The 72089-nt window shown below is 42.7% G+C and overlaps 2 protein-coding genes and 4 long non-coding RNA genes across 6 annotated transcripts; 4 read left to right on the top strand and 2 right to left on the bottom strand.

Moving 5' to 3' along the window:
- Window positions 1-15162: 15162 nt before the first annotated feature.
- LOC141768230 (uncharacterized) lies at window positions 15163-16928 on the top strand. The gene is made up of 3 exons (XR_012594022.1): window positions 15163-15252; window positions 15404-15520; window positions 16759-16928. It is a non-coding gene; the product is annotated as an uncharacterized LOC141768230 (long non-coding RNA).
- Window positions 16929-23852: 6924 nt separating this feature from the next.
- Window positions 23853-26005, top strand: LOC141768228 (uncharacterized). Its single transcript, XR_012594020.1, has 5 exons — window positions 23853-24012; window positions 24603-24704; window positions 24797-24964; window positions 25116-25232; window positions 25811-26005. It is a non-coding gene; the product is annotated as an uncharacterized LOC141768228 (long non-coding RNA).
- A 7049-nt stretch (window positions 26006-33054) lies between these two features.
- Window positions 33055-34042, top strand: LOC141768616 (uncharacterized). The gene is made up of 3 exons (XR_012594119.1): window positions 33055-33151; window positions 33737-33814; window positions 33889-34042. It is a non-coding gene; the product is annotated as an uncharacterized LOC141768616 (long non-coding RNA).
- Window positions 34043-38821: 4779 nt separating this feature from the next.
- On the top strand, window positions 38822-65781 carry LOC141768231 (uncharacterized). The gene is made up of 4 exons (XR_012594023.1): window positions 38822-38956; window positions 39108-39224; window positions 40838-41022; window positions 63978-65781. It is a non-coding gene; the product is annotated as an uncharacterized LOC141768231 (long non-coding RNA).
- LOC141768615 (uncharacterized) lies at window positions 43522-45517 on the bottom strand. Its single transcript, XM_074637011.1, has 2 exons — window positions 45328-45517; window positions 43522-44731 (listed from the first exon to the last, which is right to left on the bottom strand). Exons 1-2 carry the CDS (start codon window positions 45480-45482, stop codon window positions 43978-43980), a joined length of 909 nt encoding a protein of 302 aa, XP_074493112.1. The 5' UTR covers window positions 45483-45517; the 3' UTR covers window positions 43522-43977.
- A 17-nt stretch (window positions 65782-65798) lies between the features above and the next one.
- gpx7 (glutathione peroxidase 7) lies at window positions 65799-71490 on the bottom strand. The gene is made up of 3 exons (XM_074636332.1): window positions 71271-71490; window positions 68086-68347; window positions 65799-66249 (listed from the first exon to the last, which is right to left on the bottom strand). Exons 1-3 carry the CDS (start codon window positions 71400-71402, stop codon window positions 66086-66088), a joined length of 558 nt encoding a protein of 185 aa, XP_074492433.1. The 5' UTR covers window positions 71403-71490; the 3' UTR covers window positions 65799-66085.
- Window positions 71491-72089: the final 599 nt, after the last annotated feature.

The following is a 72089-nucleotide window of genomic DNA, read 5'->3' as shown; positions in this document are numbered from 1 at the left end:
CAACTACTCCAACCACAACTACTCCTACTACAACTACTCCAACCACGACTACTCCAACCACAACTACTCCTACCACAACTACTCCAACAACAACTACTCCAACTACAACTACTCCAACCACGACTACTCCAACCACAACTACTTCTACCACAACTACTCCAACCACAACTACTCCAACCACGACTACTCCAACTACAACTACTCCAACCACGACTACTCCAACCACAACTACCTCTACCAGAACTACTACAACTACAACTACTCCAACCACGACTACTCCAACCACGACTACTCCAACCACAACTACCTCTACCACAACTACTCCAACTACAACTACTCCAACCACGACTACTCCAACTACAACTACTCCAACCACGACTACTCCAACCACGACTACTCCAACCACAACTACTCCTACCACAACTACTCCAACAACAACTACTCCAACTACAACTACTCCAACCACGACTACTCCAACCACAACTACTCCTACCACAACTACTCCAACCACGACTACTCCAACCACAACTACTCCTACCACAACTACTCCAACAACAACTACTCCAACCACAACTACTCCAACCACGACTACTCCAACCACGACTACTCCAACCACAACTACTCCAACTACAACTACTCCAACCACGACTACTCCAACCACAACAACTCCTACCACAACTACTCCAACCACAACTACTCCTACTACAACTATTCCAACCACGACTACTCCAACCACAACTACTCCTACCACAACTACTCCAACAACAACTACTCCAACTACAACTACTCCAACCACGACTACTCCAACCACAACTACTCCTACCACAACTACTCCAACAACAACTACTCAAACCAGGACTACTCCAACCACAACTACTCCTACCACAACTACTCCAACCACAACTACTCCAACTACAACTACTCCAACCACGAGTACTCCAACCACAACTACTCCAACCACAACTACTCCAACCACAACTACTCAAACCACGACTACTCCAACCACAACTACTCCTACCACAACTACTCCAACCACAACTACTCCTACTACAACTACTCCAACCACAACTACTCCTGCCACAACTACTACAACTACAACTACTCCAACTACAACTACTCCAACCACGACTACTCCAACCACAATTACTCCTACCACAACTACTCCAACAACAACTACTCAAACCATGACTACTCCTACCACAACTACTCCTACCACAACTACTCCAACCACAACTACTCCTACTACAACTATTCCAACCACGACTACTACAACCACAACTACTCCTACCACAACTACTCCAACAACAACTACTCCAACTACAACTACTCCAACCACGAGTACTCCAACCACAACTACTCCAACCACAACTACTCCAACCACAACTACTCAAACCACGACTACTCCAACCACAACTACTCCAACCACAACTACTCCTGCCACAACTACTACAACTACAACTACTCCAACCACGACTACTCCTACCACAACTACTCCAACAACAACTACTCAAACCACGACTACTCCAACCACAACTACTCCTACCACAACTACTCCAACCACAACTACTCCTCCTACAACTACTCCAACCACGACTACTCCAACCACAACTACTCCTACCACAACTACTCCAACAACAACTACTCCAACTACAACTACTCCAACCACGACTACTCCAACCACAACTACTCCTACCACAACTACTCCAACCACGACTACTCCAACCACAACTACTCCTACCACAACTACTCCAACAACAACTACTCCAACTACAACTACTCCAACCACGACTACTCCAACCACAACTACTCCTACCACAACTACTCCAACAACAACTACTCCAACCACAACTACTCCAACCACGACTACTCCAACCACAACTACCTCTACTACAACTACTCCAACTCCAACTACTCCAACCACGACTACTCCAACCACAACTACTCCTACCACAACTACTCCAACCACAACTACTCCTACTACAACTATTCCAACCACGAGTACTCCAACCACGACTACTCCAACCACAACTACTCCTACCACAACTACTCCAACCACAACTACTCCTACTACAACTACTCCAACCACGACTACTCCAACCACGACTACTCCAAAAACAACTACTCCTACCACAACTACTCCAACAACAACTACTCAAACCACGACTACTCCAACCACAACTACTCCTACCACAACTACTCCAACCACAACTACTCCAACTCCAACTACTACTACTACAACTACTCCAACGACGACTATTACAACCACAACTACTCCTACCACAACTACTCCAACAACAACTACTCAAACTACAACTACTCCAACCACGACTACTCCAACCACAACTGCTCCTACCACAACTACTCCAACCACAACTACTCCTACTACAACTACTCCAACCACGACTACTCCAACCACGACTACTCCAACCACAACTACTCCTACCACAACTACTCCAACAACAACTACTCAAACCACGACTACTCCAACCACAACTACTCCTACCACAACTACTCCAACCACAACTACTCCAACCACAACTACTCCTACCACGACTACTCCAACCACAACTACTCCAACTACAACTACTCCAACCACGACTACTCCAACCACAACTACTCCTACCACAACTACTCCTACCACAACTACTCCAACAACAACTACTCCAACCACAACTACTCCAACCACGACTACTCCAACCACAACTACTCCTACCACAACTACTCCAACCACAACTACTCCTACTACAACTACTACAACCACGACTACTCCAACCACAACTACTCCTACCACAACTACTCCAACAACAACTACTCCAACTACAACTACTCCAACCACGACTACTCCAACCACAACTACTCCTACCACAACTACTCCAACCACGACTACTCCAACCACAACTACTCCTACCACAACTACTCCAACAACAACTACTCCAACTACAACTACTCCAACCACAACTACTCCAACCACAACTACTCCTACCACAACTACTCCAACAACAACTACTCCAACCACAACTACTCCAACCACGACTACTCCAACCACAACTACCTCTACCACAACTACTCCAACTACAACTACTCCAACCACGACTACTCCAACCACAACTACTCCTACCACAACTACTCCAACCACAACTACTCTTACTACAACTATTCCAACCACGACTACTACAACCACAACTACTCCTACCACAACTACTCCAACAAAAACTACTCCAACTACAACTACTCCAACCACGACTACTCCAACCACAATTACTCCTACCACAACTACTCCAACAACAACTACTCAAACCATGACTACTCCAACCACAACTACTCCTACCACAACTACTCCAACCACAACTACTCCTACTACAACTATTCCAACCACGACTACTACAACCACAACTACTCCTACCACAACTACTCCAACAACAACTACTCCAACTACAACTACTCCAACCACGAGTACTCCAACCACAACTACTCCAACCACAACTACTCCAACCACAACTACTCAAACCACGACTACTCCAACCACAACTACTCCTACCACAACTACTCCAACCACAACTACTCCTACTACAACTACTCCAACCACAACTACTCCTGCCACAACTACTACAACTACAACTACTCCAACCACGACTACTCCTACCACAACTACTCCAACAACAACTACTCAAACCACGACTACTCCAACTACAACTACTCCAACCACGACTACTCCAACCACAACTACTCCTACCACAACTACTCCAACCACGACTACTCCAACCACAACTACTCCTACCACAACTACTCCAACAACAACTACTCCAACTACAACTACTCCAACCACGACTACTCCAACCACAACTACTCCTACCACAACTACTCCAACAACAACTACTCCAACCACAACTACTCCAACCACGACTACTCCAACCACAACTACCTCTACTACAACTACTCCAACTCCAACTACTCCAACCACGACTACTCCAACCACAACTACTCCTACCACAACTACTCCAACCACAACTACTCCTACTACAACTATTCCAACCACGAGTACTCCAACCACGACTACTCCAACCACAACTACTCCTACCACAACTACTCCAACCACAACTACTCCTACTACAACTACTCCAACCACGACTACTCCAACCACGACTACTCCAAAAACAACTACTCCTACCACAACTACTCCAACAACAACTACTCAAACCACGACTACTCCAACCACAACTACTCCTACCACAACTACTCCAACCACAACTACTCCAACTCCAACTACTACTACTACAACTACTCCAACCACGACTATTACAACCACAACTACTCCTACCACAACTACTCCAACAACAACTACTCAAACCACGACTACTCCAACCACAACTACTCCTACCACAACTACTCCAACCACAACTACTCCTCCTACAACTACTCCAACCACGACTACTCCAACCACAACTACTCCTACCACAACTACTCCAACAACAACTACTCCAACTACAACTACTCCAACCACGACTACTCCAACCACAACTACTCCTACCACAACTACTCCAACCACGACTACTCCAACCACAACTACTCCTACCACAACTACTCCAACAACAACTACTCCAACTACAACTACTCCAACCACGACTACTCCAACCACAACTACTCCTACCACAACTACTCCAACAACAACTACTCCAACCACAACTACTCCAACCACGACTACTCCAACCACAACTACCTCTACTACAACTACTCCAACTCCAACTACTCCAACCACGACTACTCCAACCACAACTACTCCTACCACAACTACTCCAACCACAACTACTCCTACTACAACTATTCCAACCACGAGTACTCCAACCACGACTACTCCAACCACAACTACTCCTACCACAACTACTCCAACCACAACTACTCCTACTACAACTACTCCAACCACGACTACTCCAACCACGACTACTCCAAAAACAACTACTCCTACCACAACTACTCCAACAACAACTACTCAAACCACGACTACTCCAACCACAACTACTCCTACCACAACTACTCCAACCACAACTACTCCAACTCCAACTACTACTACTACAACTACTCCAACCACGACTATTACAACCACAACTACTCCTACCACAACTACTCCAACAACAACTACTCAAACTACAACTACTCCAACCACGACTACTCCAACCACAACTGCTCCTACCACAACTACTCCAACCACAACTACTCCTACTACAACTACTCCAACCACGACTACTCCAACCACGACTACTCCAACCACAACTACTCCTACCACAACTACTCCAACAACAACTACTCAAACCACGACTACTCCAACCACAACTACTCCTACCACAACTACTCCAACCACAACTACTCCAACCACAACTACTCCTACCACGACTACTCCAACCACAACTACTCCAACTACAACTACTCCAACCACGACTACTCCAACCACAACTACTCCTACCACAACTACTCCTACCACAACTACTCCAACAACAACTACTCCAACCACAACTACTCCAACCACGACTACTCCAACCACAACTACTCCTACCACAACTACTCCAACCACAACTACTCCTACTACAACTACTACAACCACGACTACTCCAACCACAACTACTCCTACCACAACTACTCCAACAACAACTACTCCAACTACAACTACTCCAACCACGACTACTCCAACCACAACTACTCCTACCACAACTACTCCAACCACGACTACTCCAACCACAACTACTCCTACCACAACTACTCCAACAACAACTACTCCAACTACAACTACTCCAACCACAACTACTCCAACCACAACTACTCCTACCACAACTACTCCAACAACAACTACTCCAACCACAACTACTCCAACCACGACTACTCCAACCACAACTACCTCTACCACAACTACTCCAACTACAACTACTCCAACCACGACTACTCCAACCACAACTACTCCTACCACAACTACTCCAACCACAACTACTCTTACTACAACTATTCCAACCACGACTACTACAACCACAACTACTCCTACCACAACTACTCCAACAAAAACTACTCCAACTACAACTACTCCAACCACGACTACTCCAACCACAATTACTCCTACCACAACTACTCCAACAACAACTACTCAAACCATGACTACTCCAACCACAACTACTCCTACCACAACTACTCCAACCACAACTACTCCTACTACAACTATTCCAACCACGACTACTACAACCACAACTACTCCTACCACAACTACTCCAACAACAACTACTCCAACTACAACTACTCCAACCACGAGTACTCCAACCACAACTACTCCAACCACAACTACTCCAACCACAACTACTCAAACCACGACTACTCCAACCACAACTACTCCTACCACAACTACTCCAACCACAACTACTCCTACTACAACTACTCCAACCACAACTACTCCTGCCACAACTACTACAACTACAACTACTCCAACCACGACTACTCCTACCACAACTACTCCAACAACAACTACTCAAACCACGACTACTCCAACTACAACTACTCCAACCACGACTACTCCAACCACAACTACTCCTACCACAACTACTCCAACCACGACTACTCCAACCACAACTACTCCTACCACAACTACTCCAACAACAACTACTCCAACTACAACTACTCCAACCACGACTACTCCAACCACAACTACTCCTACCACAACTACTCCAACAACAACTACTCCAACCACAACTACTCCAACCACGACTACTCCAACCACAACTACCTCTACTACAACTACTCCAACTCCAACTACTCCAACCACGACTACTCCAACCACAACTACTCCTACCACAACTACTCCAACCACAACTACTCCTACTACAACTATTCCAACCACGAGTACTCCAACCACGACTACTCCAACCACGACTACTCCAAAAACAACTACTCCTACCACAACTACTCCAACAACAACTACTCAAACCACGACTACTCCAACCACAACTACTCCTACCACAACTACTCCAACCACAACTACTCCAACTCCAACTACTACTACTACAACTACTCCAACCACGACTATTACAACCACAACTACTCCTACCACAACTACTCCAACAACAACTACTCAAACTACAACTACTCCAACCACGACTACTCCAACCACAACTGCTCCTACCACAACTACTCCAACCACAACTACTCCTACTACAACTACTCCAACCACGACTACTCCAACCACGACTACTCCAACCACAACTACTCCTACCACAACTACTCCAACAACAACTACTCAAACCACGACTACTCCAACCACAACTACTCCTACCACAACTACTCCAACCACAACTACTCCAACCACAACTACTCCTACCACGACTACTCCAACCACAACTACTCCAACTACAACTACTCCAACCACGACTACTCCAACCACAACTACTCCTACCACAACTACTCCAACAACAACTACTCCAACCACAACTACTCCAACCACGACTACTCCAACCACAACTACTCCTACCACAACTACTCCAACTACAACTACTCCAACCACGACTACTTCAACCACGACTACTCCTACCACGACTACTCCAACCACGACTACTCCAACCACGACTACTCCAACCACGACTACTCCAACCACAACTACTCCTACCACAACTACTCCAACAACAACTACTCAAACCACGACTACTCCAACCACGACTACTCCAACCACAACTACTCCTACCACAACTACTCCAACCACGACTACTCCAACCACAACTACTCCTACCACAACTACTCCAACAACAACTACTCCAACTACAACTACTCCAACCACAACTACTCCAACCACAACTACTCCTACCACAACTACTCCAACAACAACTACTCCAACCACAACTACTCCAACCACGACTACTCCAACCACAACTACCTCTACCACAACTACTCCAACTACAACTACTCCAACCACGACTACTCCAACCACAACTACTCCTACCACAACTACTCCAACCACAACTACTCTTACTACAACTATTCCAACCAGGACTACTACAACCACAACTACTCCTACCACAACTACTCCAACAAAAACTACTCCAACTACAACTACTCCAACCACGACTACTCCAACCACAATTACTCCTACCACAACTACTCCAACAACAACTACTCAAACCATGACTACTCCAACCACAACTACTCCTACCACAACTACTCCAACCACAACTACTCCTACTACAACTATTCCAACCACGACTACTACAACCACAACTACTCCTACCACAACTACTCCAACAACAACTACTCCAACTACAACTACTCCAACCACGAGTACTCCAACCACAACTACTCCAACCACAACTACTCCAACCACAACTACTCAAACCACGACTACTCCAACCACAACTACTCCTACCACAACTACTCCAACCACAACTACTCCTACTACAACTACTCCAACCACAACTACTCCTGCCACAACTACTACAACTACAACTACTCCAACCACGACTACTCCTACCACAACTACTCCAACAACAACTACTCAAACCACGACTACTCCAACCACAACTACTCCTACCACAACTACTCCAACCACAACTACTCCTCCTACAACTACTCCAACCACAACTACTCCTACCACAACTACTCCAACAACGACTACTCCAACTACAACTACTCCAACCACGACTACTCCAACCACAACTACTCCTACCACAACTACTCCAACCACGACTACTCCAACCACAACTAATCCTACCACAACTACTCCAACAACAACTACTCCAACTACAACTACTCCAACCACGACTACTCCAACCACAACTACTCCTACCACAACTACTCCAACAACAACTACTCCAACCACAACTACTCCAACCACGACTACTCCAACCACAACTACCTCTACTACAACTACTAAAACTCCAACTACTCCAACCACGACTACTCCAACCACAACTACTCCTACCACAACTACTCCAACCACAACTACTCCTACTACAACTATTCCAACCACGAGTACTCCAACCACGACTACTCCAACCACAACTACTCCTACCACAACTACTCCAACCACAACTACTCCTACTACAACTACTCCAACCACGACTACTCCAACCACGACTACTCCAAAAACAACTACTCCTACCACAACTACTCCAACAACAACTACTCAAACCACGACTACTCCAACCACAACTACTCCTACCACAACTACTCCAACCACAACTACTCCAACTCCAACTACTACTACTACAACTACTCCAACCACGACTATTACAACCACAACTACTCCTACCACAACTACTCCAACAACAACTACTCAAACTACAACTACTCCAACCACGACTACTCCAACCACAACTGCTCCTACCACAACTACTCCAACCACAACTACTCCTACTACAACTACTCCAACCACGACTACTCCAACCACGACTACTCCAACCACAACTACTCCTACCACAACTACTCCAACAACAACTACTCAAACCACGACTACTCCAACCACAACTACTCCTACCACAACTACTCCAACCACAACTACTCCAACCACAACTACTCCTACCACGACTACTCCAACCACAACTACTCCTACTACAACTACTCCAACCACGACTACTCCAACCACAACTACTCCTACCACAACTACTCCTACCACAACTACTCCAACTACAACTACTCCAACCACGACTACTCCAACCACAACTACTCCTACCACAACTACTCCAACAACAACTACTCAAACCACGACTACTCCAACCACAACTACTCCTACCACAACTACTCCAACTACAACATCTCCAACCACGACTACTCCAACCACAACTACTCCTACCACAACTACTCCAACAACAACTACTCAAACCACGACTACTCCAACCACGACTACTCCAAAAACAACTACTCCTACCACAACTACTCCAACAACAACTACTCAAACCACGACTACTCCAACCACAACTACTCCTACCACAACTACTCCAACCACAACTACTCCAACTTCAACTACTCCTACTACAACTACTCCAACCACGACTACTCCAACCACAACTACTCCTACCACAACTACTCCAACAACAACTACTCCAACTACAACTACTCCAACCACGACTACTCCAACCACAACTACTCCTACCACAACTACTCCAACAACAACTACTCCAACCACAACTGCGGCTCCAACAACTGCAGCTCCCACAACGGCAGCACCCACAACTGCGGCCCCCACAACTGCAGCCCCAACAACTGCAGCTCCAACAACTGCTGCCCCCACAACCGAAGCCCCAACAACTGCAGCTCCAACAACTGCTGCCCCCACAACTGCAGCTCCCACAACTGCAGCCCCCACAACTGCGGCCCCAACAACTGCGGCCCCTACAACTGCGGCTCCAACAACTGCTGCCCCCACAACTGCAGCTCCAACAACTGCTGCCCCCACAACTGCAGCTCCCACAACTGCTGCCCCCACAACTGCGGCCCCAACAACTGCGGCCCCAACAACTGCGGCCCCCACAACTGCGGCCCCCACAACTGCAGCCCCAACAACTGCAGCTCCAACAACTGCTGCCCCCACAACCGAAGCCCCAACAACTGCAGCTCCAACAACTGCTGCCCCCACAACTGCAGCTCCCACAACTGCAGCCCCCACAACTGCGGCCCCAACAACTGCGGCCCCTACAACTGCGGCTCCAACAACTGCTGCCCCCACAACTGCAGCTCCAACAACTGCTGCCCCCACAACTGCAGCTCCCACAACTGCTGCCCCCACAACTGCGGCTCCAACAACTGCAGCCCCCACAACTGCAGCCCCAACAACTGCAGCTCCAACAACTGCTGCCCCCACAACTGCGGCCCCCACAACTGCAGCCCCAACAACTGCAGCTCCAACAACTGCTGCCCCCACAACTGCGGCTCCAACAACTGCAGCTCCCACAACTGCGGCTCCAACAACTGCAGCTCCAACAACTACAGCCCCCACAACTGCTGCCCCAACTACTGCGGCCCCTACAACTGCTGCCCCCACAACTGCGGCTCCAACAACTGCAGCTCCAACAACTGCAGCTCCCACAACGGCAGCACCCACAACTGCGGCTCCAACAACTGCAGCTCCAACAACTGCTGCCCCCACAACTGCAGCTCCCACAACTGCAGCCCCCACAACTGCGGCCCCAACAACTGAAGCTCCAACAACTGCTGCCCCCACAACTGCGGCTCCAACAACTGCAGCTCCCACAACGGCAGCACCCACAACTGCAGCCCCAACAACTGCGGCCCCTACAACTGCGGCTCCAACAACTGCAGCTCCAACAACTGCTGTCCCCACAACTGCTGCCCCAACAACTGCTGCCCCCACAACTGCAGCTCCCACAACTGCAGCCCCCACAACTGCGGCCCCAACAACTGAAGCTCCAACAACTGCTGCCCCCACAACTGCGGCTCCAACAACTGCAGCTCCCACAACGGCAGCACCCACAACTGCAGCCCCAACAACTGCGGCCCCTACCACTGCGGCTCCAACAACTGCAGCTCCAACAACTGCTGTCCCCACAACTGCTGCCCCCACAACTGCGGCCCCTACAACTGCAGCCCCAACAACTGCTGCCCCAACCACTGCGGCTCCAACAACTAATGCCCCCACAACTGCAGCTCCAACAACTGCGGCTCCCACAACTGCAGCGCCCACAACTGAAGCTCCAACAACTGCTGCCCCCACAACTGCGGCTCCAACAACTAATGGCCCCACAACCGCAGCTCCAACAACTGCTGCCCCCACAACTGCGGCTCCAACAACTGCAGCTATAACAACTGCTGCCCCCACAACTGCAGCCCCAACAACTGCGGCCCCTACAACTGCGGCTCCAACAACTGCAGCTCCAACAACTGCTGTCCCCACAACTGCTGCCCCCACAACTGCGGCCCCAACAACTGCAGCCCCAACAACTGCAGCTCCAACAACTGCAGCCCCCACAACTGCGGCCCCCGAAACTGCGGCCCCCACAACTGCTGCCCTCACAACTGCTGCCCCTACAACTGCAGTTCCCACAACTGCGGCTCCAACAACTGCTGCCCCCACAACTGCAGCTCCAACAACTGCGGCCCCTACAACTGCGGCTCCCACAACTGCAGCTCCAACAACTGCTGCCCCCACAACTGCGGCCCCAACAATTGCAGCCCCCACAACTGCAGCCCCAACATCTGCGGCCCCTACAACTGCGGCTCCCACAACTGCAGCTCCAACAACTGCTGCCCCCACAACTGCAGCCCCAACAACTGCAGCTCCAACAACTGCTGCCCCCACAACTGCAGCTCCAACAACTGCAGCTCCACCAACTGCTGCCCCCACAACTGCAGCCCCAACAACTGCAGCTCCAACAACTGCAGCTCCAACAACTGCGGCCCCCACAACTGCAGCCCCAACAACTGCAGCTCCAATAACTGCGGCCCCCATAACTGCTGCCCCCACAACTGCAGCTCCAACAACTGCTGCCCCCACAACTGCGGCTTCAACAACTGCCTTCAACACAACTACGGCCCCAACAACTACTGCAAATGATGCCTGCTGTATCAGACTGGGTATTATCCATGTCTTCCTCGGACTGCTTATATTTATCATTTGTTAGAACAAGGGGTTTGTACAAAGCACCTTTGAAGCCATCAGAAGGACTCTTAAACATGGATATTATCGTAAATTGATATTAAAATGAAAATAAGCAATTAAATATATTGTTGTTAAATTAAATTAAATAAAAAACATATCCTTTAAGAAAAACTAAACTTAAAGATATTACCTGGTTATTAAACTATCAGTTTAGTTCCTAAACTATCAGTTTAGGAGCCAGGTAGTTTCTTTTCATTTGGTAATACACCACATTTGTCATCTGTGCTGCATGATCTACACATAAATTCATACAACTTGTGAGCATTGGTGTGATTGATACCAGTATGGACTCACAATATTTTCCAAATGTCATAGTTCGGTTTTGTTTTTCAGCAGTTTTCAATTATGACAGAACAGACAGTGTGACAGCTGCAAGGTACTGTATTTGCTAAGTAATATGAATGTTTAACTTGCTATGTGCAAACATATTTGTTAATAAAAACATTGTTAATAAAAAAAGTTAAATAGTTTGTAATACTTTTCTTTTTCATCATTTTGCTTGCTAAGCCACTGTACACTACCCTCTCAGCAGCAAACAGCAGACAGACACAGACTAGCTGGTGAACATAGTAGGGCATTTAGCAGCTAAAGAGTCAGATATTTCCCTCATGAGTTGGAGATAAAAAAAAACAGAGCTACAGACGTGGACAAAATTGTTGGTACCCTTCCGTTAAAGAAAGAAAAACCCACAATGGTCACTGAAATAACTTGAAACTGACAGAAGTAATAATAAATAAAAAATTACTGAAAATGAACTCATGAAAATCAGACATTGCTTTTGAATTGTGGTTCAACAGAATCATTTTAAAAAACAAACTTATGAAACTGGCCTGGACAAAAATGATGGTACCCTTAACTTAATATTTTGTTGCACACCCTTTTGAGGCACTCACTGCAATCAAGCGATTTCTGTAACTCTCAATGAGTCTTCTGCACCTGTCGACAGGTATTTTGGCCCACTCCTCGTGAGCAAACTGCTCCAGCTATCTCAGGTTTGAAGGGTGCCTTCTCCAGACTGCATGTTTCAGCTCCTTCCACAGATGTTCAATAGGATTTAGATCAGGGCTCATTGAAGGCCACATCAGAATAGTCCAATGTTTTGTTCTTAGCCATTCTTGGGTGTTTTTATACGGCACCCACCTGTCACTCGAAGGCGCTCAAGACGCATGTGGAGACGCATTCTACTGCCAGGTGTGAACAGACGTACTTAAAGCTGTCCACTTGTGATCGGATCACTCAGGACGCATGTTAATGCCAGGTCTGAACAGGGCCAGATAGCTCAGGTGTCACTATGTGGCCAAATACAGCATTCCTCTCTAAGGTACTGGCATGCTCACACCTCAATCAGCCTATCCAGCTTGCACAGTTTGACCCCCCATTAGGAGAGGTGGAGGAGATGTCAAGACCGTTATGTACATACGGCCTTCGGAAAACAACTCTTTGTCTGTTGTGGTGGTCCTAAGAAGGGCCATGCTCTTTCAAAGCAGTGCCTGTCCCACTGGATTGTGGATGTCATTGCCTACGCATACAGAACGAATGACTGTTCTCTACCATTGAGTAAAGTGCCCCTGTACCACGAGTGTCTCCACGTTGTAGGCAACCATGAGAGAGGTGCCTTTGGAGGACAGTGCCGTGGACTCATAGGCGTCACTGAGCACTCCAGATACTACAGAGTAAATGTTGCCATCCTCCATCAATTGGGCGTGGTTCTTCTGCTGAGTTCCTCCTGCTTTATCTTTATGAGGTAGGCACTATGGATTCCTCGCAACTCTGTTGTTATAAGTCATCCAGTGTTAAGCACGGGAAGAAATATAATGAGAGTTACGGATATAACTACAGTTCTATGAATCCTGGACATCCTCCAGACTTCTCAGTCACTCGGAATATTGTGAACCCACAAGAAGATTCTGTAGGAATGATCTCATGGATGACACTGGAAATTACACCTAGCCGGGGTCTTCCGATGTCACACGTGACTTTGTATACTCGACCTGCACGTGTGTGAAACGGAATATATTCAGTGTTAAGCACTGACTCTGTCGGTCATCCAGGATTCATAGACCATAGTTACATCCGTAGGTCTAATGTTTTTCTGTACTATTGAGCTAAAGCAAATTTGTCATTGCAGAATTATCAACTCGTTGCTCAAGATAATATTTATATTTGTCTTCCTTGAAATGCCAATCTGAACAGGTCGTGGTAGGCTCGCCTTCTCTGCTTCTCTGGTCCGCCAAAAAATGCTATTCTTGCAGAAATCTCCAAATGTCAAAAGTTTTTGATACCAAATCACAACATGACTTTTTCTCTGGTGTTCTTCAAGGTCTTGGTGTCTTAATGTGGTATTTCGGAGGGATTATTGATCATTTTTATCAATTCTCAAGTAGTAAAAAAATAAATTGCACCAAATCAGTGTGACAAATAGTATCAACCCAAAGATCCCCACAACAACTTATGAGACATAATAGAGCATGGAAATGACCATATACATACACATTTACAATTTGTTTTCATTAATAAAGTAATTATTAATAAGACATTTTCAGCCAACTTGGGTGTTAGTAGTGCAGTTGCATCTGCTACGTGCTGCAACACAGATAACTGCAATGCAGGAACTCTACCTTGTAAGTATAGATGGATAAGTAGCTTATTTACGTTAGGATCGATAAAATAGGAACAATGACATCCTGCAATCTTCTTACACGTTAAATTTTCATTTTGTGACGCTTAAATGTTCTCTCTTCGTCAAACAAATTATGTTCTTTTCTGTTTCAGTCCCTGCTGCTCAGACAGATAACAGCCTACAGTGTTTCACTTGTAACCCCATCACCTCTCAATGCACAACTCCATTTCAGTGTAAGGGAGTGGAGGACCTCTGCCTTCAAGCAAGTGGTGAGTCTTTATCATACATAGTTTACAAAATGTATTTTACTACATTAAATTATCTCAAACAAATTACTACATGTGTGATCTGTAAAATCAACCAGTGGAGGAAACTGGTGAAGTGCATTTACTGAACAATTCTGAATATTTGTATTACACTTCCTACTTGTAATCCACAACATGTCAGAGGTAAATATTGTACTTTTTATTGCACTACAGTACTAACAGGTAACTACTACTGTATACCTACATTTATATGACATTTCTAGTGACTAGTTACTTTACAGATTAAGATCTTATTATCATCCCCCAAAAACGCAACCCACAGTAGGTAAAGACGTTAAAATTAGCTCCACCTCAACAAGTTACACATCATAATCCATTAAATATATATATCAATAGAACACTCTGAAAGAGAAAGCACTTTTACTTTTGACACTTTAAAGGGACTATTTGTAACTTTCAGAAATGCTTGTTAACAGCGACACCTGTGGCCGTGAAATCAACGAAAGTCAGCGTCGGGCTCGCGCTTGCTCGCTCTAAATATACCTGAACGAGCGTCGCTCAAAACAGTAAGGCAACACACTTCAGCTAAAACCACAATATCACTCTATATTTCAGCTGCTTGGCAGTAATGTTAGCTGACCAGACGAAGGTCTCTCCATGAACATGATTTAGATCTGATCCTAGTGTTGCCTAAGTGCAGGCTGAAGCAGTGGGGCTCTGCACCGTGTCTCCCTGCTCTCTCCGCCCGCAGCCGGAGAGAGCAGAGGAGACACCGGCACCCGGTCGGTAACGAGAAGACAACGTAACTCTCTGAAGAGCTCCGTCACTTCACAAGACACGGGAAAGCTCTGTTGGTCTGGAGGAGCTGCAGCATTTATTTCTGCACAAACGTCCCCTGTGCATTCTCTAGATATTCTCAGAGCTAAACTAACTCTTCTGCAGTGTGTAGTGAGCGCGCGTTCACGTCTAGAGGTGGAGGACGCGCGCGCTGTCTGAGTGAAGGAGAGCAGGCAGCGGAGACGAGGCTCCGGCCACACGTGAGCGCGCATATGCGAACGCGCATGTGTGCCGACCCGCTACATTTATACGCTTAAAAAGTTATAAACAGTCCCTTTAAGTGTATTTTTACATTGTGGTATTACTGATTTTAGTCATGTAAAGGATCTGAATACTTCTTCCTGAAAAAAGCTAACTGACAACAATAGAAGCTGCGTTGTGAAACAATGATTTTTCATTTACAGTGACAAGTGGGTCTAGCACTTCTCCAGCATTTGGATGTGCATCTGCAAACCTGTGTGCAGCTACTGCCAGCCTGGGTAGCCTACCATTCATGCAAAGTGTTGGTACCATCAGCAGTGGACCATCCTGTTGTGGAACAAGTTTATGTAATACTGCCACAACACCAACAACTGCGGCCCCCACAACTGTGGCACCAACAACTGTGGCTCCCAAAACTGCGGCCCCCACAACTGTGGCACCAACAACTGCAGCCCCAACAACTGCGGCCCCCACAACTATGGCACCAACAACTGCGGCTCCCACATCTGCAGCCCCCACAACTGCGGCCCCCACAACTATGGCACCAACAACTGCGGCTCCCACAACTGCTGCTCCCACAACTGCAGCCCCCACAACTGCAGCCCCCACAACTGTGGCTCCAACAACTGCAGCTCCAACAACTGTAGCCCCCACAAATGTGGCTCCAACAACTGTGGCTCCAACAACTGCAGCTCCCACAACTGCGGCTCCCACAACTGTATTCCCCACAACTGTGGCTCCAACAACTGTGGCTCCAGCAACTGCAGCTCCAAAAACTGCGGCTCCCACAACTGTAGCTCCCACAACTGTAGCCCCCACAACTGTGGCTCCAACAACTGTGGCTCCAACAACTGCAGCTCCAACAACTGTGGCTCCAACAACTGCAGCTCCAACAACTGCGGCTCCCACAACTGCAGCCCCCACAACTGCGGCTCCCACAACTGCGGCTCCCATAACAACTGCTGCCGGTGATGCCTGCTGTATCAGACTGGGTATGATCCCTCTCTTGCTCGGACTGCTTATCTTTATCATCTGTTAGAACTAGGGGGCTTGGACAAAGCACCTTTGGAGCCACCAGAAGGACTCTTAATCATGGATATTATCGGAAAATGAAACTAAAACGACAATAAGCAATGAAATATATTGTTGTTCACTGAAATTAAATCATATCCATTTCCTTGAAGATAAACTAAATTGAAAGATAATACCTGGATACTAAACTATAAGTTTAACATTAAATAAGTAGCACACAACATAATACATGGCATGACATCATAACTCTTCCATCAGCTGCATCTGTAGACCACAATATGGCTCAATAGAGCTCAATATTTTATTGGTCCACTTGCTGATCTTCTAAACTGCAAATATTTCCGTATGAACAATGTTCTAGATAGGATGGATATCTGGTTCAAATGCAATAAATTATCCCTTAATGTTAAAAAGAGTGCTTACATGATCTTCAAACCTAAAAATAGAACCCTATCAGATCATCCTCGCCCCATTCTTATAGCTAATAATGCACTTGAATATGTTCCCCATGTCAAGTTCTTAGGTGTAATTACTGATGATCAGCTTAACTGGAAAAAAACACATCTCTTATGTGTCCAATAAAGTTATAAAAATATTGGTAAAACATTATCTTGTCAAGAAAAGAAATTCCAGATCTATATTACTCTACGATTTATCCTTTCATATCTTATGTCAATATAGCATGGACAATCACATCTAAAACCAGTCTCTATTCCATCTTTTTATTACTAAAAAAGTTTGTTAGAATGGTCCCCAAGTCTAGGTGGAAGGCTCATACTGCCCCATTTGTTCGAAGTCTGGAGTTGTTAAACATATTTGACATCAATAAACTTCAGATAGGTACTTTTGTATTTCAATTTCTTAACAATTCACTACCCACATCCTTTCACAGTTTCTTTGTAACTAGGTGTCAGATCCACTGTTATCACACCAGATCTGTTGATCTTCTACATAGTCAGCTCTACAGAACTAGCCGTGGCCAGTTTTCAATTAGGGACAGGGGTCCAGTTGTTTGTTACAGCTTTCCTGCGGTGGATACAGTGTATGAAAGCAGTGCAAACGTTTGTTATTGTCATCCTGTTTTTTATTTATTATTATTATTTTTGTTCTCTTTTTTCCCTTCCTGTCTTTTTATCTCTAGCATTTCTTGTTTGGAAATAGTATATATATTTTTTCTTTCTTTTAGATATTTAAAATATATATTTATGTCTGCTTGTAAATTTGTAATACAGCTGTTTTTAATCGGGTGAATTCCTTTCACAAGCACTCAGGGTTTTTTCAACCCACCTGTGGAATTTATTTATGTTATTGTATATCTTTTCTATTTTGTTTAATTTATTACAATATATGCACAAATAAAGAGCTAAAGTTATCCACAGTTTAGTCCACATTTACTGCTGTTGTTCTGACTGAAGCGATGTGACCAGTTGTAAAAATCTGTAATGCAGAAAATACACCATCTTTAAACATACAGCACACAAAGATACATTTAGAAAGGTACACATAGGGTATTAATATGACCAATAGCAAAAAAAAATGTATAGTGACTGAGTGGAGTTTTAGACAGAGAGATAAATTTTTTTTACAAACTTAAAAAAAATAAAAATAAATCAATGGCATTAAATTCAGTCTAACATGTTTTCCCTCTGATAAATAGCCATGGCATTAGGATGATGATGCACATTGATCTGCCCAAAACCCGTAAATAATGGAGCTGATGGCATTGTCTTAATGAAGTGAGTGTGAGGCAGCATGGAAAGGGCCCAAATGCAGACAAACCAGACAGACAAGAACAGTTCAGTGATTTATTGAAAAAGTGAAGGCACATAAGCTTACTGGCGTGGGGAGCAAGTATGAACGGGAGTAACAGAGAATCCACGGGTGAACGGGGCAGGGAAAAGGTACAGGCAGACAGGCAGGTAAGGGTACAGGTTCAGTTTCAGGGGGCTGGAAAACAAAGGCACAAAGCAACATTGACGATCTGGCCCTGATTGGGGAAAAGGGACTGGTAAGTACCGTGAATGTGGAAGTCAGGTGACTGGGACAAGTACAAAAGTCTGAGGGCATCTGGTGGACAGGTAGAGAATGGCAATGACTGCAAGGTGTCATAGAAATGCAGGGCCCTGGGGAAGTGGGAATGGCAGAATGGAGGGACAGAGAGGGAGAGGTTGTGACAATGTTAGGCCAGGCATACTGGTTTTACTTGTTGAATCATGCGTTTTTGTTTTTCAGATTACCATTATTGTGTTAATAATATAAATTAGGCAACAATGGTAGTGTGTAGGAGTGGCAAGAGCGGGTGTGGCAATGTTCTCACAGTCCTGGAGCAACTGTACAATTTGAAGAAATCTAAAGGGCTAACAAAGGATCACTGGAGCACAAACTAATATGGATGCATATTTGATCAGGAATGTTTTTTAAGGTTTCAACTTTTCATACAATTTGAGATGTAATGTAAGTCATTATCTCTAAAACAAGGTCAAGGCATGTATGTAAAATGTATCTTTTTTTTTTTTTTTTACCAAAAATCCCTTACTAATTTATTCTTTAAATTTGGGTAGGTAACATTGGAGAAACCAGCAAGCTAGATTTTTAAAATGATCCAACCCAAAAACCCAGCCCAGTGTTGCCAACTCTTTTCCAATGAAAGTAGCTAGCAGCAAGTCGCCAACACTGACAGTCCGTCCCTTCAGGCCTCCCTCCAAAGCAACTCCTTCAAAATAAGCATTATGAACGTAAACATGACGTACTAACGAACATGGCTATTATTAGTACTCACAGCTGTCAAGCTAGCAGCTTGTGGAAGGGCTCAATGAGTGCAAGGTATCATAAGCGCCAATTTATGTTTTTTCCCATGGTTGCCCAAATTAGTGAATACCGGCGTCTGACTTTAGTTGCTCCTTAAAGGTCACCTATTATGGAAAATGCACTTTTCCATGTCTTTTAAACATCAATATCTGTCCCCAGTGTGTCTACAAGTCACCATAGTATCATAAAAGACCATCCTCTCTCTTTTTCTCCTGCTCCGTTTGTCCGGAAATGGGTGTCGAAACAACGCTGCGCAGCTTTTCTTTTCTTCTGACGTCGTTAGAGAATTAGCCATATAAGGGTTTCCTGGTCGAACCAGAGAGAACCTTCAGTAGCTGACCCCGCCCCACAGCGCGTCACTGTCTCTCCTCCTCAACCGAACTTGAGCAAAGTAGCTCCTACAGTTAGTCTGCAAGAACCAGCAGAACAGTCTTCATGTACTACCATCATCTAAATATAACATGTTCTTTCACAAAGGCTTTATGTAATTACACTGTTTAAACAGCTGATATTTATATATTATATATATTTGATGTCATGCATGTAGCAGATTACAGGTAGTAAATAGTGACTTGTAAGCAACACAACACATTTCTGTTTCACAGTCAAACTTTATTTGAGTTGACAGATGACAATATTAATTATTCACAGCATTTGTAATCATCCCACCTGTTAGTTATGTTAACATGGTACAGGAGAAAGTCTTCAGCTCTGGTAAACTATGGTAAACTAAGCTCCGGTGGTCTGTAGTCATGGTAACACAGAGACAGCTACTACTGTAAATAATATACCATTACTCTGATCTTCCATACATTTATCTTTTAGCAGAAATAATGAACTGACTACTGTTTCACATCTTCTATTTTCCACCCTGATGGTCGCTGTGTTTACACACCGTGTCATAGCGGTAGCATGTAGCTAACCCGTTAGCATGTAGCTACATGCTAACGGGTTAGCTCTGTATCTCCCATCTGCTTTCAGCTGTCTGCTCTCAGCTGTCTGCTCTCCTCTGTCTGCTCTCAACTATCTGCTCTCAGCTGTCTGCTCTCAGCTGTCTGCTCTCCTCTGGGATGATTCTGTCGGTCATTTCTCACAGATGGATCTGTAAAGACAGACGTAAAACAGAGTGTATGTTTACGGTTTACAGAGTTGATGCATGAGGTAAACACTGAGCTAACTAACAGAGATATAAATAGCATTATTTACCTGAGAGAAACCGTCAGGAAAACCTGGAGTCTGGACCGCAGATGTTCATCATGTGTCGCCGATTTCTGATCAGATTCCTCCGGTAACGTGCGCTGGGTGAAGTTTCTGGTTTATAAACTTTATAAACTCTATTTTTAGCTCCTCTTTCTCCGTGGACCAGAGCTGCTCCGTCCTCAACACAGTGACGCTGTGTTGACGTTTGATTGACAGAAACGCTGACCAATCAGAGCAGAGTGGGAGGAGACAGGCTGTAAATCAGGATCTCCCAGACAGAGGCTAAATGCAGGCTGAGTGAGAGAGACACTATGAGAAGAATAAAGGTTTTTTTGAACATTGCAGCATGTAAACATGTTCTAGTGCAACATTAAAATACATCTATGAACCTGGAAATGAGCATAATATGAGACCTTTAAAGCTACAGACACAGAAATCAGCACTTTTGGAAATGGGCTGAAACAGAGGTTATAGAGACATGCTGGAATGCATGATCTGATTGTTTTTTTGAAAAAAAAACTTCAGAGACATGGTTTGGAGGTGTCTGAGACCTATAATAACTAGTATAAATGGAGTATAATATGTGACCTTTAAAGCAGCAGTGGGTAGAATTAGAGCAAATATGATTAAAAAAAGTGAATTTTATAAAATGGTCACTATATCCTGGCAGTAGTACATGAGACAGGTAATCTGAAAAAAATCATGTGCCTCTGTGTCCTCCGGTGCTCCTGGCATCTGCAAGATTTCACAGACTGGAGGAAAACAACCAATCAGAGCTGATCTGGAGTCTGACTCACTCAATCACTCGCGAACTCTGATGAAAAGGTCAAACTAGGCAATGCTGATCAAATATGAATCAATATTCTGTTACTGTAAATACCAAGCACCGCCCTGTTGACTGTTGACCTAAAGCAAATTTCTCATTGCGAAATTATCAACTCGTTGCTCAAGATAATATTTATATTTGTCTTCCTTGAAATGCCAATCTCAACAGGTCGTGGTAGGCTCGCCTTCTCTGGTCGGCCAAAAAATGCTATTCTTGCAGAAATCTCCCAATGTCAAAAGTTTTTGATACCAAATCACAGTTTTGTATCATTTTGTATCAATTCTCGAGTAGGAAAATTGTTTTTAGCACCAAATCAGTGTAACAAATGGTTTCAACCCAAAAATTGCCACAACAACTTATGAGACATAATCGAGGATGGGAATGACCATATACATATACTTTTAACATTTATGTTCAATAATTAAACAATTCACGTTTATTTCTGAATTATGACTGGAACATCTTGACACACAGTGCTGAGCTGCATCTCAAATTACTCTTCAGGTTCCCAGCGTTCTGATGATGTACACCACTTCTATGTGGCATATACTGCTGACTTGCTATCTCCCCCTAAAGACCCCCTATCCCCCACCTAAAAAAGGCAAAAACGGGACTATTGTGGGTCTCAGAGGGTTCAAAAAAGATAAAATAGAACAGTTGGGATTAAACAGTAGAATAAATTTACAGTGCAGTGCAAGATATGAATAAATAGTTCCAAATTTAACTTGCATTGGAAAACACTACAGCCTACGTAATACACTGCATCACTGAATGGAGTGTACAGAACAAGAAACACAAGCAACGCCAGCAGTGTGATAATAGAAGTCTGAGTGAGTAAGGGCATTCCTTTCCACAATAAGTCAGACTGTTTCCTCCCTGTCAGTACAATGTTAACACAATGACTACAAGGACATTGCGTCAAGGACATTTTATTTTGTTTTTCTTTCATCTCAGACTCACTGATGCATGACATGAAACCAATTATAAATGAAAAACTAACTAATGTGCATTACTGCTATTTTGTGAGAATTATTAAAAGGCACCCAAATGATATTGACAATGGTCTTTACACAATCTACACACCTTTTGTAAGACAGACATGCATTCAATGTCTGAAATACAGATATACTGTTAGTAAAGAAGAAGTAGAGAACTAGAAAACTCAAAACAAAAATAAAAATATATATATATATTTTCAGAATGCAGAGGAGGATAAAAAGTATTAAAGACACCCAAAAAATAAGTTATTATCATTTAAATTTAGAAATTAAGAATTAAGTATATACACTTCACTATCTAAGTAAATATTATCAAAATTTTTAAGAAAGGGTGTGGGAAGGTGTGTTGACATGATGCTTTTTCAAGTGACGAAAAAGGAGGTGAGCTGTAAAAAATTGGATTACACCCAATCCCTGAGGGTTTTACGCATGCATGTGTTGTACATTTATTCAACACCTGTACAGTATATAAAGTGTAGTGGTGCTGATAAGGTGTAGTATCACCATCGAGGAAAACTAAAACAGTACTTACCTGTTCATCATGATGAAGCTGATCCTTTCACTGACTCTCATCTGGGCACTCTCCAGCACAGGTAACTTTATTCTTACAATATAGTTTCTGCAGGTACAATAGAGTCTAATTTTTAAGACATTTTCCATTTTACCCGAAATTATTTTAAATCTTACTGTTAATATCACCAGATTATTTATTTTAATTAACCAAAACACATTTCATATACTTGAAAATAATAGACAAGATAGGATAGAGAAAATATAACACTTCATTCATTCCCAGAGGGTAAATTCACGTTACAGTACAGCAGTAGAAGACGCAGTCTATAGAGATAGGACACCGATAAAGACAATTTAGAATAATAAATACAACGAAATAAGAAAATTAAGTAAACAGAATTCTATTCAAAATCTACATTACAATACTTAGGTAATATACATGACAAGACTTGGCTGTGCAAGTACTGTATACATGTGCAGAAGTAAAAAGTCTAGTTAGACTTAGACCTCTAGTTATTAGACACTTTTAACTATGAAAACCTTCTGTCATTTAAAATCCTTTTACACAAGAAGGAGAGTTTTCAGCATTTACAGACCATCAATACACTTAAAACATTTGATTTGACATTTGAGATGGGATCATCATTCAATGTTTTTCTCCCCAATGCAGCTGGAGCACTTCAGTGTCAAACTTGCACAGATACGCAATGTTCAACCACAGTACCACTAACATGTTCCTCAGAGACGATGTGTGTAACAGCTTCCATTCAAGGTAGTCATTTCATTTCTTTATGTCATAGTACTACTCAGTGAAATACATGTACTGCAAAGCAACATTAACAAACTGCTGTTTTGATTTTGTAGCCACTTCATCTGGAACTACAGCACAGCAAATCTTCAAGGCGTGTGCATCGTCCTCTTTGTGTCCAGCCACAGGCTCTCAGACATTTTCAGCCAACTTGGGTGTTAGTAGTGCAGTTGCATCTGCTACGTGCTGCAACACAGATAACTGCAATGCAGGAACTCTACCTTGTAAGTATAGATGGATAAGTAGCTTATTTAAGTTAGGATCGATAAAATAGGAACAATGACATCCTGCAATCTTCTTACACGTTAAATTTTCATTTTGTGACGCTTAAATGTTCTCTCTTCGTCAAACAAATTGTTTTCTTTTCTGTTTCAGTCCCTGCTGCTCAGACAGATAACAGCCTACAGTGTTTCACTTGTAACCCCATCACCTCTCAATGCACAACTCCATTACAGTGTAAGGGAGTGGAGGACCTCTGCCTTCAAGCAAGTGGTGAGTCTTTATCACACATAGTTTACGAAACGTATTTTACTGCATTAAATGATCTCAAACAAATTACTACATGTGTGATCTGTAAAATCAACCAGTGGAGGAAACTGGTGAAGTGCATTTACTGAACTTTACTGAACAATTCTGAATATTTGTACTACCCTTACTTCATACTTGTAATCGACAACATGTCAGAGGTAAATATTGTACTTTTTATTGCACTACAGTACTAACAGGTAACTACTACTGTATATCTACATTTATATGACATTTCTAGTGACTAGTTACTTTACGGATTAAGATTTTATGTTATGATCATCTCCCAACAATGCAGCCCACAGTAGGTAAAGACGTTAAAATTAGCTCCCCCTCAACAAGTTACACATCATAATTCATTAAATATATATATCAATAGAACACTCTGAAAGAGAAAGCACTTTTACTTTTGACACTTTAAGTGTATTTTTACATTGTGGTATTGCTGATTTTAATCATGTAAAGGATCTGAATACTTCTTCCTGAAAATAGCTAACTGACAACAATAGAAGCTGCGTTGTGAAACAATGATTTTTCATTTACAGTGACAAGTGGGTCCAACACTTCTCCAGCATTTGGCTGTGCATCTGCAAACCTGTGTGCAGCTGCTGCCAGCCTGGGTAGCCTACCCTTCATGCAAAGTGTTGGTACCATCAGCAGTGGACCATCCTGTTGTGGAACCAGTTTATGTAATACTGTCACAACACCAACAACTGCAGCCCCCAAAACTGTGGCTCCCACAACTGTGGGTCCCACAACTGCAGCCCCCACAACTGTGGCTCCAACAACTGCAGCCCCCACAACTGCGGCTCCCACAACTGCGGCCCCAACAATTGCGGCTCCCACAACTGTGGCCCCCACAACTGCAGCACCAACAACTGCAGCTCCCACAACAACTGCTGCCAGTGATGCCTGCTGTATCAGACTGGGTATGATCCATCTATTGCTCGGACTGCTTATCTTTATTATCTGTTAGAACTAGGGGGCTTGGACAAAGCACCTTTGAAGCCACCAGAGGGACTCTTAAACATGGATATTATCGTAAAATGAAACTAAAATGAAAATAAGCAATGAAATATATTTGTGTTAACTGAAATTAAATAAAATTAAACAGCAGACAGACACAGACTAGCTGGTGAACATAGTAGGGCATTTAGCAGCTAAAGAGTCAGATATTTCCCTCATGAGTTGGAGATAAAAAACAGAGCAATACGATTTTACTTACAAATTGCATTTACATTCATCATGTGGACACAAACATGGCACAAAATGAATGATAATGTTCCGCATGCATAAGCAACTCTTTGCTAACATCTTCACCACATCAAGTTACAAAGGTAGTGATATGTCAATTGTGTTCACAACTTGTTTCCACTGATCCCAAGTGGCCAAACATCTAATAAATTAATCGATTAACAAATAAATAAGCACTGGAACAATACACAGCACAGAACAATAAGAACACACATAACATAAAACAAGTAGCACACAACATAATACATAGCATGACATCATAGCTCTTCCATCAGCTGCACCTGTAGACCACAAGGTGGCAGAAGAGCTCAATATTGTATTGGTCCACTTTCTGATCTTCTAACCTGCAAATATTTCCATATGAACAATGTTCTAGATAGGATGGATATCTGGTTCAAATGCAATAAATTATCCCTTAACAAACATTTGTTATTGTCATCCTGTTTTTCATTTATTATTTGTATTTTTGTTCTCTTTTTTCCCTTCCTGTCTTTTTATCTCTAGCATTTCTTGATTGGAAATAGTTTATTTTTTTCTTTCTTTTAGATATTTAAAAATATATATTTATGTCTGCTTGTAAATTTGTAATACAGCTGTTTTTAATTGGGTGAGTTCCTTTCACAAGACCTCAGGGTCTTTTTCAACACACCTATGCATTTATTTATGTTATTGTATATGTCTTGTATTTTGATTTATTTTATTACCGTATATGCATTTACTGCTGTTGTTCTGACTGAAGCAATGCTTGTGACCAGTTGTAAACAATTGTAATGCAGAAAATAAACCATCTTTAAAAATACAGCACACAAAGATACATTTTAAAAAAAAACTAAAAAGAAAAAAAAATCCATGGCATTAAATAGTTTACCATGGCATTAGGATGATGATGCACATTGATCTGCCCCAAACCCGTAAATAATGGAGCTGATGGCATTATCTTTATGAAGTGAGTGTGAGGCAGCATGGAAAGGGCCCAAATGCAGACAATCCAGACAGACAAGAACAGTTCAGTGATATATTGAAAAAGTGAAGGCACATAAGCTTAATGGCGTGGGGAGCAAGTATGAGCAGGAGTAACAGAGAATCCACGGGTGAACGGGGTAGGGAAAGGGCACAGGTTCAGGTTCAGGGGGCTGGAAAGCAAAGGCACAAAGCAACATTGACGATCTGGCCCTGATTGGGGAAAAGGGACTGGTAAGTACCGTGGATGTGGAAGTCAGGTGACTGGGACAAGTACAAAAGTCTGAGGGCATCTGGTGGACAGGTAGAGAATGGCAATGACTGCAAGGTGTCATAGAAATGCAGGGCCATGGGGAAGCGGGAATGGCAGAAGGGAGGAACAGAGAGGGAGAGGTTGTGACAATGTTAGACCAGGCATACTGGTTTTACTTCTTGAATAATGTGTTTTTGTTTTTCAGATGACCATTATTGTGTTAATAATATAAAGTAGGCAACAATGGTAGTGTGTAGGAGTGGCAATTCAGCATGAGCGGGTGTGGCAATGTTCTCACAGTCCTGGAGCAACTGTACAATTTGAAGAAATCTAAAGGGCTAACAAAGGATCACTGGAGCACAAACTAATATGGAGGCATATTTGATCAGGAATGTTTTTTAAGGTTTCAACTTTTCATACAATTTGAGATGTAATGTAAGTCATTATATCTAAAACAAGGTCAAGGCATGTATGTAAAATGTATCTTTTTTTTTTTACCAAAAATCCCTTACTAATTTATTCTTTAAAGTTTGGGTAGGTAACGTTGGAGAAACCAGAAAGCTAGATGTTTAACATGATCCATCCCAAAAACCCAGCCCAGTGTTGCCAACTCTTTTCCAATGAAAGTAGCTAGCAGCAAGTCGCCAAGTTGGCAACACTGACAGTCCGTCCCTTCAGGCCTCGCTCCAAAGCCACTCCTCCAAAATAAGCATTATGAACGTAAACATGATGTACTAACGAACAGCATTGTTAGTACTCGCAGCTGGCAAGCTAGCAGCTTGTGGAAGACTCCAGTGATGCTCAATGAGTGCAAGGTATCATAAGCGCCAATTTATGTTTTTGCCCATGGTTGCCCAAATTAATGAATATCACCAAGGTGATAATTTTCACCAAATCACTTTATTTGTGCTTGCTTTAGCAATTTTCAATGAATGTGACACTGCTATGCTACAAATTACAACAGGCTACACCAGTGTTTCCCACACGGTTTTGTGAGACTATTGTGGGTGGACCTCGGCCTCTCTAGAGGGATCCGAGGGCATGGCCTCGGAATAAACATTTGTACATTTTAAAGTACTCTACAAACCTCCTTTCCATGTGGGTATCCTGTGGGCTACGTTGGAGTTTACCCCGGTGGACGAGAGGGTCGCCTCTCTACTCCTTCTGGTTATGGGGGGGAAAACTCTGACTGCTGTCTGTGCGTATGCACCGAACAGCAGTTCGGAGAATTCGGCCTTCTTGGAGACCCTGAATGGCGTGATTGGGAGGAATGGCATCCCTGATCTAAATCTGAGTGGTCGTTTGTTATTGGACTTCTGTGCTATTCATGGACTGTCCATAACAAACACCATGTTCGAACACAAGGATGCTCATACGTGTACATGGTACCAGAGCACCCTAGGCCAAAGGTCGATGATCGATTTTGTAATTGTATCGTCTGATCTGAGGCCGCATGTTTTGGAAACTCGGGTGAAGAGAGGGGCGGAGCTGTCAACTGATCACTATCTGTTGGTGAGTTGGGTCAGAGGGTGGGAGAAGACTCTAGACCGACCTGGTAAGCCCAAACGGGTAGTGCGGGTGAACTGGGAACGTCTGGAGGAGGTTCCTGTACGAGAGATCTTCAACTCACACCTCTGGCGGAGTTTTTCTGGCATCCCTGTGGAGGTTGGGGGCATTGAACCCCAGTGGGCGATGTTCAAAGCTTCCATTGCTGAAGCTGCGGCGGTGAGCTGTGGTCTAAAGGTCTTGGGTGCCTCAAGGGGTGGCAACCCTCGAACACCGTAGTGGACACCGGTTGTCAGGGAAGCCGTCCGACTGAAGAAGGAGGCCTTCCGGGATATGTTAACTCGGAGGACTCCAGAGGCAGATGCAAGGTACCGACAGGCCCGAAGGGCAGCAGCCACTGCCGTGAAGGAGGCAAAGCAGCGGGTGTGGGAGGAGTTCGGAGCAGCCATGGAGAAGGACTTTCGGTCAGCACGAAGGTGCTTCTGGAAAACCGTCCCGCACCTCAGGAGGGGGAAACGGGGAACCATCCAAGCGGTGTACACTAAGGATGGGACACTGTTGACCTCAACTGAGGGGGTAATCGGGCGGTGGAAGGAGCACTTTGAGGCACTCCTGAATCCGACTAATATGCCTCTATTGTAAAGGCAGAGCTGGAAGCTGATTGGGGACAATCATCAATTTCCCTGGTGGAGTTCACTGAGGTAGTCAAACAACTCCACAGTGGCAAAGCCCCGGGGATTGATGAGATCCATCCAGAAATGCTGAAGGCTTTGGTTTGTGGAGGGGCTGTCTTGGATGACACGACTCTTCAACATTGCGTGGAAGTCGGTGACAGTGCCTAAGGAGTGGCAGACCGGGGTGGTGGTTCCCCTGTTCAAAAAGGGGGACCAGAGAGTGTGTGCTAATTACAGTGGTATCACACTACTCAATCACACTACTCAGCCTCCCTGGTAAAGTCTACTCCAAGGTGCTGGAAAGGAGGGTTTGGCCGATAGTCGAACCTTGGATCGAAGAGGAACGATGTGGAACAACGGACCATCTCTTCACTCTCGCAAGGATCATGGAGGGGGCCTGGGAGTATGCCTATCCAGTCTACGTGTGTTTTGTGGACTTGGAGAAGGCGTATGACCGGGTCCCCCGGGAGATACTGTGGGGTGTGCTGCTGGAGTATGGAGTGAGGTGGGCACTTCTTAGGGCCATCCATTCTCTGTACGCCCAAAGCGAGAGCTGTGTTCGGGTTTTCGTCAGTAAGTCGGACTCGTTTCCGGTGGGGGTTGGCCTCCGCCAGGGCTGCGCTTTGTCACCAATCCTGTTTGTGATATTCATGGACAGGATATCGAGGCGTAGTCGGGGGGAGGTGGGTTTGCAGTTCGGTGTGCTGACGATCTCATTGCTGCTTTTTGCAGATGATGTGGTCCTGTTGGCATCATCGGTCTGTGACCTCCAGCACTCACTGGATCGGTTTGCAGCCGAGTGTGAAGCGGCTGGGATGAGGATCTGCATCTCTAAATCTGAGGCCATGGTTCTCAGCAGGAAACCGGTGGATTGCCTACTCCTGGTAGGGAATGAGTCCTTACCCCAAGTGAAGGAGTTCAAGTATCTCAGGGTCTTGTTCGCGAGTGAGGGGACTATGGAACGTGAGATTGGCAGGAGAATCGGAGCAGCGGGGGCGGTATTGCATTCTCTTTACCGCACCGTTGTGACGAAAAGAGAGCTGAGCTGGAAGGCAAAGCTCTCGATCTACCGGTCAATCTTCATTCCTACTCTCACCTATGGTCATGAGGGCATGAAGAACTGTGAGAAGTTCAGTCATCCGTGAGGGACTCGGAGTAGAGCCGCTGCTCCTTTGCATTGAAAGGAGCTAGCTGAGGTGGTTCGGGCATCTGGTAAGGATGCCCCCTGGTCGCCTCCCTAGGGAGGTGTTCCAGGCACGACCAGCTGGGAGGAGGCCACGGGGAAGACCCAGGACTAGGTGGAGAGATTATATCTCCACACTGGCCTGGGAACGCCTCGGAATCCCCCAGTCAGAGCTGGTTAATGTGGCATGGAAAAGGGAAGTTTGGGGTCCCCTGCTGGAGCTGTTGCCCCCGCGACCAGACCCCAGTAAGCGGTTCAAGATGATCATGATGATGATATTTTCAAGTGAAATGCATCAATCTGGTGAACTTTGACAGCAAACTAAAGAGGTTAGATCTATGAAGAACTTGGCGGGTTGAGTGGGTTGCTGACATCGCCGCAGACCGCCAGTAAGAAGCAGGAGCACTACGACGTCACTACGGTGCTGTAAAGCTCATAGCCGGAGCCACGAGCCACCTTCATCACGCGTCTTTTTGTTAGATCATTTGATTTATTGATCATCGTGATGTAAAGAGAATTTCAACAAATGTAACGAAAACATTTTCAAAAATACATTACCCACATAGCTTTAAGTATAATTGACTTTAATGATTATTATAAATTCTTTACACATTATAATATAGTTGTAAACATATATAAGGTCATTTCAAGTGTTTATTGATGTGTAGTATTTAATCAACAATTATAACTTCTCCTAGGAAGACATATTGTATATTATTATTAATACAACTGTGTTATATTATTTTGCCATTTATTCTGAAGGCCAAACTGCGGTAACACGAGCCGCAGAGTGCAAAACCGTGGTACTGCCGGCCGCCGTCTGACTTTAGTTGCTCCTTAAAGCAGCAGTGGGTATAATTGGAGCAAATATGATTAAAAAAAGTTAATTTTATAAAATGGTCACTATATCCTGACAGTAGTACATGAGACGGTAATCTGAAAATAATCATGTGCCTCTGTGTCCTCCGGTACTCCTGGCATCTGCAAGATTTCACAGACTGGAGAAAAACAACCAATCAGAGCTGATCTGGAGTCTGACTCACTCAATCACTTGCGAACTCCGATCAAATGGTCAAACCATTGGTTCCAAACACTACAGTCTATGCAATACACTGCATCACTGAATAGAGTGTACAGAACAAGAAACACAAGCAACGCCAGCAGTGTGATAATAGTCTGTGTGAGTGTGATGGTCACAGCCACACAGGGTAATATCATTCCGATTCACACTCTCTCATCTCATTAGTTTACTACCTACACAGGTTCATTTAATTTGCAGCCAACTATACCTTTACAATTAACATCACTTATTTGTGTTTAACCTTATATAGTTTAGATTCACACATTAACACTGTGAGGTTACACATATTATTATTTGTTATATTAATCATTTGTTTCTTTGTTTGAGTTGGCTGTTGGGGGAGCTGACTTCCTGGTGGAGATAGAGGCGTGGCTGAGGACTCAAACCAAGTGCTGCCATGAGGACTCAAACTGGGCCAAACCAAGTGCTGCAATGTTATGGGGGGGATTTGGTTGTAATTAGTTCTGCTTGGTATTTAATTATATTTTGTGTCCATCTTGTTTACCCCTTTGTGTTCTATTTTGGTTTGGCTAAGCCCTATATATATCTGCCCTCATGGTTCATTGGGGAGGATAGTTTTGTTCAGTTAACATCTGGTTTAATAGTGGGAATAAGTATTGTTATATTACTTTAACCTCTTTTTTGTTAGACCTAGGTATTCAATTATTGTTTAATAATGTTTTGTTATTTTTTGGCTGAATAAAAAGCCCAAATTAGTTCAACAACTCCTCCTCGTTGCTTCACTGCTTGGTCCCTTACAATTGGTGGCAGTGGTGGGATCATCCAGTGGAGGTCACAGGATTTTTTTTTGTGGTTCTTTTTGATTTTTTTTTTTGGGAAGAAGGAAAAGGAGAATGCCTCATGGAGGAAGGAGGGGGAGGAAACCTGCGAGACAAAGAGATGTCCAGGAGATGCAAAATGGTGAGGAGGAAGAAAATGGAGCTTCTGGAGGGATAGAAGACACTGAGGCTGAAGGTAAGGAGCCAACCTTGTCGGACGTGGTTGCCATTCTTCAGGCTCATATGGGGCAGCAGGAGGCCCGTGTGGCTAAGCAAGATGAGGTAACTGCAAGACAGGAACAGCGTTTTCAAGCACTCCAACAGCAGTTTCAGCTTTTGCAGTTAGAAGTTCAGGCCCAAACACCTCCATTACCAGATGCTTCGATAGCAGACTCTGAGGAAGCTGATGGCCCATCCCCCGTACACCATTCTCAGGCCAAAGCTGAGCCCAGTCCCCAACAACCAATCACCATGACTGCCAATCAAGACAGGGCCTCAGCAGGTGAGCTTTGTGCACACCATGTGCCCAGGTTGGAAAGATTAAATGATAATGATGACATTGAACATTTTCTTGTTGCATTTGAGCGCATTGCTGTAGCATGCCGGTGGCAGAAATCAGACTGGGTTTTTCACTTAATACCATTGCTGACAGGCAAAGCTAGAGGTGCATATGTGCATATGGACATTGATGACTCCCTTGACTATGACCATGTAAAATCTGCCATTTTGTCTAAATATGACATTAACCCTGAGACCTACAGGCAAAGGTTCCGCTCCCTAGAGGTCAACCCTGATGAGAGCCCCAAGGAGTTGTATGCAAGGCTCAAGGAGCTTTATGGAAAGTGGATCCAGCCAAAAGGTAAAACTATCCAAGAAATTGGTGAAATGATCATATTGGAACAATATTTAAGAATGCTGTCCCCTGAGCTCCAGGTTTGGATCCGAGAGCATGACCCAGGTTCGACAATGGAGGCTGCTAAGCTGGCTGATGTCTTTGTGGCTGCCCGGAAGAAAGGACAATCATGGAGCTACAACTGCTACAACACATGGAGCACAAAGGACAGCCACAGACCAGCCCAACAGTACAATCAAGGGGGTAAGACTCCCATGTGGGAGAACCAGCCAGCTAGCAGACCATTTAAACCTACTGTGAAAAAGCCAATCTGTTATCTCTGTGGACTAGAAGGCCATACAAAACCCATGTGCCCTAACAATTCAGCTAAAATGACGCAAATGTGCTGTGTACCACGCCCTCATGTTGAACCGGAGCTTAAAAATGACCAGTCTGGTAAAATGATCAACATAGAAGTTAATGGAACAACTATCAAGGCCCTACTTGATTCTGGGAGTGATCAGACACTTGTGCACAGGAAGTTTGTACCACCCAACATTATCAACACCAGAGACACCATTCCAATCTGTTGTGTGCATGGAGATGAGAAGGGCTATTCAACAGCTGACATGTACTTAAAAATAGAGGGGCAAACTTACCTCTTGAACATTGGGGTTGCTGATAACTTGCCTTATTCTGCTGTGCTAGGACGAGACCTTCCAGTGCTCTTTGATTTGTTGGAGCAAGATGAAAGCCGAAAATGTAATGCTGCGGTTACAAGAGCACAGGCAACCAAATGCACTGAGCACTCCGAGACTCTCAAGGCCCTGCCTTTTTTCAACGATGAGTTGGAGACAATACAAGTGAAGTCTGGGAAAACCCGGAGACAAAAGAAGCAGGAGAAATTCCAACACACAGTGGTGAAACCACTAACAAACACTGAGCCGGAATTATCTTTAGGGTTTCAGATACCAGCCAATATCACTGACATGCAGAAAGCTGATCCATGTTTAGTGTCTCTTTTTCAGAGAGTGAAGGAGAGAGAACCCGGAACTGAGCTGGACTTCAACAGAGATGAGTATATTCTGCAGAATGGCATACTCTACCGTCAACAGGGGTCAGTGTTGCAGCTAGTGGTTCCCCAAGCAGCTAGAGCCACTGTACTCGCCTTGGGGCACTCAGTTCCCTGGGCTGGCCACCTAGGTAAGCATAAAACCACAGCTCGCATCAAACAGCATTTCCACTGGCCTGGGCTACGCAAAGAGGTTGCACAATTCTGTAAAAGTTGCCCTCAGTGCCAAATAACATCTGTTAAAACTCCCTCCAGAGCTCCACTTCAACCGCTGCCCATCATTGGCACCCCCTTCGAGCGCCTTGGGATGGACATTGTCGGCCCTGTTGAGAGAAGCAAGGGGGGGAACCGTTATATGCTGGTCATAACAGATTACGCTACAAAGTACCCTGAAGTTTTTCCATTGAAATCCATAAAAGCAAAATCAGTAGCTTTCTGTTTGGTGCAGTTCTTTTCCAGAGTAGGCTTTCCTTGTGAGATATTGACTGATCAGGGAACTAACTTCATGTCCACTCTGCTGAAACAGGTGTATCAGTTACTTGGCATTAGGAGCCTGAGGACCACGCCGTATCATCCCCAAACTGATGGACTGACGGAGCGCTTCAATCAGACCCTGAAGCAGATGCTTCGGAAGTTTGTGAACAGTACTGGTACGGACTGGGATCAGTGGCTGCCATACCTCCTCTTCGCATACAGGGAAGTACCCCAAGCCTCCACTGGCTTCTCTCCATTTGAACTTTTGTATGGACATGAAGTACGAGGGCCTCTCTCACTGCTGAGAGAGATTTGGGAGGGAGACCAGGGGAGGATGAAATCTGTTAACATTATATCCTATGTTGTCCAGATGAGAGACCGATTGGAGAAAATGGGTGAGCTTGCCCAATCACACATGGTGGAGGCCCAAAAACAGCAGAAGTCCTGGTACGATCAGTCAGCCCGACAGAGATCCTTCAATCCAGGAAAAAAAGTGCCAGTGCTCCTCCCCAGTGATAACCACAAGCTGTTAGCAAAGTGGCAGGGACCATTTGAGATCCTGAAGAAACTGGGGCCCACCACATATCAGGTATCAACCCCAGGGCGGCCACGCTCAAGTAGGGTACTGCATATAAATCTCTTGAAGGAGTGGGTGCAGCGACCTGAAAGGAAAGCAGAAGTGATGCTCATCAGAGATGTGCTAGAGGAAGAGGAAGTGGAGGAGCAATACCTGCCTGCGGCGGAAGCTGCATTGGACCATGACCTCAGCCACCTCTCGGAGGACAAACAGCTTCAGGTGAGGGCAATCTGTAATTCTGAAGTTTTTCAGGAGAATCCTGGGAGGACAAATATTGTTGAACATGATATTGTTGTTAGAGATGGTACTTCTGTGAGACGACTAAGTTACAGGATTCCAGAACGCCTGCTGGCCTCACTGAAAAAGGAGGTGGACCTGATGCTGTCCCTGGGGATCATTGAGACTTCAAAAAGTGAGTGGTGTAATCCAGTGGTCCTGGTGCCGAAGAAGGATGGAAGCCTACGGTTCTGCATTGACTTCAGGTACCTGAATTCAATTTCTCAGTTTGATTGCTATCCAACACCAAGAATTGATGATTTACTTGAACGGCTTGGAAAAGCGAAATACTTGACCACCTTAGATCTGTGCAAAGGTTACTGGCAGGTTCCACTCACAGGACGATCCAGGGAGCTGACAGCCTTCAGGACACGATGGGGTCTCTTCCAGTTCACAGTCCTGCCATTTGGGTTGCATGGGGCACCAGCAACCTTCCAGAGGCTCATGGACCAGGTACTTTGTGATTTCTCTGGTTTTGCTGCAGCATATCTGGATGACATTGTCATTTACAGTACCACCTGGGAGGAGCATATGGAACATCTGCGTGCTGTCTTAGATGGTCTCCACTCTGCGGGTCTGACCATAAATCCATCAAAATGCACCTTCGCTACCGCAGAGACGGAGTACCTGGGCTATGTCATTGGAAATGGGGTGATACGGCCACAGGTCAACAAGATCCACGCCATCGAGTCATGTCCTTTGCCACAAACAAGGAAGCAGCTACGATCCTTTCTGGGAATGGCAGGCTTCTATCACCGCTTCATACCACAATTCTCTGCCAGGGCAGCTCTACTCACAGACCTGACTAGATCCCAGTGTCCCAATCAGATCCAGTGGCCCGAGGAGGCAGTGGCAGCTTTCCACGACATCCAGCAATCATTAAGTAAGAAACCCGTTCTGTACAGCCCAAACTTTGAAGAACATTTTATTCTGCAAACGGATGCTTCCGACAGGGGTCTCGGGGCTGTGCTGCTCCAGGGACCACCAGGCGACCATCATCCAGTTGCCTTCATCAGCCGGAAACTGTTCCCCAGGGAGGTTCGATATTCGACGGTGGAAAAGGAGGCACTGGCCATCAAGTGGGCCCTCGACTCATTCCGGTACTACCTCCTGGGGAGAGAATTCACCCTGGAGACAGATCACAAGGCGCTTCAGTGGATGGAGAGGATGAGGGATACAAATGGAAGGATTACCCGGTGGTACCTGGCTCTACAACCATTCCGCTTCAGCGTGCAGCACATCCCAGGCAAGGACAACCTCACAGCTGACTACCTCTCTCGCTGTTCCAGCGAGGGTCCTGAAGGGGGGGAGTGTGTGATGGTCACAGCCACACAGGGTAATATCATTCCGATTCACACTCTCTCATCTCATTAGTTTACTACCTACACAGGTTCATTTAATTTGCAGCCAACTATACCTTTACAATTAACATCACTTATTTGTGTTTAACCTTATATAGTTTAGATTCACACATTAACACTGTGAGGTTACACATATTATTATTTGTTATATTAATCATTTGTTTCTTTGTTTGAGTTGGCTGTTGGGGGAGCTGACTTCCTGGTGGAGATAGAGGCGTGGCTGAGGACTCAAACCAAGTGCTGCCATGAGGACTCAAACTGGGCCAAACCAAGTGTTGCAATGTTATGGGGGGGATTTGGTTGTAATTAGTTCTGCTTGGTATTTAATTATATTTTGTGTCCATCTTGTTTACCTCTTTGTGTTCTATTTTGGTTTGGCTAAGCCCTATATATATCTGCCCTCATGGTTCATTGGGGAGGATAGTTTTGTTCAGTTAACATCTGGTTTAATAGTGGGAATAAGTATTGTTATATTACTGTAACCTCTTTTTTGTTAGACCTAGGTATTCAATTATTGTTTAATAATGTTTTGTTATTTTTTGGCTGAATAAAAAGCCCAAATTAGTTCAACAACTCCTGTTTCCTCGTTGCTTCACTGCTTGGTCCCTTACAGTGAGTAAGGGCATTCCTTTCCACAATAAATCAGACTGTTTCCTCCCTGTCAGTACAATGTTAACACAATGACAACAAGGACATTGCGTCATGGACATTTTTATTTTGTTTTTCTTTCATCTCAGACTCACTGATGCATGACACAGATGTGTTGACATGATGCTTTTTCAAGTGACAAAAAAGGAGGTGAGCTGTAAAAATCGGATCACACCCAATCCTTGTTGTTTTTACGCATGCATGTGACGTACAAAGGAGGTGAGCTGTAAAAATTGGATCACTCCCAATCCCTGAGGTTTTTACGCATGCATGTGCTGTACATTTATTCAACACCTGTACAGTATATAAAGTGTAGTGGTGCTGATAAGGTGTAGTATCACCATCGAGGAAAACTAAAACAGTACTTACCTGTTCATCATGATGAAGCTGATCCTTTCACTGACTCATCTGGAGCACTTCAGTGTGAAACTTGCACAGATACGCAATGTTCAACCACAATACCACAGACATGTTCCTCAGAGACGATGTGTGTAACAGCTTCCATTCAAGGTAGTCATTTCATTTCTTTATGTCATAGTACTGCTCAGTGAAATACATGTACTGCAAAGCAACATTAACAAACTGCTGTTTTGATTTTGTAGCCACTTCATCTGGAACTACAGCACAGCAAATCTTCAAGGCGTGTGCATCGTCCTCTGTGTCCAGCCACAGGCTCTCAGACATTTTCAGCCAACTTGGGTGTTAGGAGTGCAGTTGCATCTGCTACAACACAGATAACTGCAATGCAGGAACTCTACCTTGTAAGTATAGATGGATAAGTAGCTTATTTAAGTTAGGATCGATAAAATAGGAACAATGACATCCTGCAATCTTCTTACACGTTCAATTTTCATTTTGTGACGCCTAAATGTTCTCTCTTCCTCAAACAAATTATTTTCTTTTCTGTTTCAGTCCCTGCTGCTCAGACAGTTAACAGCCTACAGTGTTTCACTTGTAACCCCATCACCTCTCAATGCACCTCTACATTACAGTGTAAGGGAGTGGAGGACTGCTGCCTTCAAGCAAGTGGTGAGTCTTTATCACACATAGTTTACAAAATGTATTTTACTACATTAAATCATCTCAAACAAATTACTACATGTGCAATCTGTAAAATCAACCAGTGGAGGAAACTGTAGAAGTACATATACAGAAATTTACTGAAAAATTCTGAATATTTTTACTACAATTACTTTATAATTCTAATCCACAACATTATTGTGGATATTGTACTTTTTACTGCAACTAACAGGCAACTAGTACTGCACATTTACATTTATGACAGTTGTAGTGAGTAGTTACTTTACAGATTAAGATTTTATGTTATAATCATCTCCCAAAAACACAGACCACAGTAGGTAAAGACGTTAAAATTAGCTCTCCCTCAATAAATTACACATGTGGCCCGGGCCCAACAGCCAATGGCAAGGCCGCAACTTAAAGTACCAGTTAGATTTTTACAATTAATGTTTTTTGCTTAGAGCCGACAACGCCACCTAGGAAATACTTGGAGCCTAGGACTCTGATAAATTCAGGTTCTTTTACATCAGGTGAGCAGAGTTAAAAACACAGGCAGAAGTTTAAATCAAATTAAAACCAGATTTATTGCAATTAAAATAGCATGGGTCTAAAAAATGAATGATTAATCTAAAAGCTAAAAGGAATAAAATGTTACTAGCAACAAGGTTAAAAACCCTATAAAAAGTCCAGTCCAATCAAGTCCAATCCGGCTCTTTAATCCAGTTCAGTCCAATCTAGTCCAATCCAATCCAGCGATCCTCCTCGTGTCCGCGTCTTAGCTCCTCCCGTACTCCAACAGCCGTCTGCCCGTCTCGGCCGTCTCTCCAGCACCGTCCGAAACTGTGAAATAACAAGAGACCAGGACCAGTAGTGTGTTCTCCACTACTTTGCTATCACAACTCCAGATAAAAGCTATCCTGGTCTGTTTTCAGTGTGTCCGCCACGTAAATGTACCAAAAGGGTACTTAAGTTTTTTGAGTGAATCTGCGTTGGCGGACACGGTCTGCTGCATGTAGTCTCACAGGACTCTCAGGTCACTGGGCTGGTAGGTAGTAGCAGGAGGGCTTTTCTGCTGCACTGCTGTCTCTGGACTGTCTCTGACTGAAGATCTCTTCCGCTGCAAGCTGTTCTCTCCTTTTGTGTCCTCTCCACCTGTGCTGCATCCTGCTAATTGCAGGCTCTCCGCCACACCTGCCGCTCCTCTCCTAATCAGTGTCTTTGATTGGGGGTGTGGCTGTCCATGGGTCTCATTCCAGTTCATGACTTCTTAAAAACACTTCAATTTACGTACTAAAAGCAATCAAAACAACCAACATGCAGGGATAAAACACACAATAGAATAAAAACCATAAAACATGCAAAATAGAATAAAATCAACCATAAAACATAAAACATGCACAAGTCATTTTTGACCCTGTCACACACATCATAATCCATTAAATATATATATCAATAGAACACTCTGAAAGAGAAAGCACTTTTACTTTTGACACTTTAAGTGTATTTTTACATTGTGATATTGCTGATTTTAATCATGTAAAGGATCTGAATACTTCTTCCTGAAAATAGCTAACTGACAACAATAGAAGCTGCGTTGTGAAACAATGATTTTTCATTTACAGTGACAAGTGGGTCCAACACTTCTCCAGCGTTTGGCTGTGCATCTGCAAACCTGTGTGCAGCTGCTGCTGGCCTGGGTAGCCTACCCTTCATGCAAAGTGTTGGTACCATCAGCAGTGGACCATCCTGTTGTGGAACCAGTTTATGTAATACTGCCACAACACCAACAACTGCAGCCCCCACAACTGTGGCACCAACAACTGTGGCCCCAACAACTGCGGCCCCCACAACTGTGGCCCCAACAACTGCAGCCCCAACAACTGTGGCCCCAACAACTGCGGCCCCCACAACTGTGGCACCAACAACTGCAGCCCCAACAATTGCGGCTCCCACAACTGTGGCTTCCACAACTGCAGCACCAACAACTGCAGCTCCAACAACTGCTGCCGGTGATGCCTGCTGTATCAGACTGGGTATGATCCATCTATTGCTCGGACTGCTTATCTTTATTATCTATTAGAACTAGGGGGCTTGGACAAAGCACCTTTGAAGCCACCAGAGGGACTCTTAAACATGGATATCATCGTAAAATGAAATTAAAACGAAAATAAGCAATGAAATATATTTGTGTTAACTGAAATTAAATAAAATTAAACAGCAGACAGACACAGACTAGCTGGTGAACATAGTAGGGCATTTAGCAGCTAAAGAGTCAGATATTTCTCTCATGAGTTGGAGATAAAAAACAGAGCAATACGATTTTAACTTACAAATTGCATTTACATTCATCATGTGGACACAAACATGGCACAAAATGAATGATAATGCTCCGCATGCATAAGCAACTCTTTGCTAACATCTTCACCACATCAAGTTACAAAGGTAGTGATATGTCAATTGTGTTCACAACTTGTTTCCACTGATCCCAAGTGGCCAAACATCTAATAAATTAATCAATTAACAAATAAATAGGCACAGGAACAATACACAGCACAGAACAATAAGAACACACATAACATAAAACAAGTAGCACACAACATAATACATAGCATGACATCATAGCTCTTCTATCAGCTGCACCTGTAGACCACAAGGTGGCAGAAGAGCTCAATATTTTATTGGTCCACTTTCTGATCTTCTAACCTGCAAATATTTCCATATGAACAATGTTCTAGATAGGATGGATATCTGGTTCAAATGCAATAAATTATCCCTTAACAAACATTTGTTATTGTCATCCTGTTTTTCATTTATTAGGGCCCGAGCACGAAAGTGCCAGGACCCCAGCGGTGTCCTGGCACGAAGTGCAAGGAAACCTATTGTTTTTCTAAGTATTATTCTTTTTCTGCCGGGAGATTGCCTTTTTGGGACCTTAGCCATCCCCAAAAACTCACCAAAAGTGGAATATGTGTCAGAACTGGTGGGAAATTCAATGTTCTGGAGTGATTGGGCTCGGGTGTCACCAGCGGGCGAGATAGCGCCCCCTAATGTACGCAGTTTTTAAGAGAAAGTTTCTTCAATCGTCACGAAATTCAAGTATGTCATTGCTCACATCCTCATACCTGGAATAAATATTTGCGAGATTTTTTCGGCCAGCAGGAAGTCAGCCATCGTGGACTTCATGCGTTTTTTTTTAATTTCCGAACACATGTTTGAGGACTTTAGGGTGAACAAAAACTCATGAAACTTTACACGCACATCCAAACTAGTAATTACTTTGATTTAGTGGTGAAATTTTGCTTGGGCGTGGCATGTTGGCTCTCTAGCGCCCCCTTATGTCTTTTAGCATTTGAACATGCCTTTGACGCCCTTGGTATACTCGAACACTCATGAAAGTTGGCAAAAAGATGGACACCTGTGAACTTTACGTGAACGTACAGTTTTTGGGTTCAGCGTGTTTAGCCGGCTCTATAGCGCCCCCTAACGCGTGGAAGGATTTAGTTTGGTCAAAGTTGATCCTATATTCATAAAATTTGGTATGCATATCCCACTCATTCTTGCTAACATATTCCTCATTGGGTTTCATTAGCTCCGCCCACCCGGAAGTCGGCCATCTTGAAATTTGTGTTTTTCATATAATTTATGTATTTTATGCATACTTTTACGAACTCCTCCTAGAGATTTAACCCGATCATATTCAAATTTGGTCAGTAGTATCTTAAGACCTTTGTGATGAAAAGTTGCTCAAATCGTGAGTTTTCATGAAACGGTGTTGACGTGGCGTGGCGGAGAATTTAAATGATTCGCCATGACACAGGAAGCTGTTGTAAATTGACTTTACATAGTCCAATCTGCTCCAAACTTCACAAGCTGGATAATAGTCCAGGCCTGAAGACATATATGTGGTATTATGCGTGATAGTCATAGCGCCCCCTACAGGAAACAGGAAGTTGTTGTAAATTGACTATACATTGTCCAATCTTCCCCAAATTTGACATGTTTTATAAGAGTCTTGGCCTGAAGACATGTACGAGCCCCGACGTGCGCGTTCCCCAGACGTGCCCGCAGGGGCGAGGGCCCGTTCATCGCTGCTCGCAGCTTTAATTAGGGCCCGAGCACGAAAGTGCCAGGACCCCAACGGTGTCCTGGCACGAAGTGCAAGGAAACCTATTGTTTTTCTAAGTATTATTCTTTTTCTGCCGGGAGATTGCCTTTTTGGGACCTTAGCCATCCCCAAAAACTCACCAAAAGTGGAATATGCGTCAGAACTGGTGGGAAATTCAATGTTCTGGAGTGATTGGGCTCGGGTGTCGCCAGCGGGCAAGATAGCGCCCCCTAATGTAGGCAGTTTTTAAGAGAAAGTTTCTTCAATCGTCACGAAATTCAAGTATGTCATTGCTCACATCCACATACCCGGATTAAATATTTTTGAGATTTTTTCGGCAAACAGGAAGTCAGCGATCTTGGACTTCCTGCGTTTTTTTAAAATTTACGAACACATGTTATCGTCTCTCACCGGGTGCCGGTGTCTCCCTCCGGCCGCGGTCGGGAGGCTGAGGCAGGAAAAGCCAACACTAGGATCAGCAGTGATTCATGGAGAGACCTCCGTCTGGTCAGCTAACATTACTGCCACGCAGCTGAAATATAGAGTGATATTGTGGTTTTAGCTGACGTGTGTCGCCTCACTCTTTTGAGCGATGCTCGTTCATGTCTATTTACAGCAAGCACAAGCGCGAGCAACAGGACGCAGACTGTCATTGACTTAACGGCCACAAGTTTTTTTCCTGTTATCCTTCTTTTGTTTAGCTATTTCCCGCTTACAGTCACTGCATTTCCAACTTGACATTTTTGAATGCGAGGTGTCAAGTTTTAAACAACTTCTGTGGATATACTGTCTTTTACAAATCCCTGATTTACACTCAAGTCTATCTTCATTCTGCAGGACAGGCAGCCCACAGTAACAGCCCTTGCTTTCAGATGGTTTGCTGGTATCATGGGATGTTGGTAGAACAGGAGCTGTAAACACTTTTGCTACAAGCTCTGGAATAACACATTTCTGTACAAAAATGTGAACCTTTTCACACATGGTGTCAAAAAAGTCAGTGTCAGGCAGTATTCTCTCAATGTGGATTTCCCCTTTGCCTTCTTTCCCTGGTCCCCAGACAGCAAAATCGCAGTAGCTTGCCTGTGTCAGGTGAATTTGAGTCTGCACCTGACAAAAGTACTGATGGTCCCTCTTCAATGAAAGCTTCCCCTCAACCTCTTGGAGACAAAACATGCTGTCCTGTTTGCATTTCTCCATCAAAGTGCTATTCTGAAGGCTGCTGGGTGCCTTTACCTCCAACACACCCATCTCATGGCAGTCACATGTTAGTATGCCATCTGGGGATGCCCCTAACCATGGGTACTGGGGGTTGATGACCAGCCCTGCCTTCTTGACAGTGAGATTGGTGTGGAACTTTTCCATCATCTTGGTGTACTCCTCAACTACTTTTCTCTCGTGTTCAATGCCCCACCTAAAAACAGAAAAAATTATATACACCTTAAATATAAAATGACAGTAAGAAATTATTACCATAACAATGTACACTTATATCACAGTAACATTACTTTCAGAAGTCCAAATAACATCTTTATTTGCAGATGTGTTATTTATCTTGATCATTTGTATATTACTAGCAAGATGATAAGTGGATGTAAATTACAAAAGTAATGGGGAGAAAAGTTTTTAATATAGCTTTAAAACACTCATCCTTTCACAGCCTGTTTGTCTGAAACTCACATGCAAACCACTTGCATGGCAGTTTGTTTTGAGCTGCATTCTTTTCAGGAGGCAACTCCTTTTCAGGCACCAAAGATTGCTGCCTGAAAAGTGTGCAACTCGAAACGTGTTGCTGTGCTAGTGGTCTGCATGTACAGTAGATTTAAGAAGTGTTTTTGTAAAAGCCTGAACGCTGTGAAAGAAGAGTGTTTTAAGGCTGTATTCAAAAACGTTTGTGCGCATTGCCATGCTTACCCTCCCTGTCACTCTTATGGTTTTGTTATATTTGGGAATTCTGATTATTACATTTTTGTGTGAAGCTTTCATTGAGTGAAAAGTAGATATGAATACCTGAGAGAATGTGGTGTGTTGTTGTTTGGGTCCTTGAAGGCCACAGGATAGCACAGCTTCTTCAGCAAGGAGACAGCTGGTTTGTCTGGGTCCGTGTGGCAGGCTGCTCGGATGTTTGACGCAGTCACCCTTCCTGCCTTCTGGTCAAACCACATGGCACATTTTGATTGTAGTCTTGTCTCCTTTTGTATGACACAGCACTAAAATTGAATAAGGTTGATTTAAGTTTGTGATATGTGACAAAACAAAACAGTGATTAATTAAATGTTATTGAAGGAAAATGTGAAAAAGACAACTTTAATGAATTCTGTGGAAAAAAATGTTTTCTGAACTTGAGCTATCCTATTTACTTGTCCCTGTGATATTCCTGATATGCACGTTTTCAACCATATTTACTGACTGACCTGTTCTTCTGTTATGCTCAACTCTGTAAAGATCTCTTCACTCTTTGCCTGCAGTTCTTGGTGTGACAGTGACCTGTACTGGGGCTTGTACATTTTGTTTAGGGATGCAGGGATGTTCAGCTGCACTGCCCGAGGAATGTACCTCTTTGCATGGCCAGGGACAACAGACAAAATGGAGCTTTTGACAGGTTCCCTTTCAGTGTCTTCTGATACACGTAGCATATTGTACAATGCTGTGCATTCATCTGTGGTTGGAGGTGGAATCTTGGCAGGGGGAAGGTCACCGCAACCATCAGCAGATCTCTTTCTCTGGGCCTTTGTGAAAGCTATCTGGTTCCCTGGTGCATACCCTACTGTCCTTACGGCTGCCATACTAGGCTCATTCCAGGCACAGGCTTCATCTGTTCATGCAGTGCCACTCAGTTTGTTAACAGCTGCTAGCAAAGCGTAGAGTATGGCACCCACATGTGAACACACCTCTCCTAAACCTGCCATACAGGTGCAGTGGCCAAATCGCACCAGTCCCTCCTCCTCCACAACAACCCAGGCTGTCAGTGGCGGCTCATTTAATCTGTAGGAATGGTTTACCTGACATCGAAAAAATAAGTTTTCAATAGACTTATATGTCATTAGACACTGTGTTAACCATACCAAATGAATACTGCCTGTCACTACTGTCCTACCAACGCTGACTACAGTGACCCTGAAACTAACCACACACGAATCAACGTCAGATAGCTAGCTAAAATTAACGTTAGTTAACTCACCTTTGCTTCGACAATGAAGAATTTCTTGTCCTTCACCTCCCAAACGGCAGCATTATTGACCCATCCAGATCGAAAATACATGTAACTGTCCGTACTTTTGTAGGCTTTCATCCTGGCGACCGTGTAAGGTGAGGGAGTCTCCACAAGATAAATGTAAACATCGCCAAAGTGGAGTTCTGGCAGCGACTTCGCTGTTTTTAGTGAAATAAATACTGCGGCGGGTGCTGTATATGGATCGCAGGTCCCCAAAACCTGTAGTTTGTGCTTGTATCTTCGTTTTTCTGATGTTGATAGATGATCTAAATATTCGTGGCTTTGAACAGATGTAAAGTTGACAGGCTTGTGCTTCCCTGCTACGGATAATTCACTGTGAGCCGCCATCTTGGTCCATTGTTTTGCCCTCCAGTTAGCGGCGCGTGTCACATGTCTGAAAACTATGAATTGCATGTACATGTACTCAGGACTGGACCCTCATCATAACTGAGAAATTTGGGGCAACTAAATCTAGTCTAAACCCAGAATAAATTAGATCACATGTAAATCATCAATTGAAAATATTATTACCACCATTCATCACATTTCCAACATAAATGTGTCATATTTTAATATGTTAGACTGATCACATGTTTAAGGAAACTCAGGTCCAGGACCAGGTCTTGGACCAGGTCCAGCACCAGGTCTTGGACCAGGTCCAGCACCAGATCTTGGACCAGGTCCAGGTCCAGGTGGTTTCCGTCAGTCTGAAGGTTTATTGTTAACTGTTCTGGAATGTGGTCGGACTGGTCCAATCAGGACAGGAATGCGTCTCACGTTAACCACGATGTTTCAGCAGACTGCCAACACAGAAGCATCAGACCAAACCACATTCAGAAAACACCTCATTTAATGTGAAGTTTAGCAGCTGAGTGAATGTGTGAAGGTGTGATGACAATCATGAATGACGTGCTGGAACAGAAAGTCTTTTTTGTTTCTGGTAAATATGGTTCAACCAGTTCTGTTCTGCAGAACATCATACCAAAAATGGCACGCAACAACACACACCTAGACACTAATTACACACCTACACGCACACACATTGTTAATAATTGTGTCCATTTCCTGGTGAGATCAGTTTACAGTCGGACTGGTTCAGTTTGCGGCTCATTTTTAGAAACACTTTCAGTCTTTATATGTAAATAAGTCTGCTTTCACATCAGGGAACTGGACCCGGATCCGAGTCCACTTGTCCCCAAAATCCAGTTCGATTGATTAGTGTGAACGCTCCGTACCGTACACGGGCACGGTTCGTCGATCCGTTCTGTCTGTAGTTCATTTACTTTTGGGACTTTGCTGCTTGTGTTCTTCCTTTGATTGGATTGTCTTTCTGATTCAACTCTAGCAGCTTCATTCATGCTGTCGATGAGTATTTCATCTGTCACCCTCTGATCATCGAGATAAGGCTTAAACTGAAACTTGATATGGTCACTTAACAGCCCAGTACTAACTGACCTCAAGAATTTCTTCTGGATGAGCTCGGAACTGTACTGTTCATCTGGCTCTACTTCTCTTGAAGCAAGTAACAGCCTTTCCTTTAACTCAATTGCCCTAAAGAGGAAGTTTTAAGGAGACTCACGACTGTCTTGTGTTATATTTCCTAGTCTGTGATATAGATGTGTAGAATTGTCTTCTTTGAAGTGTCCCTTTAATATGGCCTTTAGCTGGGGGAGGGTAAGGTCACTTTTTATCTCAAGCATATCACAAAGACTCAAACCTGGACTGATTGACTTGACCACAGCCTCCATGACTTCAGCCTCACTGTGTCCTTTACTCAGGCCTTTGTCCATCTGATGCATCAGGTTTGTGTATGACAGTCTGTCCTTCTGTCCCTTTTCCCCTATCTGACTACAGATCTTGAATTCTCTCCTTATTGTCACTTCTGGAAGCCTGTTCACAGCTGGAGGCAACACACTCTGTGGAGCTGAAACTTGGCTTGGAGATGCACTGTTCACTCTTTCACTCAGTCTCCTAACTTCATCCTGCAGCGCTTGACTATTTAGCTGGAGCTGTATTTCTCCTCTAAACTCATTTCTTCAGCCTTTTTCTGGCTATCTTGTGCTATGCTCTCTGTGTTTTCTTCACTATGAGCATTTCCAGTCTTTTCTATGATTTGCTCAACTAATTTCAGCAGTTTTTTTAGATGATGCCTTGCAACATCCTCCTCTTCATCATTAATCACATCGTCCATGGATTCTGTAATTTGTCTGATCAATGCTCGCCTTGTTGTGACATTTCCCCTCGGGATTTCAGCTGCATCAAACACCTCTTTGAGCTGATCCAGCTGCAAAAGCCATAGTCTCTGAGACACGGTCTCAGCCAGCTCCTCCAGATCCATTGTGTTTGATGTAGCTGCGCCCCCGATGACGCGCTCTCCCGTCGACGTCAGTGAAAGGCAATCCCCGTCCACGTTGTCACACTGAGCACAGCGTTGATCATCCCAGCGGTGCCTCCAATATTTGTTGCACACTTTGACACAAAGTGACTTCCAGGCGTGCATAAGTTTAAAAAATATATATTTCACTCTTTTTCTGGAAACACAGAAACACAGCACAATAGCATTGCGCGGCTACATACTGCCGATACGTCTGCTGAATGACGCGCTATAAACATTCACGTTCGCTATGAACATGCAATAAACATAAAATGTCTGCTTCCTGTATAATCTTCAAAACACATTAACCCTGACAACATTCTGCACACTCACAACTTATATCCTAGCAGGCCCCTGTTGGTTACACTACGAATGTCCTCATTAGCAAACGGCTAGCACTATTTCACACAACATCCTTGTAACAACTTGCAAAACTCCGATATAAATCTCATGTTTGCATTACCGCTGGTCCCTTATTCATACACATTCTTTATACATCTGTGTCGCTACTTTTATACATCATTTAACCACTTTAGCTCACCTAGAAACACAGAAACACAGCACATTAGCATTGCGCGGCTACATACTGCCGATACGTCTGCTGAATGACGCATACGCGCTCCTGCATCTCACCCAAAGGACCCCTTAGCTGGCCAAAGTGCCTGTGTTGTGCCCCTTAAACAGGGGAAATAGTGAGAGAGAAGGATGAATGAATCACACACGCAGCTCTTCCCTTCACTCGTCTCTGTATTGAGTTACATTTGAAATGTAATGCAATGTAAACAAAACTCATACATTTAAACATCAGAACTCAGTTTCTGGACCACAGTAATCATGGCTTAATTACATTTTTAACTTTCTCTAAACCATTTAAATTATCTTTTTAACTGTTTCTAAATGTTCTTAATTCAAATACAGCATGAAGTCTCTCTTATGAAATGTATTTTAACCTTTTAGCTTTTTAACTTTTTTAGACACATGAATTCACCTTTAAATGTTATAAAATCAACAACTGCATACACATATATGAACGTAACAACCTAGCTTAAATGCCGACGACAAAGTAACCAGACGGACTCTACGACGGGACAACGATGCATCCGACAGCTAGTTTACATAGCAACAGCATTAGCTAGAAACTTTAAAACAATACAGAGTGCAAAATGTGCACTTTTCCTCTATAATGAACAACAACAACGTATAACGAATTCTTAACAACATGTATTTACAACGTTATAGTGCTTTGTGGACGTTATTTACCTTAAACAGGGGAAATAGTGAGAGAGAAGGATGAATGAATCACACACGCAGCTCTTCCCTTCACTCGTCTCTGTATTGAGTGAGGAAGAGGAGCGTGATCCCCCTACTGGAACCCCGAGGCATTACCAACAGATCAACGCAAAATCAACCCACACACACAAGGATCTGCATCACCTATCTGCATTATTCCTCTTTCTGGTTCACTGCATATGTGCTGCATAGTCTCTACAGTGACCAGTTTTTATGCATATTTACATCCAAAAATTAAATGACATGTCCTGAAAATGATACAGTAATAACTGAGACAACAAAGAAATTAGCTTTTCTCTAAATAAATGAATTATGCCTGAAAAATTAATTATTCTTGCATTATTCTTGCCTGTCACACCTGTGTGAGTTTTACTCTTTATAAACACAGATTAACCTACCAAAACATTAGCTCCTAGTGCACATACACATATATCAGATTAAAAATAAAACAATACATAAATTATACATGTGAATGAGAATGGGGGGTGTCCAATGTCCATCACTATGTCTAACATTACTGTGGGTCCCACACATGCAAACTAACCATCTTTTCTAACTCACTGCATTATCCGACACACATTAAGATCACATACATAAACTATAACATAAAGAATTAGTTTTAAACATAAACATACACATTCAGATAATCTCAACCCCCACATCAGCCCCCTCCCTTTGTCCTTCCTGAGCACATGTGCTCCGAAGAACAAAGAGGCCATGTGGTAACATGTTGGCGGCCATCTTTGATCTGGCCATTTTTGTAGTTTTACAGTGTTCACCATATTGTCTGTAGGCCATGCAAGACAGGTAGCCATCTTGTCTTTGTCCCTGTCTCTCTCAGTCTCACACACACATGCTCACACACTGTGTTTGGTTTGTTTAGTTTAGTTATTTAGTTAGATTAATAGTGTGTTTCAACCCTTTATTATCTTGTAAATAAATGTTTGTGGATTATACATGCTGGTCTGTTTAATATTGTACAAGAGTGAATAATGCCAACCGCTGCTATGTCAAGAACTCTAATATCCTTCAACCTTTACTATCTATTTTTATTATAGCTATTAATTTAATTATTAATCAAAGTTCCAAATTGATAGTTCAGTATATTTAATGAGACTTATCTTTGAGACTACATTAATGTGCTATCGTTTTCTCTTTGTTTCAAAGAGTGGTGCCCAGAGGATGATTTCATATAAATTAAATCATATTATTCAATATAATTAATAATTAAAGCTGCGAGCAGCGATGAACGGGCCCTCGCCCCTCCTCGCGGGTCGGGGTTGCTGGCGGGATGCCGACCGACGCGGCCGGGCACCGTGAAACCGAAACTCTGACTAGCGCCATGACGCCTGCCGCAAGGCTCTACGACAAGCGGTTCACGAGTTATGAAGGGGGGCGTGGCTAATGTGTAGGGGGCGGGGATAACAACACCAACTTAACAGGCACTCTCTGCTGAGTGATATAACACCTCCCACAAGACTCTACGACAAACGGATCATGAGTTATGAAAGGGGGCGGGGCTAATGTGTAGGGGGCGGGCATAACCTTCACCAATGAAACAGGCACTCTCTGCTGAGTGATATGACACCTCCCACAAGACTCTACGACAAACGGTTCATGAGTTATGGAAGGGGGCGGGGCTAATGTGTAGGGGGCGTGGCTATGACTATATTTTTGCATTTACATATAATCAGGACTGGACCCTTATCATACCTGAGAAATTTGGGGCAGATCGAACTATGTACAGTTGAGTTAGGGTTAACCCACTCTCTGCTGAGTGATATGACACATCCCACAAGACTCTACTATAAACGGTTCATGAGATATGAAAGGGGGCGGGGCTAACGTCTTGGGGCGGGGCTATGAGTATATTTTTCAGTACTGGACCACCATCATACCTGAGAGATTTGGGGCAGATCGGACTATGTACAGTTGAGTTACAATAACTGCCTGTTTCATGGCGAATGGCTCAAAATGGCCGCCACGCCACGGTCAGGTCGTTAAGTGAAGACTCACCATTTTGATAACTTTTCATCCTCAAGGTCTTAAGATGGTCCTGACCAAATTTCAACTCGATCTGATCAAATCTGTAGGAGGAGTTCATTAAAGTATACGGCCTACAAAAATCCCCAGAAATGGGCGAAAAATGGGCAAAATCGCACATAAAATTCAATATGGCTGACTTCCTGTTGAGTTTTGGGCATACCTCCAAGAGGCTTTTTTGTTTCTCTCCACATCTTACATCTGTCTACCAAATTTTGTACTTGTAGGTGAAACCGGAGCGCGGATATCAATTTTTCCATTTCATGGCGAATGGCTCAAAATGGCCGCCACGCCACGGTCAGGTCGTTAAGTGAAAACTCACGATTTTAATAACTTTTCATCCTCAAGGTCTTAAGATGGTCCTGACCAAATTTCAACTCGATCTGATTAAATCTGTAGGAGGAGTTTGTTAAAGTACGCGGCCTATAAAACGCAAAAAATGACATGAAATCCAATATGGCCGACTTCTGGGTGGGCGGAGCTAATGAAACCCAATTAGGAATATGTTTCAAATGATGAGTGGGATACGCATACCAAATTTCATGAATATCGGATCAACTTTGACAAAGTTACAATTTCAACGCGTTAGGGGGCGCTATGGAGCCGGCTAAACACGCAAAGCCCAATCGCTTTACATTCACGTAAAGTTTACGGGTGTCCATCGTTTTGCCAAGTTTCATGAGTTTTCGAGTATCCCAAGGGTGTCAAAGGCATGTTCAAAGGCTAAAAGACATAAGGGGGCGCTAGAGAGCCAACATGCCATGCCCAAGCAAAATTTCACCACTAAATCAAAGGAATTACGAGTTTGGATGTGCGTGTAAAGTTTCATGAGTTTTTGTGCATCCTAAAGTCCTCAAACATGTGTTCGTAAATTTTTAAAAAACGCAGGAAGTCCAAGATCGCTGACTTCCTGTTTGCCGAAAAAATCTCAAAATCATTTAATCCAGGTATGAGGGTGTGAGCAATGACATACTTGAATTTCGTGAAGATCGAAGAAACTTTCTCTGAAAAACTGCGTACGTTAGGGGGCGCTATGGAGCCCCCTGGAGACACCCGAGTCCAGTCACTCCAGAACATTGAATTTCCCACCAGTTCTGACGCATATTCCACTTTTGGTGAGTTTTTGGGGATGGCTAAGGTCCCAAAAAGGCAATCTCCCAGCGGAAAAAGAATAATACTTAGAAAAACAATAGGTTTCCTTGCACTTCGTGCCAGGACACCGTTGGGGTCCTGGCACTTTCGTGCTCGGGCCCTAATAATCCCCAGAAAAACAATAGGTTCCTTGCACTTCGTGCCAGGACACCGTTGGGTCCTGGCACTTTCGTGCTCGGGCCCTGGCACTTTCGTGCTCGGGCCCTAATAATCTGCAGAAAAACAATAGGTTTCCTTGCACTTCGTGCCAGGACGCCGTTGGGTCCTGGCACTTTCGTGCTCGGGCCCTAATTATTTTGATAATTAGGGCCCGAACACGAAAGTGCCAGGACCCAACGGCGTCCTGGCACGAAAGTGCAAGGAAACCTATTGTTTTTCTAAGAATTATTATTAGGGCCCGAGCACCGACAACGTCGGTGGAGGACCTATTGTTCTTCTAAGGATTATTATTAGGGCCCGAGCACGAAAGTGCCAGGACCCAACGGCGTCCTGGCACGAAAGTGCAAGGAAACCTATTGTTTTTCTAAGAATTATTATTAGGGCCCGAGCACCGACAACGTCGGCGGAGGACCTATTGTTCTTCTAAGGATTATTATTTGGGCCCGAGCACGAAAGTGCCAGGACCCCGTTTCGTGCTCGGGCCCTAACGGTGTCCTGGCACGAAGTGCAAGGAAACCTATTGTTTTTCTAAGTATTATTCTTTTTCTGCCGGGAGATTGCCTTTTTGGGACCTTAGCCATCCCCAAAAACTCACCAAAAGTGGAATATGCTTCAGAACTGGGGGGAAATTCAATGTTCTGGAGTGATTGGGCTCGGGTGTCACCAGCGGGCGAGATAGCGCCCCCTAATTTAGGCAGTTTTTCAGAGAAAGTTTCTTCAATCGTCACGAAATTCAAGTATGTCATTGCTCACATCCACATACCCGGATTAAATATTTTTGAGATTTTTTCGGCAAACAGGAAGTCAGCGATCTTGGACTTCCTGCGTTTTTTTTAAATTTACGAACACATGTTTGAGGACTTTAGGATGCACAAAAAATTATGAAACTTTACACGCACATCCAAACTAGTATTTATTTTATTTTAGTAGTGAAATTTTGCTTGGGCGTGGCACGTTGGCTCTCTAGCGCCCCCTTATGTCTTTTATCCTTTGAACATGCCTTTGACGCCCTTTGGATACTCGAAAACTCATGAAAGTTGTCAAAAAGATGGACACCTGTGAACTTTACGTGAACGTACAGTTTTTGGGTTCAGCGTGTTTAGTGGGCTCTATAGCGCCCCCTAATGCGTGGAAGGCCATAGTTTGGTAAAAGTTGATCCTATATTCATAAAATTTGGTAGGTACATCCTGCTCATTATTTCAGACATATTCCTCATCGGGTTTCATTAGCTCCGCCCACCGGGAAGTCGGCCATATTGGAATATGTGCGTTTTTCATGTATTTTATGCATACTTTTACGAACTCCTCCTACAGGGTTTATCGGATTCGCGTCAAATTTGGGTGGGATAACCCTCCCACGACTGCGATGCTAAATTGCGAAGGAATTTTTGATCGCTCGAACGGTGATGTCATACGTCATGTGAGAAGACGCCATTTTGTCACGTTTTAGGTAGGGAACTTTGCAATACTCCTCCTAGAGCATTCAAGAGATCCATCTCAAAGTCGAGCAACCGAATCTCAACACCTTCAGGATGCTAAATTGCGAAGCTTTTGTGTTTTCATGAAACGGCGTTCTTGTGGCGGCGCGTTGAATTTTGATGTTTCGCCAAGACACGGGAGGCTGTTGTAACTTGACTTTAGGCCGTAGTTTGGTCAAAGTTGTTCCTATATTCATGAAATTTGGTAGGCATATCTCACTCATTATTTCAAACATATTCCTCAATGGGTTTCATTAGCTCCGCCCACCCGGAAGTCGGCCATATTGAATTTTGTGTTTTTCATGTAATTTATGTATTTTATGCATACTTTTACGAACTCCTCCTAGAGACTTAACCCGATCAACTTCAAATTTGGTAAGTAGTATCTTAAGACCTTTGTGATGAAAAGTTATCCAAAGATTAAAAAGTTATCGAACTATGTTGCCGTGGCGTGGCGGCGAATAACCGCCTTTCGCCAAAAAACAGGAAGTTGTTGTAAATTGACTATACATAGTCCAATCTGCTCCAAACTTCACAAGCTGGATAATAGTCCAGGCCTGAAGACATATATGTGGTATTATGAGTGAACGTCATAGCGCCCCCTACAGGAAACAGGAAGTTGTTGTAAATTGACTATACATAGTCCAATCTGCTCCAAACTTCACAAGCTGGATAATAGTCCAGGCCTGAAGACATATATGTGGTATTATGAGTGAACGTCATAGCGCCCCCTACAGGAAACAGGAAGTTGTTGTAAATTGACTATACATTGTCCAATCTTCCCCAAATTTGACATGTTTTAAAAGAGTCTTGGCCTGAAGACATGTACGTGCCCCGACGTGCGCGTTCCCCAGACGTGCCCATAAGGGCGAGGGCCCGTTCATCGCTGCTTGCAGCTTTAATTTCAGTTTAGTTTTTTGTGAGGAGAGAATTCAGCTGAGTGGGCACAGTGACCTTTTTGGACGGGCCTGGACCCCTATGGCCCGCCCCTAACGCCGACACTGCTGACCAGACGAAGGTCTCCCATGAATCAATGCTGATTCTAGTGTTGGCTTTTCCTGCCTCAGCCTCCCGCCCGCGGCCGGAGGTAACAGGGGATCTCAGAGTTTTGGTCGGAGACGATAACCTTTCTCTCTGTGGAGCCCCGTCACTTCACAAGACACGGAAAACCTCTGTTGGTCTGGAGGAGCTGCAGCAGTTATTTCTGCACAAACGTCCACTGTACATTCACTAAATATTGTCAGAGCTAAACTAACTCTTCTGCATTGTGTAGTGTGCGCGCATGCATGTGAGAGTGGAGCGAAAGAGTGATAACAAGTGCGGTGTGTGAGTGAGGGCAGGCAAAGCAGGCAGAGGAGCAAAGGAGCATAGACTCCGGTCCTGGAGACCAAAGCTACGGTCTCTGACCGCAGCCAACACTGTTTAATAGATGGGCTTCACTATATAGAACTTTGTGGTTTTGGTGCTTCCGTGTAGTTTCTGTTGGAGTCTTGTCTGAACAGCGTAGCCACACGTGAGCGTGCATGAGACACCGACCCGCAATGATTTACACGTGTAAGAAGTTACAAACAGTCCCTTTAACTTTTATTAATGATACTATTAAAGTCAGAGAGAGACGGAGGGTCTGTCTGTCAGCAACAAACACGTTTTACATTATTTATCGTCATTTCCATTCAGTCACATGTGAGGCTGATAATTCCTGAACGTCGGGTTTGATATGAGTTATATCATTTACATTTTCCCTGAAACATTCAGCCTAATAATTTGGTCTCCAGGACCATAGTCTATGCTGTACTCTGCTCCTCTGAACTGCCTGCCTTCACTCAGCTGTATATTGTACTTATTATTCACATATACTTATAGGCAGGGTCTGAAATTAGCAACCGCCACCCGCCAAATGCAGGTAAATTGTTGGCGGGTAAAATTGGCAGGCCATCCGCCATTTTGGCAGACAGTAAAAAATGTTAGGGGAGGGAATAGAGAACAGACTCCTTATTGTCTGATTCCTTGGTATCTCAAGCCTCCGTGACTACTGATTCCTCTGTATTGATGCCCTTCCACAGTAACGCGTGCACAATGACGCATAAGCACATTGTATCATGTTGCTGTTTGTTTTGGACCGGAGACACTGCCTGAGGGACGCACCCTGTTTTTTCCTTGATAATGCAACACTGTGAACAACAAACCTGTTGGCCAGGAGGAGAGTTAGTAATGTTACCTGTTAGCAGCCGGTGGGCAGCACAGTCCTGCTTGGTTAAATAACAGATCTACTAATGTTAATGGAGGTGCCATTAGGCACATTAGGCATTAGGCAGTTGTTATTATTATGTGGCCTTCAAACTCAAGCTCAGGAAAAATGACTATTGGTAAATTACGTTATCGTCTTGTTCAAATGTAACCTCGTAAAATTATGTTTTTGGCGAGAAACTTGAATAAATCCAGTTGTTTAAAGGAGATGTTTTCACAGCAATATAAAATAGATAATAGAGAGGGAATTACAGTATGACCTGTTTAACATCCTAACACTAGCTCTCAACAGCTTGCCAAGATTTTTCTAATCAAAGCAAATATTTAAATAATCATAATCATTTGAATTGTGTGTTTTTATGCAAACAACCCCTATAGATGACAATAACAAAGTACAGTACAGTACTGTGTACAGTACCCTCCTTGCCCCGAAAAATAGGGCTCCCCGGAAGCCACGGTGTAATTCGAATATTGTAATTTACCATGCATATAATGTTTTTTGTGTAAAATATATTGAACATTGAATGACATCAGATCTAAGATGTTATTATACCCCCGTAAGTAGTTGGGGATATATAGCGTTCCACGTGCCCTTCCGTCCGTCCGTCCGTTCACCTGTCACATTTTCGTGTCCGGAGCAAAACTATTTAATTTAGGAACTTCAAATTTGGTATGATGGTTGACAGTGTGGTCTAGTTGTGCCTTTTGGGGGTTAGAAGTCCACGGTGCCCAAACCTTTTTTGAATTTTTCCAAAATGGCAAAACCTTTGGTGTTACTTTAGTAGGGATCAAGCAGTGAGCGGGGGTATCTGAGCCATGCTCACTTTTGCCTTGTTCCTTCATTTGGCGCAGAGATTTCAAAAGTGGCAGATAACATTTCTGAGTGGCAGACAAAAAAAAGGTACTTGTTTGCCACAGTGGCAGGCAATGAAAAAAGTTCATTTCAGAACCTGCTCATAGGTCATGGCTGCTGGAGTCGGACTACTTGATGTCTTTTGCACAAATAATTGCACAGTTCACTGTACACAGAAGTACACAGAAGCTATAATCTAAAATATTAACGTGACGCTTAAGAGGAAACAACGTCTCATTTCTCTTAAAACATGTGACTTCCTGTAAATTTAGTGAAGGCTGCTTCAAACTGCAAACCGTAGCTTTTAGTCACCGCCCTGCTGCTGCTGCCACCTGATTTCATCTACAGTTTGATTGTAATCTGAGTTCACATCAGTGAAAAATGTGTCTGAACTGGTCTGACAGCTTGGATCAACTTGACTGAGGTTTATTTTTAACTGTTAAGACTCAAGAGTACGACAGAGTATTAGGGCCACAATGAGGAAACAAATAAATCTTAGATTTTTAGAATAAAGTCATACGTTTACGAGAAAAAAGTCGTAATATTACGAGAAAAAAGTCATAAGTTTAGGTTAAAAAGTCATAATATGAGAAAAAAAGTTGTAATATTATGAGATTAAAGTTAAAAGATTAGAGATATTTGGGTAGCTGGTTTTGCCACACCTGATGTGTTTAGTTTATGCTTCACATAGACAAGGTCTTGCATGCAAACTAACCATCTTTTCTAACGCACTGCATTATCTGACACACATTAAGATCAAATACATAAACTTGAATTAGTTTTAAATATAAACATACACATTCTCAACCCCCACATCACACCCCCTTTGTCCTTTCTGAGCACATTTGCTCCAAAAAAACAAAGAGGCAAGGAAATAACGTCTAACTTGTGCGTGCAGTGTCCGATGGTCACTGAAATGTACGGGTGTGTCGACCGGCGTCTCGCCAGTACCCCTGACGTGCGGGAAGGTGCGAGGGCCCGTTCATCGCTGCTTGCAGCTTCAATTATTTGTATTTTTGTTCTTTTTTTTCCCTTCCTGTCTTTTTATCTCTAGCATTTCTTGATTGAAAATAGTTTATTTTTTTCTTTCTTTTAGATATTTAAAAATATATATTTATGTCTGCTTGTAAATTTGTAATACAGCTGTTTTTAATTGGGTGAGTTCCTTTCACAAGCCCTCAGGGTCTTTTTCAACACACCTATGCATATGTTATTGTATATCTCTTGTATTTTGTTTTATTTTATTACCGTATATGCATTTACTGCTGTTGTTCTGACTGAAGCAATGCTTGTGACCAGTTGTAAACAATTGTAATGCAGAAAATAAACCATCTTTAAAAATACAGCACACAAAGATACATTTAAAAAAAAAAAAGAAAAAGAAAAAAAAATCCAATCAACAATTATAACTTCTCCTAGGAAGACATATTGTATATTATTATTAATACAACTGTGTTATATTATTTTGCCATTTATTCTCTGTTTGTATACCAGCATCTGAAGGCCAAACTGCGGTATCACGAGTCGCAGAGTGCAAAACCGTGGTACTGCCGGCCGCCGTCTGACTTTAGTTGCTCCTTAAAGCAGCAGTGGGTATAATTGGAGCAAATATGATTAAAAAAAAGTTATTTTATAAAATGGTCACTATATACTGACAGTAGTACATGAGACAGGAAATCTGAAAATAATCATGTGCTTCTGTGTCCTCCGGTGCTCCTGGCATCTGCATGATTTCACAGACTGGAGGAAAACAACCAATCAGAGCTGATCTGGAGTCTGACTCACTCAATCACTTGCGAACTCCGATCAAATGGTCAAACTAGGCAACGCTGATCAAATATGAATCAATATTCTGTTACTGTAAATACCAAGCACCGCCCTGTTGACTGTTGACCTAAAGCAAATTTCTCATTGCGAAATTATCAACTCGTTGCTCAAGATAATATTTATATTTGTCTTCCTTGAAATGCCAATCTCAACAGGTCTTGGTAGGCTCGCCTTCTCTGGTCGGCCAAAAAATGCTATTCTTGCAGAAATCTCCAAATGTCAAAAGTTTTTGATCACAGTTTTTTATAATTTTGTATCAATTCTCGAGTAGGAACATTCTTTTTTGCACCAAATCAGTGTAACAAATAGTATTAACCCAAAAATTGCCACAACAACTTATGAGACATAATCGAGGATGGGAATGACCATATATATATACTTTTACAATTTATTTTCATTAATTAAATAATTCACGTTTATTTCTGAATTATGACGGGAACATCTTGACACACAGTGCTGAGCTGCATCTCAAATTACTCTTCAGGTTCCCAGCGTTCTGATGATGTCACCACTTCTATGTGGCATCTACTGCTGACCTGCTATCTCCCCCTAAAGACCCCCTGTCCCCTCCCTAAAAAAGTGGGTCTCAGAGGGTTCAAATAAGATAAAATAGAACAGTCGGGATTAAACAGTAGAATAAATTTACAGTGCAGTGCAAGATATGAATAAATAGTTCCAAATTTAACTTGCATTGGAAAACACTACAGCCTACGTAATACACTGCATCACTGAATGTTAACAATATGACTACAAGGACATTGCGTCAAGGACATTTTGTTTTTCTTTCATCTCAGACTCACTGATGCATGACATGAAACCAATTATAAATGAAAAACTAACTAATGTGCATTACTGCTATTTTGTGAGAATTATTAAAAGGCATCCAAATGATATTGACAATGGTCTTTACACAATCTACACACCTTTTGTAAGACAGACATGCATTCAATGTCTGAAATACAGATATACTGTTAGTAAAGAAGAAGTAGAGAACTAGAAAACTCAAAACAAAAATAAAAATATTTATATATATTTTCAGAATGCAGAGGAGGATAAAAAGTATTAAAGACACCCAAAAAATCAATTATTATCATTTAAATTTAGAAATTAAGAATTAAGTATATACACTTCACTCTCTAAGTAAATATTATCAAAATTTTAAAAAAGGGTGTGGGAAGGTGTGTTGACATGATGCTTTTTCAAGTGACGAAAAAGGAGGTGTAAAAATTGGATCACTCCCAATCCCTGAGGTTTTTACGCATGCATGTGACGCACATTTATTCAACACCTGTACAGTATATAAAGTGTAGTGGTGCTGATAAGGTGTAGTATCACCATCGAGGAAAACTAAAACAGTACTTACCTGTTCATCATGATGAAGCTGATCCTTTCACTGACTCTCATCTGGGCACTCTCCAGCACAGGTAACGTTATTCTTACAATATAGTTTCTGCAGGTACAATAGAGTCTAATTTTTAAGACATTTTCCATTTTACCCGAAATTATTTTAAATCTTACTGTTAATATCACCAGATGATTTATTTTAATTAACCAAAACACATTTCATATACTTGAAAATAATAGATCTGATAGGATAGAGAAAATATAACACTTCATTCATCCCCAGAGGGTAAATTCACGTTACAGTACAGCAGTAGAAGACGCAGTCTATAGAGATAGGACACCGATAAAGACAATTTAGAATAATAAATACAACGAAATAAAAAAAATTAAGTAAACAGAATTCTATTCAAAATCTACATTACAATAATTAGGTAATATACATGACAAGACTTGGCTGTGCAAGTACTGTATATATGTGCAGAAGTAAAAGTCTAGTAGTGCATATTAGACATTTTAAAAACCTTTTACACAAGAAGGTGAGTCTTCAGCATTTACAGACCATCAATACACTTAAAACATTTGATTTGACGTTTGAGATGTGATCATCATTCAATGTTTTTCTCCCCATTGCAGCTGGAGCACTTCAGTGTGAAACTTGCACAAATACGCAATGTTCTAACACAGTACCACAAAATTGTTCCTCAGAGACGATGTGTGTAACAGCTTCCATTCAAGGTAGTCATTTCATTTCTTTATGTCATAGTACTGCTCAGTGAAATACATGTACTGCAAAGCAACATTAACAAACTGCTGTTTTGATTTTGTAGTCACTTCATCTGGAATTACAGCACAGCAAATCTTCAAGGCGTGTGCATCGTCCTCTCTGTGTCCAGCCACAAGCTCTCAGACATTTTCAGCCAACTTGGGTTTTGCGAGTGCAGTTGCATCTGCTACGTGCTGCAACAGATAGCTGCAATGCAGAAACTCTACCTTGTAAGTATAGATGGATAAGTAGCTTATTTAAGTTAGGATCGATAAAATAGGAACAATGACATCCTGCAATCTTCTTACACGTTAAATTTTCATTTTGTGACACTTAAATGTTCTCTCTTCGTCAAACAAATTATTTTATTTTCTGTTTCAGTCCCTGCTGCTCAGACAAATAACAGCCTACAGTGTTTCACTTGTAACCCCATCACCTCTCAATGCACAACTCCATTACAGTGTAAGGGAGGGGAGGACCGCTGCTTTCAATTAAATGGTGAGTCTTTATCACACATAGTTTACAAAATGTATTTTACTACATTAAATTATCTCAAACAAATTACTACATGTGTGATCTGTAAAATCAACCAGTGGAGGAAACTGGTGAAGTGCATTTACTGAACTTTACTGAACAATTCTGAATATTTGTATTACACTTACTTCCTACTTGTAATCCACAACATGTCAGAGGTAAATATTGTACTTTTTATTGCACTACAGTACTAACAGGTAACTACTACTGTATACCTACATTTATATGACATTTCTAGTGACTAGTTACTTTACAGATTAAGATCTTATTATCATCCCCCAAAAACGCAACCCACAGTAGGTAAAGACGTTAAAATTAGCTCCACCTCAACAAGTTACACATCATAATCCATTAAATATATATATCAATAGAACACTCTGAAAGAGAAAGCACTTTTACTTTTGACACTTTAAAGGGACTATTTGTAACTTTCAGAAATGCTTGTTAACAGCGACACCTGTGGCCGTGAAATCAACGAAAGTCATTGTCGGGCTCGCGCTTGCTCGCTCTAAATATACCTGAACGAGCGTCGCTCAAAACAGTGAGGCAACACACTTCAGCTAAAACCGCAATATCACTCTATATTTCAGCTGCTTGGCAGTAATGTTAGCTGACCAGACGAAGGTCTCTCCATGAACATGATTTAGAACTGATCCTAGTGTTGCCTAAGTGCAGGCTGAAGCAGTGGGGCTCTGCACCGTGTCTCCCTGCTCTCTCCGCCCGCAGCCGGAGAGAGCAGAGGAGACACCGGCACCCGGTCGGTAACGAGAAGACAACGTAACTCTCTGAAGAGCTCCGTCACTTCACAAGACACGGGAAAGCTCTGTTGGTCTGGAGGAGCTGCAGCATTTATTTCTGCACAAACATCCCCTGTGCATTCACTAGATATTCTCAGAGCTAAACTAACTCTTCTGCAGTGTGTAGTGAGCGCGCGTTCACGTCTAGAGGTGGAGGACGCGCGCGCTGTCTGAGTGAAGGAGAGCAGGCAGCGAAGACGAGGCTCCGGCCACACGCGAGCGCGCATATGCGAACGCGCATGTGTGCCGACCCGCTACATTTATACGCTTAAAAAGTTATAAACAGTCCCTTTAAGTGTATTTTTACATTGTGGTATTGCTGATTTTAATCATGTAAAGGATCTGAATACTTCTTCCTGAAAAAAGCTAACTGACAACAATAGAAGCTGCGTTGTGAAACAATGATTTTTCATTTACAGTGACAATTGGGTCCAGCACTTCTCCAGCATTTGGATGTGCATCTGCAAACCTGTGTGCAGCTGCTGCTGGCCTGGGTAGCCTACCCATCATACAAAGTGTTGTTACCATCAACAGTGGACCATCCTGTTGTGGAACCAGTTTATGTAATAATGTCACAACATTCAGACTGGGTATGATCCCTCTCTTGCTCGGACTGCTTATCTTCATCATCTGTTAGAACTAGGGGGCTTGGACAAAGCACCTTTGGAGCCACCAGAAGGACTCTTAATCATGGATATTATCGTAAAATGAAACTAAAACGACAATAAGCAATGAAATATATTGTTGTTACCTGAAATTAAATAAAATCCATTTCCTTGAAGATAACCTAAATTGAAAGATAATACCTGGATACTAAACTATCAGTTTAACATTAAATAAGTAGCACACAACATAATACATGGCATGACATCATAACTCTTCCATCAGCTGCATCTGTAGACCACGAGATGGCAGAAGAGCTCAATATTTTATTGGTCCACTTGCTGATCTTCTAACCTGCAAATATTTCCATATGAACAATGTTCTAGATAGGATGGATATCTGGTTCAAATGCAATAAATTATCCCTTAATGTTAAAAAGAGTGCTTACATGATCTTCAAACCTAAAAATAGAACCCTATCAGATCATCCTCGCCCCATTCTTATAGCTAATAATGCACTTGAATATGTTCCCCATGTCAAGTTCTTAGGTGTAATCACTGATGATCAGCTTAACTGGAAAAAACACATCTCTTATGTGTCCAATAAAGTTATAAAAATATTGGTATTTTATGGAGTGTAAAACATTATCTTGTCAAGAAAAGAAATTCCAGATCTATATTACTCTATGATTTATCCTTTCATATCTTACTTATCTCTAACAATTATATCTTATCCTAGTGAGACATATTGTATATTATTATTAATACAACTGTCTTATATGATTTTGCCATTTATTCTGTTTGTATACCAGCATCTGAAGGCAGAAGGTAGAATTGGAGCAAATATGATTAAAAAAAGTTATTTCTATAAAACGATCACTATATCCTGACAGTAATACATGAGACAGGTAATCTGAAAAAATCATGTGCCTCTGTGTCCTCCGGTGCTCCTAATGGCATCTGCAAGATTTCACAGACCGGAGAAAAACAACCAATCAGAGCTGATCTGGAGTCTGACTCACTCAATCACTCGCGAACTCCGATCAAATGGTCAAACTAGGCAACGCTGATCATATATGAATCAATATTCTGTTACTGTAACTACCAAGCACCGCCCACCAGCCGGAGCTGGAGCCAATAGGAACGCTTAATTGGAACACTCTCTCTGAAATGACCTGTGATTGGCCAAAGTCTCCCGTCGCGGACTAGATTCTCTAAAGCCTGAAAACAGAGCTATGAGAGGGTGCAGAAGTCTAGTTTTCTCTCAGAACACTTTAATTATAAAATATGCTGAAAGATTATTATGGAATTTTTGCCCAACGATGCCAAAAACATTCTGCCTACTGCAGGTTTAAGTAGTGTTATTATGGTAAGGATGGCCTCTGAGTGTGGCTAACGGCATTTTTTGCACTCAGTGGCTCACGTTACCACATCTCTGAAAGGGAGGAGTGAGTGGAGGGGTACTGCAATACCATAATCTCCAACCACACCACTAGATGCCGCCAAATCTTTCACACCGTACCTTTAACTTTGTTGACAATTCTACCTATAAAAACTTGAATAGACCTTAAATTTGCTTACAACTACATTATAGTGTGTTATACAATCTTTTTTATATGGAAAATAAGGTGGCAGTGATTCTTATTATTAACAGCAGGAATATCTAAACAGCCAAACCTGGTTGGAAATTTTATGTTCACGAACAAAGAGTTCTGTTTTTCACAAGTAAAAGTACACAAAAAATATTTGTGCTTTGAAAATGTCTATTAAATAAAACAGTAAAACATAAACTCAGTGGCTCAGGTTTCTCTCTCATCACAGTACAATTTTATTCCACAAATCAGAATGAATAAAAAACCAAACACATAATCCACATGACTAACAAATGGGAAAATGGGAGCTCTATGTCATCCACCTGATTTGAAACTTGACATTGAAATAAAAATATAGTGGTGTTTCATCAGTGCTTTCAGAGAGCAAGTCAAACTTGCTCCCGCTATGTGTCTTGGTAATGCTTTATTCTAACAAAGTCTGATCGTACAAGCAAAACAAATGTGTTCAGTTTATCTCTCTGTGTCTTTTAACAGGTGGTTAAAGCTCTTCTTTCTTCTTTAGGATTATCTGACGTACCATTTCAGCTATTTTGGGTCGGATTTCTTTGACAGAAACTTTTGGTCCCCATGCATCCACCACATTGCCATTTACATCAATGAGATACTTCCAGAAATTCCAGTCAGGCTCCTCTCCAGAAGTCTCTGCAGAAAGTGAGAGAAGAAAACAAAGTGAAAGCCTCCACAATTTACATTGAAAAACGTTCTTTCAAACAACAGTGTACGTTACAGTGTTTTCCATTTGGGCTCCCACCTAGAAACACTTTCTTTCTTCCTAACCTTTTTCTATTTATCTTTTTTTTTGTTTTAAGGGACTACTTTTTCTTTTACAAATCTCCTCAGAGCTTCCAGGCAAATCTTTGCAAACAATTACAATTTTAAAACTTTGATATTTCTTTCACATCATCGGTTCAATTCCACACCCCCTGCTGTCCCACGATGCCTTGAGAAGGGATCCACTCGTGTCCCACAGGATGAACGTCTTTGTGTCAGTGGGTCTTCAGGCTTACCTTGTTGCTTCCCTTCTGTCCTACTTTTTTCACATCACTTATTTTTTTATTCTTTTATTTAATTGCTACCCTCTTTCATTTATTTTGCCCTACATGTTTACCTCCTTTTCCTCTTCTTTCTTTTCAAATATTTTCTTGTCTGTTCTTTCTGACATCAGTTTTTCTTCTCTTCTTTTCCTCCCTTCTTTCTTTCCTTCTCATCTTTTTTTTCTCTTGTACTTTTAACACTCCTCTTCTTCTGATTCCTCTTGCTGCTCCTAATATTACAGGTTGTACAGCTGATTTTGCAATAACACAGCTTTTCAATCTATTAGTTATCGATTAAAGATTAAAGATTCAAAATTGATTAATCTCAAATTAATCACACATTTTTTATCTGTTCAGAATGTACCTGAAAGAGAGATTTGCCAAATATTCAATACTCTTATAAACATGGGAGTGGGCAAATATGCTTGCTTTATGCAAATGTATGTATATTTATTATTGCAAATCAATTAACAACACAAAACAATAACAAATATTGTCCAGAAACCCTCACAGGTACTGCATTTAGCATAAAAATATGCTCAAATCATAACATGGCAAACTGCAGCCCAACAGGCAACAACAGCTGTCAGTGTGTCAGTGTGCTGACTTGACTATGACTTGCCCCAAACTGCATTTGATTATCATAAAGTGGGCATGTCTGTAAAGGGGAGACTCGTGGGTACCCATAGAACCCATTTACATTCACATATCTGGAGGTCAGAGGTCAAGGGACCCCTTTGAAAATGGTCTTGCCAGTTTTTACTCGCCAAAATGTTCCTTCCCTTCAAGCTAGTATGACATGGTTGGTACCAATGGATTCCTTAGGTTTTCTAGTGTCATATGATGCCAGTATCTTCACTCTACAACCTACCGCTACAACCTAAAAGTCGCAAGTTGCGTAAGGCCTTAAAGAAATTAGTGCCGTTAAAAGGAATTTGTTCAGGCATTATTATCGGGTTATTATCTGACAGCCCTAATTGATTCATAAGAAATGTATTCATGATTTTTATATATATTGGGGTATTTGGCTACCCTCTTACACCAAACGCGAAGCAAACATTTTGCTCAGCGCGATTACATACAAGGTCAATGCGAAATTGACAGAATTGACAGGCGAATAGATGCGAGTTTGACAAGTGTTCGGTTCTGCCTTCCCCCCAACAGAGTTAACCAGCACAGATAAAAGCTTCCCCTGTGGTTAACACTGATACTTCTGCATATGATTTCAGTATCAAATATACTGAATTTACTCTCCATGTTCTGTTAGTGATGTCATTTGTCATTTCTGAATATCAAACATTTTCCCTATAATGATGTGATCCTCCAGGTTCCACTGTGTTGATTACAAACCCGGTCGTCTTTCAGACTCATTTGCTTAATAAAAAAAAACATCTTCATGTGATGCAAGAACAGACTCCCACCAACACCATCGCATGTCACTCACCGACAAGGTACTTGTAGACATTGTTTGCTCCGGTTCCGCCGACAGCGATTTTACTGAACAGGGGGAAGGAGACCCCGTAGACTCTGCGCACAAAGCTGTCGATCTCCTTGTCGCTGCCGGGCTCCTGCTGCCCAAACTGGTTGCAGGGGAAGGCCAGCACGTTGAAGTGATACGGCCCAAAGTCCCGCTGGAGCTGCTGCAGGTTTTTGTAGTGCTCCTCGGTGAAGCCACATTCGCTGGCTACATTCACCACCAGGGACACCTAAAGCCACAGGAACACACTTTGAAAACACTACAGTGACAGTCCTGACAGTCACAAAACAATAACCAGCAGCAAACTGGGGAACTGTGAACAGCTGTTCATGTACCTGAATGAGAGCAGATGTACTGAACATGCTCTGTGCACATCACCTGTTTTCATTTCAGATATGACTATATGTGAAAAGGTTAGAATATAGTTTCTACGGATGAAGATTCAATGCAAATATTGGGACATAATTATAAATTAACACAAATTAATTTTAACGTCACTAATTTCTTTAATGTATTAAAGCGATTTGCAATTTTTAATTAACCACTTAGAAATCCGACGGGCCACCATCTTTGGGAGGTTGAAGCAGCTTCAATTGAAGCTACAGTGAAGATACTGTCATCATATGAAACTAAAAAATCCAAGGATTCCATCGGTACCAACCATGTCATACTAGCTTGTCGCAAAGGACGCTAAATAACGCTCCAATCTTACGCAAAATTTTGGCGAGGAAAAACTGACATGGCCATTTTCAAAGGGGTCCCTTGACCTCTGACTTCAAGATATGTGAATGAAAATGGGTTCTCTGGGTACCCACAAGTCTCCCCTTTACAGACATGCCCACTTTATGATAATCACATGCAGTTTGGGGCAAGTCATAGTCAAGTCAGCACACTGACACACTGACAGCTGTTGTTGCCTGTTGGGCTGCAGTTTGCCATGTTATGATTTGAGCATAGTTTTACGCTAAATGCAGTACCCGTGAGTGTTTCTGGACAATATTTGTCTCAGGGTGTGGTCGGTGAACAACACCCTACAGTGCTGTCACAGTGTGCTGGCACACCCTGGCCTGTACACCCTGTACATCACTGCAGCAGCGTGACAAAGTTAAGCACAGTGGTGGAAACTAACTACGTACATGTTTAGTACTGTATACCGGTAAGTACAATTGTGAGGTACTTGAGTATTTCCCACTTCACTACAACTAAGAGGGAAATATTGTACTTTTACTCCGCTACATTTACCTGACAGCTGCAGTTACTGATTACTTTACAGTTTGTCACAGTTAATCTTGTGTCCCTTTGGAGGGTCCTGACCCAAAGATCGAGAACCGACCGACCAAACTACTACTGCATATACACTACGTAAGGGATAATGTACAGCAAGCCGGTCATTGTTGTGAAATAAACCCCTTCAGTTGGGTCTGTTATTACACGGCTACTTACTTAAGAAATCAGTAATTTGACATAAAAAAAGCCCGCCAGAGTCCGACATCAGAACTGTGTCCATAGCAACAGTCTGCTATGAAGAAATAACAGACCGTCTGTGATTGACCAATCAGAATCGAGTATTCCACAAAGCTGTGTAATAAAAAGTAGTTTTAACTAGCCCCACCTCCACAAACTACAACAGTAAAATGCTAATTATGCACCTATGCATCAGTATTAACAATCAATATTGTCAGATATAATAATATATCAGTCACAGGGGCCAAACGAGTACTTTTACTTTGATACTTTAATTGCTAGTAATACTTGTGTACTTTGACCTAAGTATGATTTTTCATGCAGGACTTAATATTTGTATATTGCTGTATTGGTACTTTTACTTTGGTAAAGGATCTGAATACTTCTATCACCAAATGAGACGTAGCATGTCTGATGAGATCGATGCTTTTGTTGTTTACCTTTTCATGTTAAGTGTTAGTGTAGGTCCATGGATGGACCTGTACACGGACACACGGCATAGAAACAGTTGAGTAAGTTAGTGCAGGTTAATACAGCTTCATGCTTCAGCTCACAGTCAATCAGGAAGTTTCTGCAAAGAGCGGGAGAGCACCTCATCACTGGAAAAGTAAGCACATGCAGGCATTCTTTAATTTAGTCTACAGACTGACAGTTTGATGATCATCTAGTGCTGACATCTAGTGTCACAATCAAGCAAGTGTGATGTATCTGAAAACCTCAGAGTTATGTGCATTACAATAGACCCTTATATACAAACCAAATCCCTCACAAACACAACGGCAACTTTCTTAAAACAGCAACAGTACACTACATATAAAATGTTTGGAATGCAGTAATAACTAGGTATTAAGAGTTGAAAGAGATGTTAACTGGGGACATTGGGGAGGTGTTTAAGGGAGCCTCCTTTGAAGCTCTGTTTAAGAGAATAATGTAAGAGAAATAACAGAAGGTCTGGTATATGTTTGTATATATATATATATATATATCATTTTTATTAAGATTATGAGAATTATTTTTAAAAGATGACTTTAAAAAAAATGTCATGTGGGAACATTTAGTGATTTACTTTAGTCATACAAATAGCATACTATGCTGCCCACAAATTAATACATTTCAATATTTCTTTATTCTGTTCTACATTTGCTGTCATGTGGTGTTTTGTGATATGAACTGTGCTAATTGCAATACAGAAAAACAATCATAAGTAGAAACTTAATAGAAAATCCCCTATGTTCAGTCTCATTTAATGACTCAGACAAAATAAAATAAAATCTGCAGTAATTACAGGTAGAGTTACTGTATCAATCCATTGTAGGCAGATTAAGGCTAATCCGGTCTACTGATCCGTACCTGGTTTGAATGAAAACCCTCCTGCAGCTGCAGCAGGAGCTCTGCAGGCCTCTTGCCACGTAGGCTAGCCGGGCTACATGATGATGATGATGGGACTTCCAGAGCAGGCTACAGTCACACTGATCAGCTGCTGCTGTGCTGGGTTAGTTGCATTTACTGACAACATGCTAAGTGGGAGAAGTAAAGAAATAAACATTCCCATGCAACATTCATTCATGCAACCGGTTGACATGCAGAGACCGGTGACAGTAAAGACTGTAGCATCATATACTGCAGTCTGCATAACGTTAGCACTACATATACTGTAATATTCATCTGTTCTTCAGACCCAGACTTACCGAACCGCGGTACTTTTCCAGGGACACTAACTTCCCCCTGCTGTTTACCACTTTAAAAGTATAAAGGTCTGTCTGTCTGGTCTCAATGAGGCTGAACAGAGTCAGCAACACGGTGAGCGCTCCAGGAAGCATCTTCGGTCAGACTGCCAACACAACAGACAGCGGAGAAACTTCTTCAAACTCCTGCTGCTGGAAGGACCGGACCGGCCGTGAAGTTACACACAGGAAGGACAACACTTCCTGCACCGGCCGTCACTTACAAAATAAAAGCCTTGCTGACAACATTTGTTTTGCAGCCATAGATTGCAGATTCAAAAGTGAAAATAATGACTTTTGTTGTTGTTGTAATAAATTACATCATTATAAGTCAAACATATAGCTTGGGCTCTTTCATGTCATGCTTTATGTAAACCATAGTTTTGTATGTGCTTACACTGATGTATCCTGAGAAATTAATTACATAGTCTGATTGAAAAACAATTAATAAATGTATTATTTGAAAAAAAAAAAAAGAAAAAAAAAATGTAGGTCTACTGACTCAAAAGTATGACTTTTAAGGTAAAAATAAAAAATAAATATGTGAGTAAGTAAAAATTATGAAATGATAAATACATAATATTAAAGTTTCTCTGAGACTGAAAAAAAACTGTGAATTTTAAAGTAAAAACCTACAACCAAATATTTGATAAATTTTACATATAGGCTATCAAGTCGAAAATCGTGAAATAGTAAGGCAAATTTGTAATTAATTTTTTCTTCTTGAAATCCACATACAAAACACATTTGATATTTATTTACTTATTTAGATGTATTTGCATT

Source organism: Sebastes fasciatus, chromosome 5, assembly GCF_043250625.1.
Source record: "Sebastes fasciatus isolate fSebFas1 chromosome 5, fSebFas1.pri, whole genome shotgun sequence".
NCBI classification, from domain to species: domain Eukaryota; kingdom Metazoa; phylum Chordata; class Actinopteri; order Perciformes; family Sebastidae; genus Sebastes; species Sebastes fasciatus.
This window is presented reverse-complemented; position numbering and strand designations above follow the sequence as displayed.

Excerpts from the sequence above, each read along its gene's own strand:
- LOC141768615 (XM_074637011.1), bottom strand. The coding sequence starts at position 45,482 with ATGTGGTTTGACCAGAAGGCAGGAAGGGTGACTGCGTCAAACATCCGA. Across the intron at positions 44,732-45,327 it reads AACACACCACATTCTCTCAG|GTGGGGCATTGAACACGAGA; the intron begins GTATTCATATCT and ends TTCTGTTTTTAG.
- gpx7 (XM_074636332.1), bottom strand. The coding sequence starts at position 71,402 with ATGCTTCCTGGAGCGCTCACCGTGTTGCTGACTCTGTTCAGCCTCATT. Across the intron at positions 68,348-71,270 it reads TGGAAAAGTACCGCGGTTCG|GTGTCCCTGGTGGTGAATGT; the intron begins GTAAGTCTGGGT and ends CTGTGGCTTTAG. Across the intron at positions 66,250-68,085 it reads TGTCTACAAGTACCTTGTCG|AGACTTCTGGAGAGGAGCCT; the intron begins GTGAGTGACATG and ends CACTTTCTGCAG.